Raw genomic sequence first — 72,089 nt, forward strand, 5'->3', positions numbered from 1 at the left:
CCCCACTACAACACTGTGATCTATATAGTTACTATGTTACTGTCCCCACTACAACACTGTGATCTATATAGTTACTGTCCCCACTACAACACTGTGATCTATATAGTTACTGTCCCCACTACAACACTGTGATCTATATAGTTACTGTCCCCACTACAACACTGTGATCTATATAGTTACTGTCCCCACTACAACACTGTGATCTATATAGTTACTGTCCCCACTACAACACTGTGATCTATATAGTTACTATGTTACTGTCCCCACTACAACACTGTGATCTATATAGTTACTATGTTACTGTCCCCACTACAACACTGTGATCTATATAGTTACTATGTTACTGTCCCCACTACAACACTGTGATCTATATAGTTACTATGTTACTGTCCCCACTACAACACTGTGATCTATATAGTTACTGTCCCCACTACAACACTGTGATCTATATAGTTACTGTCCCCACTACAACACTGTGATCTATATAGTTACTGTCCCCACTACAACACTGTGATCTATATAGTTACTGTCCCCACTACAACACTGTGATCTATATAGTTACTATGTTACTGTCCCCACTACAACACTGTGATCTATATAGTTACTGTCCCCACTACAACACTGTGATCTATATAGTTACTGTCCCCACTACAACACTGTGATCTATATAGTTACTGTCCCCACTACAACACTGTGATCTATATAGTTACTGTCCCCACTACAACACTGTGATCTATATAGTTACTGTCCCCACTACAACACTGTGATCTATATAGTTACTGTCCCCACTACAACACTGTGATCTATATAGTTACTGTCCCCACTACAACACTGTGATCTATATAGTTACTTTCCCCACTACAACACTGTGATCTATATAGTTACTGTCCCCACTACAACACTGTGATCTATATAGTTACTGTCCCCACTACAACACTGTGATCTATATAGTTACTGTCCCCACTACAACACTGTGATCTATATAGTTACTGTCCCCACTACAACACTGTGATCTATATAGTTACTGTCCCCACTACAACACTGTGATCTATATAGTTACTGTCCCCACTACAACACTGTGATCTATATAGTTACTATGTTACTGTCCCCACTACAACACTGTGATCTATATAGTTACTGTCCCCACTACAACACTGTGATCTATATAGTTACTGTCCCCACTACAACACTGTGATCTATATAGTTACTGTCCCCACTACAACACTGTGATCTATATAGTTACTGTCCCCACTACAACACTGTGATCTATATAGTTACTGTCCCCACTACAACACTGTGATCTATATAGTTACTATGTTACTGTCCCCACTACAACACTGTGATCTATATAGTTACTATGTTACTGTCCCCACTACAACACTGTGATCTATATAGTTACTATGTTACTGTCCCCACTACAACACTGTGATCTATATAGTTACTATGTTACTGTCCCCACTACAACACTGTGATCTATATAGTTACTGTCCCCACTACAACACTGTGATCTATATAGTTACTGTCCCCACTACAACACTGTGATCTATATAGTTACTGTCCCCACTACAACACTGTGATCTATATAGTTACTGTCCCCACTACAACACTGTGATCTATATAGTTACTGTCCCCACTACAACACTGTGATCTATATAGTTACTGTCCCCACTACAACACTGTGATCTATATAGTTACTATGTTACTGTCCCCACTACAACACTGTGATCTATATAGTTACTGTCCCCACTACAACACTGTGATCTATATAGTTACTGTCCCCACTACAACACTGTGATCTATATAGTTACTGTCCCCACTACAACACTGTGATCTATATAGTTACTATGTTACTGTCCCCACTACAACACTGTGATCTATATAGTTACTGTCCCCACTACAACACTGTGATCTATACAGTTACTATGTTACTGTCCCCACTACAACACTGTGATCTATATAGTTACTGTCCCCACTACAACACTGTGATCTATATAGTTACTGTCCCCACTACAACACTGTGATCTATATAGTTACTGTCCCCACTACAACACTGTGATCTATATAGTTACTGTCCCCACTACAACACTGTGATCTATATAGTTACTGTCCCCACTACAACACTGTGATCTATATAGTTACTGTCCCCACTACAACACTGTGATCTATATAGTTACTATGTTACTGTCCCCACTACAACACTGTGATCTATATAGTTACTATGTTACTGTCCCCACTACAACACTGTGATCTATATAGTTACTATGTTACTGTCCCCACTACAACACTGTGATCTATATAGTTACTATGTTACTGTCCCCACTACAACACTGTGATCTATATAGTTACTGTCCCCACTACAACACTGTGATCTATATAGTTACTGTCCCCACTACAACACTGTGATCTATATAGTTACTGTCCCCACTACAACACTGTGATCTATATAGTTACTGTCCCCACTACAACACTGTGATCTATATAGTTACTATGTTACTGTCCCCACTACAACACTGTGATCTATATAGTTACTGTCCCCACTACAACACTGTGATCTATATAGTTACTGTCCCCACTACAACACTGTGATCTATATAGTTACTGTCCCCACTACAACACTGTGATCTATATAGTTACTGTCCCCACTACAACACTGTGATCTATATAGTTACTGTCCCCACTACAACACTGTGATCTATATAGTTACTGTCCCCACTACAACACTGTGATCTATATAGTTACTGTCCCCACTACAACACTGTGATCTATATAGTTACTGTCCCCACTACAACACTGTGATCTATATAGTTACTGTCCCCACTACAACACTGTGATCTATATAGTTACTGTCCCCACTACAACACTGTGATCTATATAGTTACTGTCCCCACTACAACACTGTGATCTATATAGTTACTGTCCCCACTACAACACTGTGATCTATATAGTTACTGTCCCCACTACAACACTGTGATCTATATAGTTACTGTCCCCACTACAACACTGTGATCTATATAGTTACTATGTTACTGTCCCCACTACAACACTGTGATCTATATAGTTACTGTCCCCACTACAACACTGTGATCTATATAGTTACTGTCCCCACTACAACACTGTGATCTATATAGTTACTGTCCCCACTACAACACTGTGATCTATATAGTTACTGTCCCCACTACAACACTGTGATCTATATAGTTACTGTCCCCACTACAACACTGTGATCTATATAGTTACTATGTTACTGTCCCCACTACAACACTGTGATCTATATAGTTACTATGTTACTGTCCCCACTACAACACTGTGATCTATATAGTTACTATGTTACTGTCCCCACTACAACACTGTGATCTATATAGTTACTGTCCCCACTACAACACTGTGATCTATATAGTTACTGTCCCCACTACAACACTGTGATCTATATAGTTACTGTCCCCACTACAACACTGTGATCTATATAGTTACTGTCCCCACTACAACACTGTGATCTATATAGTTACTGTCCCCACTACAACACTGTGATCTATATAGTTACTGTCCCCACTACAACACTGTGATCTATATAGTTACTGTCCCCACTACAACACTGTGATCTATATAGTTACTATGTTACTGTCCCCACTACAACACTGTGATCTATATAGTTACTGTCCCCACTACAACACTGTGATCTCTATAGTTACTATGTTACTGTCCCCACTACAACACTGTGATCTATATAGTTACTGTCCCCACTACAACACTGTGATCTATATAGTTACTATGTTACTGTCCCCACTACAACACTGTGATCTATATAGTTACTGTCCCCACTACAACACTGTGATCTATATAGTTACTGTCCCCACTACAACACTGTGATCTATATAGTTACTGTCCCCACTACAACACTGTGATCTATATAGTTACTGTCCCCACTACAACACTGTGATCTATATAGTTACTGTCCCCACTACAACACTGTGATCTATATAGTTACTGTCCCCACTACAACACTGTGATCTATATAGTTACTGTCCCCACTACAACACTGTGATCTATATAGTTACTGTCCCCACTACAACACTGTGATCTATATAGTTACTGTCCCCACTACAACACTGTGATCTATATAGTTACTGTCCCCACTACAACACTGTGATCTATATAGTTACTGTCCCCACTACAACACTGTGATCTATATAGTTACTGTCCCCACTACAACACTGTGATCTATATAGTTACTATGTTACTGTCCCCACTACAACACTGTGATCTATATAGTTACTGTCCCCACTACAACACTGTGATCTATATAGTTACTGTCCCCACTACAACACTGTGATCTATATAGTTACTGTCCCCACTACAACACTGTGATCTATATAGTTACTGTCCCCACTACAACACTGTGATCTATATAGTTACTGTCCCCACTACAACACTGTGATCTATATAGTTACTATGTTACTGTCCCCACTACAACACTGTGATCTATATAGTTACTATGTTACTGTCCCCACTACAACACTGTGATCTATATAGTTACTATGTTACTGTCCCCACTACAACACTGTGATCTATATAGTTACTATGTTACTGTCCCCACTACAACACTGTGATCTATATAGTTACTGTCCCCACTACAACACTGTGATCTATATAGTTACTGTCCCCACTACAACACTGTGATCTATATTTACTGTCCCCACTACAACACTGTGATCTATATAGTTACTGTCCCCACTACAACACTGTGATCTATATAGTTACTATGTTACTGTCCCCACTACAACACTGTGATCTATATAGTTACTGTCCCCACTACAACACTGTGATCTATATAGTTACTGTCCCCACTACAACACTGTGATCTATATAGTTACTGTCCCCACTACAACACTGTGATCTATATAGTTACTGTCCCCACTACAACACTGTGATCTATATAGTTACTGTCCCCACTACAACACTGTGATCTATATAGTTACTGTCCCCACTACAACACTGTGATCTATATAGTTACTGTCCCCACTACAACACTGTGATCTATATAGTTACTGTCCCCACTACAACACTGTGATCTATATAGTTACTGTCCCCACTACAACACTGTGATCTATATAGTTACTGTCCCCACTACAACACTGTGATCTATATAGTTACTGTCCCCACTACAACACTGTGATCTATATAGTTACTGTCCCCACTACAACACTGTGATCTATATAGTTACTGTCCCCACTACAACACTGTGATCTATATAGTTACTGTCCCCACTACAACACTGTGATCTATATAGTTACTATGTTACTGTCCCCACTACAACACTGTGATCTATATAGTTACTGTCCCCACTACAACACTGTGATCTATATAGTTACTGTCCCCACTACAACACTGTGATCTATATAGTTACTGTCCCCACTACAACACTGTGATCTATATAGTTACTGTCCCCACTACAACACTGTGATCTATATAGTTACTGTCCCCACTACAACACTGTGATCTATATAGTTACTATGTTACTGTCCCCACTACAACACTGTGATCTATATAGTTACTATGTTACTGTCCCCACTACAACACTGTGATCTATATAGTTACTATGTTACTGTCCCCACTACAACACTGTGATCTATATAGTTACTATGTTACTGTCCCCACTACAACACTGTGATCTATATAGTTACTGTCCCCACTACAACACTGTGATCTATATAGTTACTGTCCCCACTACAACACTGTGATCTATATAGTTACTGTCCCCACTACAACACTGTGATCTATATAGTTACTGTCCCCACTACAACACTGTGATCTATATAGTTACTGTCCCCACTACAACACTGTGATCTATATAGTTACTGTCCCCACTACAACACTGTGATCTATATAGTTACTATGTTACTGTCCCCACTACAACACTGTGATCTATATAGTTACTGTCCCCACTACAACACTGTGATCTATATAGTTACTGTCCCCACTACAACACTGTGATCTATATAGTTACTGTCCCCACTACAACACTGTGATCTATATAGTTACTATGTTACTGTCCCCACTACAACATTGTGATCTATATAGTTACTGTCCCCACTACAACACTGTGATCTATACAGTTACTATGTTACTGTCCCCACTACAACACTGTGATCTATATAGTTACTGTCCCCACTACAACACTGTGATCTATATAGTTACTGTCCCCACTACAACACTGTGATCTATATAGTTACTGTCCCCACTACAACACTGTGATCTATATAGTTACTGTCCCCACTACAACACTGTGATCTATATAGTTACTGTCCCCACTACAACACTGTGATCTATATAGTTACTGTCCCCACTACAACACTGTGATCTATATAGTTACTGTCCCCACTACAACACTGTGATCTATATAGTTACTGTCCCCACTACAACACTGTGATCTATATAGTTACTGTCCCCACTACAACACTGTGATCTATATAGTTACTGTCCCCACTACAACACTGTGATCTATATAGTTACTGTCCCCACTACAACACTGTGATCTTTATAGTTACTGTCCCCACTACAACACTGTGATCTATATAGTTACTGTCCCCACTACAACACTGTGATCTATATAGTTACTATGTTACTGTCCCCACTACAACACTGTGATCTATATAGTTACTGTCCCCACTACAACACTGTGATCTCTATAGTTACTATGTTACTGTCCCCACTACAACACTGTGATCTATATAGTTACTGTCCCCACTACAACACTGTGATCTATATAGTTACTATGTTACTGTCCCCACTACAACACTGTGATCTATATAGTTACTGTTCCCACTACAACACTGTGATCTATATAGTTACTGTCCCCACTACAACACTGTGATCTATATAGTTACTGTCCCCACTACAACACTGTGATCTATATAGTTACTGTCCCCACTACAACACTGTGATCTATATAGTTACTGTCCCCACTACAACACTGTGATCTATATAGTTACTGTCCCCACTACAACACTGTGATCTATATAGTTACTGTCCCCACTACAACACTGTGATCTATATAGTTACTGTCCCCACTACAACACTGTGATCTATATAGTTACTGTCCCCACTACAACACTGTGATCTATATAGTTACTGTCCCCACTACAACACTGTGATCTATATAGTTACTGTCCCCACTACAACACTGTGATCTATATAGTTACTATGTTACTGTCCCCACTACAACACTGTGATCTATATAGTTACTGTCCCCACTACAACACTGTGATCTATATAGTTACTGTCCCCACTACAACACTGTGATCTATATAGTTACTGTCCCCACTACAACACTGTGATCTATATAGTTACTGTCCCCACTACAACACTGTGATCTATATAGTTACTGTCCCCACTACAACACTGTGATCTATATAGTTACTGTCCCCACTACAACACTGTGATCTATATAGTTACTATGTTACTGTCCCCACTACAACACTGTGATCTATATAGTTACTATGTTACTGTCCCCACTACAACACTGTGATCTATATAGTTACTATGTTACTGTCCCCACTACAACACTGTGATCTATATAGTTACTGTCCCCACTACAACACTGTGATCTATATAGTTACTGTCCCCACTACAACACTGTGATCTATATAGTTACTGTCCCCACTACAACACTGTGATCTATATAGTTACTGTCCCCACTACAACACTGTGATCTATATAGTTACTATGTTACTGTCCCCACTACAACACTGTGATCTATATAGTTACTGTCCCCACTACAACACTGTGATCTATATAGTTACTGTCCCCACTACAACACTGTGATCTATATAGTTACTGTCCCCACTACAACACTGTGATCTATATAGTTACTGTCCCCACTACAACACTGTGATCTATATAGTTACTGTCCCCACTACAACACTGTGATCTATATAGTTACTGTCCCCACTACAACACTGTGATCTATATAGTTACTGTCCCCACTACAACACTGTGATCTATATAGTTACTGTCCCCACTACAACACTGTGATCTATATAGTTACTGTCCCCACTACAACACTGTGATCTATATAGTTACTGTCCCCACTACAACACTGTGATCTATATAGTTACTGTCCCCACTACAACACTGTGATCTATATAGTTACTGTCCCCACTACAACACTGTGATCTATATAGTTACTGTCCCCACTACAACACTGTGATCTATATAGTTACTGTCCCCACTACAACACTGTGATCTATATAGTTACTGTCCCCACTACAACACTGTGATCTATATAGTTACTATGTTACTGTCCCCACTACAACACTGTGATCTATATAGTTACTGTCCCCACTACAACACTGTGATCTATATAGTTACTGTCCCCACTACAACACTGTGATCTATATAGTTACTGTCCCCACTACAACACTGTGATCTATATAGTTACTGTCCCCACTACAACACTGTGATCTATATAGTTACTGTCCCCACTACAACACTGTGATCTATATAGTTACTATGTTACTGTCCCCACTACAACACTGTGATCTATATAGTTACTATGTTACTGTCCCCACTACAACACTGTGATCTATATAGTTACTATGTTACTGTCCCCACTACAACACTGTGATCTATATAGTTACTATGTTACTGTCCCCACTACAACACTGTGATCTATATAGTTACTGTCCCCACTACAACACTGTGATCTATATAGTTACTGTCCCCACTACAACACTGTGATCTATATAGTTACTGTCCCCACTACAACACTGTGATCTATATAGTTACTGTCCCCACTACAACACTGTGATCTATATAGTTACTGTCCCCACTACAACACTGTGATCTATATAGTTACTATGTTACTGTCCCCACTACAACACTGTGATCTATATAGTTACTGTCCCCACTACAACACTGTGATCTATATAGTTACTGTCCCCACTACAACACTGTGATCTATATAGTTACTGTCCCCACTACAACACTGTGATCTATATAGTTACTATGTTACTGTCCCCACTACAACACTGTGATCTATATAGTTACTGTCCCCACTACAACACTGTGATCTATACAGTTACTATGTTACTGTCCCCACTACAACACTGTGATCTATATAGTTACTGTCCCCACTACAACACTGTGATCTATATAGTTACTGTCCCCACTACAACACTGTGATCTATATAGTTACTGTCCCCACTACAACACTGTGATCTATATAGTTACTGTCCCCACTACAACACTGTGATCTATATAGTTACTGTCCCCACTACAACACTGTGATCTATATAGTTACTGTCCCCACTACAACACTGTGATCTATATAGTTACTGTCCCCACTACAACACTGTGATCTATATAGTTACTGTCCCCACTACAACACTGTGATCTATATAGTTACTGTCCCCACTACAACACTGTGATCTATATAGTTACTGTCCCCACTACAACACTGTGATCTATATAGTTACTGTCCCCACTACAACACTGTGATCTATATAGTTACTGTCCCCACTACAACACTGTGATCTATATAGTTACTGTCCCCACTACAACACTGTGATCTATATAGTTACTGTCCCCACTACAACACTGTGATCTATATAGTTACTGTCCCCACTACAACACTGTGATCTATATAATTACTGTCCCCACTACAACACTGTGATCTATATAGTTACTGTCCCCACTACAACACTGTGATCTATATAGTTACTGTCCCCACTACAACACTGTGATCTATATAGTTACTGTCCCCACTACAACACTGTGATCTATATAGTTACTGTCCCCACTACAACACTGTGATCTATATAGTTACTGTCCCCACTACAACACTGTGATCTATATAGTTACTGTCCCCACTACAACACTGTGATCTATATAGTTACTGTCCCCACTACAACACTGTGATCTATATAGTTACTGTCCCCACTACAACACTGTGATCTATATAGTTACTGTCCCCACTACAACACTGTGATCTATATAGTTACTGTCCCCACTACAACACTGTGATCTATATAGTTACTGGCCCCACTACAACACTGTGATCTATATAGTTACTGGCCCCACTACAACACTGTGATCTATATAGTTACTGTCCCCACTACAACACTGTGATCTATATAGTTACTGTCCCCACTACAACACTGTGATCTATATAGTTACTATGTTACTGTCCCCACTACAACACTGTGATCTATATAGTTACTGTCCCCACTACAACACTGTGATCTATATAGTTACTGTCCCCACTACAACACTGTGATCTATATAGTTACTGTCCCCACTACAACACTGTGATCTATATAGTTACTGTCCCCACTACAACACTGTGATCTATATAGTTACTGTCCCCACTACAACACTGTGATCTATATAGTTACTATGTTACTGTCCCCACTACAACACTGTGATCTATAAAGTTACTATGTTACTGTCCCCACTACAACACTGTGATCTATATAGTTACTATGTTACTGTCCCCACTACAACACTGTGATCTATATAGTTACTATGTTACTGTCCCCACTACAACACTGTGATCTATATAGTTACTGTCCCCACTACAACACTGTGATCTATATAGTTACTGTCCCCACTACAACACTGTGATCTATATAGTTACTGTCCCCACTACAACACTGTGATCTATATAGTTACTGTCCCCACTACAACACTGTGATCTATATAGTTACTGTCCCCACTACAACACTGTGATCTATATAGTTACTATGTTACTGTCCCCACTACAACACTGTGATCTATATAGTTACTGTCCCCACTACAACACTGTGATCTATATAGTTACTGTCCCCACTACAACACTGTGATCTATATAGTTACTGTCCCCACTACAACACTGTGATCTATATAGTTACTATGTTACTGTCCCCACTACAACACTGTGATCTATATAGTTACTGTCCCCACTACAACACTGTGATCTATATAGTTACTATGTTACTGTCCCCACTACAACACTGTGATCTATATAGTTACTGTCCCCACTACAACACTGTGATCTATATAGTTACTGTCCCCACTACAACACTGTGATCTATATAGTTACTGTCCCCACTACAACACTGTGATCTATATAGTTACTGTCCCCACTACAACACTGTGATCTATATAGTTACTGTCCCCACTACAACACTGTGATCTATATAGTTACTGTCCCCACTACAACACTGTGATCTATATAGTTACTGTCCCCACTACAACACTGTGATCTATATAGTTACTGTCCCCACTACAACACTGTGATCTATATAGTTACTGTCCCCACTACAACACTGTGATCTATATAGTTACTGTCCCCACTACAACACTGTGATCTATATAGTTACTGTCCCCACTACAACACTGTGATCTATATAGTTACTGTCCCCACTACAACACTGTGATCTATATAGTTACTGTCCCCACTACAACACTGTGATCTATATAGTTACTGTCCCCACTACAACACTGTGATCTATATAGTTACTGTCCCCACTACAACACTGTGATCTATATAGTTACTGTCCCCACTACAACACTGTGATCTATATAGTTACTATGTTACTGTCCCCACTACAACACTGTGATCTATATAGTTACTGTCCCCACTACAACACTGTGATCTATATAGTTACTGTCCCCACTACAACACTGTGATCTATATAGTTACTGTCCCCACTACAACACTGTGATCTATATAGTTACTGTCCCCACTACAACACTGTGATCTATATAGTTACTGTCCCCACTACAACACTGTGATCTATATAGTTACTATGTTACTGTCCCCACTACAACACTGTGATCTATATAGTTACTGTCCCCACTACAACACTGTGATCTATATAGTTACTGTCCCCACTACAACACTGTGATCTATATAGTTACTGTCCCCACTACAACACTGTGATCTATATAGTTACTATGTTACTGTCCCCACTACAACACTGTGATCTATATAGTTACTGTCCCCACTACAACACTGTGATCTATACAGTTACTATGTTACTGTCCCCACTACAACACTGTGATCTATATAGTTACTGTCCCCACTACAACACTGTGATCTATATAGTTACTGTCCCCACTACAACACTGTGATCTATATAGTTACTGTCCCCACTACAACACTGTGATCTATATAGTTACTGTCCCCACTACAACACTGTGATCTATATAGTTACTGTCCCCACTACAACACTGTGATCTATATAGTTACTGTCCCCACTACAACACTGTGATCTATATAGTTACTGTCCCCACTACAACACTGTGATCTATATAGTTACTGTCCCCACTACAACACTGTGATCTATATAGTTACTGTCCCCACTACAACACTGTGATCTATATAGTTACTGTCCCCACTACAACACTGTGATCTATATAGTTACTGTCCCCACTACAACACTGTGATCTATATAGTTACTGTCCCCACTACAACACTGTGATCTATATAGTTACTGTCCCCACTACAACACTGTGATCTATATAGTTACTGTCCCCACTACAACACTGTGATCTATATAGTTACTGTCCCCACTACAACACTGTGATCTATATAATTACTGTCCCCACTACAACACTGTGATCTATATAGTTACTGTCCCCACTACAACACTGTGATCTATATAGTTACTGTCCCCACTACAACACTGTGATCTATATAGTTACTGTCCCCACTACAACACTGTGATCTATATAGTTACTGTCCCCACTACAACACTGTGATCTATATAGTTACTGTCCCCACTACAACACTGTGATCTATATAGTTACTGTCCCCACTACAACACTGTGATCTATATAGTTACTGTCCCCACTACAACACTGTGATCTATATAGTTACTGTCCCCACTACAACACTGTGATCTATATAGTTACTGTCCCCACTACAACACTGTGATCTATATAGTTACTGTCCCCACTACAACACTGTGATCTATATAGTTACTGGCCCCACTACAACACTGTGATCTATATAGTTACTGGCCCCACTACAACACTGTGATCTATATAGTTACTGTCCCCACTACAACACTGTGATCTATATAGTTACTGTCCCCACTACAACACTGTGATCTATATAGTTACTATGTTACTGTCCCCACTACAACACTGTGATCTATATAGTTACTGTCCCCACTACAACACTGTGATCTATATAGTTACTGTCCCCACTACAACACTGTGATCTATATAGTTACTGTCCCCACTACAACACTGTGATCTATATAGTTACTGTCCCCACTACAACACTGTGATCTATATAGTTACTGTCCCCACTACAACACTGTGATCTATATAGTTACTGTCCCCACTACAACACTGTGATCTATATAGTTACTGTCCCCACTACAACACTGTGATCTATATAGTTACTGTCCCCACTACAACACTGTGATCTATATAGTTACTGTCCCCACTACAACACTGTGATCTATATAGTTACTGTCCCCACTACAACACTGTGATCTATATAGTTACTGTCCCCACTACAACACTGTGATCTATATAGTTACTGTCCCCACTACAACACTGTGATCTATATAGTTACTATGTTACTGTCCCCACTACAACACTGTGATCTATATAGTTACTGTCCCCACTACAACACTGTGATCTATATAGTTACTGTCCCCACTACAACACTGTGATCTATATAGTTACTGTCCCCACTACAACACTGTGATCTATATAGTTACTGTCCCCACTACAACACTGTGATCTATATAGTTACTGTCCCCACTACAACACTGTGATCTATATAGTTACTATGTTACTGTCCCCACTACAACACTGTGATCTATATAGTTACTATGTTACTGTCCCCACTACAACACTGTGATCTATATAGTTACTATGTTACTGTCCCCACTACAACACTGTGATCTATATAGTTACTATGTTACTGTCCCCACTACAACACTGTGATCTATATAGTTACTGTCCCCACTACAACACTGTGATCTATATAGTTACTGTCCCCACTACAACACTGTGATCTATATAGTTACTGTCCCCACTACAACACTGTGATCTATATAGTTACTGTCCCCACTACAACACTGTGATCTATATAGTTACTATGTTACTGTCCCCACTACAACACTGTGATCTATATAGTTACTGTCCCCACTACAACACTGTGATCTATATAGTTACTGTCCCCACTACAACACTGTGATCTATATAGTTACTGTCCCCACTACAACACTGTGATCTATATAGTTACTGTCCCCACTACAACACTGTGATCTATATAGTTACTGTCCCCACTACAACACTGTGATCTATATAGTTACTGTCCCCACTACAACACTGTGATCTATATAGTTACTGTCCCCACTACAACACTGTGATCTATATAGTTACTGTCCCCACTACAACACTGTGATCTATATAGTTACTGTCCCCACTACAACACTGTGATCTATATAGTTACTGTCCCCACTACAACACTGTGATCTATATAGTTACTGTCCCCACTACAACACTGTGATCTATATAGTTACTGTCCCCACTACAACACTGTGATCTATATAGTTACTGTCCCCACTACAACACTGTGATCTATATAGTTACTGTCCCCACTACAACACTGTGATCTATATAGTTACTATGTTACTGTCCCCACTACAACACTGTGATCTATATAGTTACTGTCCCCACTACAACACTGTGATCTATATAGTTACTGTCCCCACTACAACACTGTGATCTATATAGTTACTGTCCCCACTACAACACTGTGATCTATATAGTTACTGTCCCCACTACAACACTGTGATCTATATAGTTACTGTCCCCACTACAACACTGTGATCTATATAGTTACTATGTTACTGTCCCCACTACAACACTGTGATCTATATAGTTACTATGTTACTGTCCCCACTACAACACTGTGATCTATATAGTTACTATGTTACTGTCCCCACTACAACACTGTGATCTATATAGTTACTATGTTACTGTCCCCACTACAACACTGTGATCTATATAGTTACTGTCCCCACTACAACACTGTGATCTATATAGTTACTGTCCCCACTACAACACTGTGATCTATATAGTTACTGTCCCCACTACAACACTGTGATCTATATAGTTACTGTCCCCACTACAACACTGTGATCTATATAGTTACTGTCCCCACTACAACACTGTGATCTATATAGTTACTGTCCCCACTACAACACTGTGATCTATATAGTTACTATGTTACTGTCCCCACTACAACACTGTGATCTATATAGTTACTGTCCCCACTACAACACTGTGATCTATATAGTTACTGTCCCCACTACAACACTGTGATCTATATAGTTACTGTCCCCACTACAACACTGTGATCTATATAGTTACTATGTTACTGTCCCCACTACAACACTGTGATCTATATAGTTACTGTCCCCACTACAACACTGTGATCTATACAGTTACTATGTTACTGTCCCCACTACAACACTGTGATCTATATAGTTACTGTCCCCACTACAACACTGTGATCTATATAGTTACTGTCCCCACTACAACACTGTGATCTATATAGTTACTGTCCCCACTACAACACTGTGATCTATATAGTTACTGTCCCCACTACAACACTGTGATCTATATAGTTACTGTCCCCACTACAACACTGTGATCTATATAGTTACTGTCCCCACTACAACACTGTGATCTATATAGTTACTGTCCCCACTACAACACTGTGATCTATATAGTTACTGTCCCCACTACAACACTGTGATCTATATAGTTACTGTCCCCACTACAACACTGTGATCTATATAGTTACTGTCCCCACTACAACACTGTGATCTATATAGTTACTGTCCCCACTACAACACTGTGATCTTTATAGTTACTGTCCCCACTACAACACTGTGATCTATATAGTTACTGTCCCCACTACAACACTGTGATCTATATAGTTACTATGTTACTGTCCCCACTACAACACTGTGATCTATATAGTTACTGTCCCCACTACAACACTGTGATCTCTATAGTTACTATGTTACTGTCCCCACTACAACACTGTGATCTATATAGTTACTGTCCCCACTACAACACTGTGATCTATATAGTTACTATGTTACTGTCCCCACTACAACACTGTGATCTATATAGTTACTGTTCCCACTACAACACTGTGATCTATATAGTTACTGTCCCCACTACAACACTGTGATCTATATAGTTACTGTCCCCACTACAACACTGTGATCTATATAGTTACTGTCCCCACTACAACACTGTGATCTATATAGTTACTGTCCCCACTACAACACTGTGATCTATATAGTTACTGTCCCCACTACAACACTGTGATCTATATAGTTACTGTCCCCACTACAACACTGTGATCTATATAGTTACTGTCCCCACTACAACACTGTGATCTATATAGTTACTGTCCCCACTACAACACTGTGATCTATATAGTTACTGTCCCCACTACAACACTGTGATCTATATAGTTACTGTCCCCACTACAACACTGTGATCTATATAGTTACTGTCCCCACTACAACACTGTGATCTATATAGTTACTATGTTACTGTCCCCACTACAACACTGTGATCTATATAGTTACTGTCCCCACTACAACACTGTGATCTATATAGTTACTGTCCCCACTACAACACTGTGATCTATATAGTTACTGTCCCCACTACAACACTGTGATCTATATAGTTACTGTCCCCACTACAACACTGTGATCTATATAGTTACTGTCCCCACTACAACACTGTGATCTATATAGTTACTGTCCCCACTACAACACTGTGATCTATATAGTTACTATGTTACTGTCCCCACTACAACACTGTGATCTATATAGTTACTATGTTACTGTCCCCACTACAACACTGTGATCTATATAGTTACTATGTTACTGTCCCCACTACAACACTGTGATCTATATAGTTACTGTCCCCACTACAACACTGTGATCTATATAGTTACTGTCCCCACTACAACACTGTGATCTATATAGTTACTGTCCCCACTACAACACTGTGATCTATATAGTTACTGTCCCCACTACAACACTGTGATCTATATAGTTACTATGTTACTGTCCCCACTACAACACTGTGATCTATATAGTTACTGTCCCCACTACAACACTGTGATCTATATAGTTACTGTCCCCACTACAACACTGTGATCTATATAGTTACTGTCCCCACTACAACACTGTGATCTATATAGTTACTGTCCCCACTACAACACTGTGATCTATATAGTTACTGTCCCCACTACAACACTGTGATCTATATAGTTACTGTCCCCACTACAACACTGTGATCTATATAGTTACTGTCCCCACTACAACACTGTGATCTATATAGTTACTGTCCCCACTACAACACTGTGATCTATATAGTTACTGTCCCCACTACAACACTGTGATCTATATAGTTACTGTCCCCACTACAACACTGTGATCTATATAGTTACTGTCCCCACTACAACACTGTGATCTATATAGTTACTGTCCCCACTACAACACTGTGATCTATATAGTTACTGTCCCCACTACAACACTGTGATCTATATAGTTACTGTCCCCACTACAACACTGTGATCTATATAGTTACTGTCCCCACTACAACACTGTGATCTATATAGTTACTATGTTACTGTCCCCACTACAACACTGTGATCTATATAGTTACTGTCCCCACTACAACACTGTGATCTATATAGTTACTGTCCCCACTACAACACTGTGATCTATATAGTTACTGTCCCCACTACAACACTGTGATCTATATAGTTACTGTCCCCACTACAACACTGTGATCTATATAGTTACTGTCCCCACTACAACACTGTGATCTATATAGTTACTATGTTACTGTCCCCACTACAACACTGTGATCTATATAGTTACTATGTTACTGTCCCCACTACAACACTGTGATCTATATAGTTACTATGTTACTGTCCCCACTACAACACTGTGATCTATATAGTTACTATGTTACTGTCCCCACTACAACACTGTGATCTATATAGTTACTGTCCCCACTACAACACTGTGATCTATATAGTTACTGTCCCCACTACAACACTGTGATCTATATAGTTACTGTCCCCACTACAACACTGTGATCTATATAGTTACTGTCCCCACTACAACACTGTGATCTATATAGTTACTGTCCCCACTACAACACTGTGATCTATATAGTTACTATGTTACTGTCCCCACTACAACACTGTGATCTATATAGTTACTGTCCCCACTACAACACTGTGATCTATATAGTTACTGTCCCCACTACAACACTGTGATCTATATAGTTACTGTCCCCACTACAACACTGTGATCTATATAGTTACTATGTTACTGTCCCCACTACAACACTGTGATCTACTATATAGTTACTGTCCCCACTACAACACTGTGATCTATACAGTTACTATGTTACTGTCCCCACTACAACACTGTGATCTATATAGTTACTGTCCCCACTACAACACTGTGATCTATATAGTTACTGTCCCCACTACAACACTGTGATCTATATAGTTACTGTCCCCACTACAACACTGTGATCTATATAGTTACTGTCCCCACTACAACACTGTGATCTATATAGTTACTGTCCCCACTACAACACTGTGATCTATATAGTTACTGTCCCCACTACAACACTGTGATCTATATAGTTACTGTCCCCACTACAACACTGTGATCTATATAGTTACTGTCCCCACTACAACACTGTGATCTATATAGTTACTGTCCCCACTACAACACTGTGATCTATATAGTTACTGTCCCCACTACAACACTGTGATCTATATAGTTACTGTCCCCACTACAACACTGTGATCTATATAGTTACTGTCCCCACTACAACACTGTGATCTATATAGTTACTGTCCCCACTACAACACTGTGATCTATATAGTTACTGTCCCCACTACAACACTGTGATCTATATAGTTACTGTCCCCACTACAACACTGTGATCTATATAATTACTGTCCCCACTACAACACTGTGATCTATATAGTTACTGTCCCCACTACAACACTGTGATCTATATAGTTACTGTCCCCACTACAACACTGTGATCTATATAGTTACTGTCCCCACTACAACACTGTGATCTATATAGTTACTGTCCCCACTACAACACTGTGATCTATATAGTTACTGTCCCCACTACAACACTGTGATCTATATAGTTACTGTCCCCACTACAACACTGTGATCTATATAGTTACTGTCCCCACTACAACACTGTGATCTATATAGTTACTGTCCCCACTACAACACTGTGATCTATATAGTTACTGTCCCCACTACAACACTGTGATCTATATAGTTACTGTCCCCACTACAACACTGTGATCTATATAGTTACTGGCCCCACTACAACACTGTGATCTATATAGTTACTGGCCCCACTACAACACTGTGATCTATATAGTTACTGTCCCCACTACAACACTGTGATCTATATAGTTACTGTCCCCACTACAACACTGTGATCTATATAGTTACTATGTTACTGTCCCCACTACAACACTGTGATCTATATAGTTACTGTCCCCACTACAACACTGTGATCTATATAGTTACTGTCCCCACTACAACACTGTGATCTATATAGTTACTGTCCCCACTACAACACTGTGATCTATATAGTTACTGTCCCCACTACAACACTGTGATCTATATAGTTACTGTCCCCACTACAACACTGTGATCTATATAGTTACTATGTTACTGTCCCCACTACAACACTGTGATCTATAAAGTTACTATGTTACTGTCCCCACTACAACACTGTGATCTATATAGTTACTATGTTACTGTCCCCACTACAACACTGTGATCTATATAGTTACTATGTTACTGTCCCCACTACAACACTGTGATCTATATAGTTACTGTCCCCACTACAACACTGTGATCTATATAGTTACTGTCCCCACTACAACACTGTGATCTATATAGTTACTGTCCCCACTACAACACTGTGATCTATATAGTTACTGTCCCCACTACAACACTGTGATCTATATAGTTACTGTCCCCACTACAACACTGTGATCTATATAGTTACTATGTTACTGTCCCCACTACAACACTGTGATCTATATAGTTACTGTCCCCACTACAACACTGTGATCTATATAGTTACTGTCCCCACTACAACACTGTGATCTATATAGTTACTGTCCCCACTACAACACTGTGATCTATATAGTTACTATGTTACTGTCCCCACTACAACACTGTGATCTATATAGTTACTGTCCCCACTACAACACTGTGATCTATATAGTTACTATGTTACTGTCCCCACTACAACACTGTGATCTATATAGTTACTGTCCCCACTACAACACTGTGATCTATATAGTTACTGTCCCCACTACAACACTGTGATCTATATAGTTACTGTCCCCACTACAACACTGTGATCTATATAGTTACTGTCCCCACTACAACACTGTGATCTATATAGTTACTGTCCCCACTACAACACTGTGATCTATATAGTTACTGTCCCCACTACAACACTGTGATCTATATAGTTACTGTCCCCACTACAACACTGTGATCTATATAGTTACTGTCCCCACTACAACACTGTGATCTATATAGTTACTGTCCCCACTACAACACTGTGATCTATATAGTTACTGTCCCCACTACAACACTGTGATCTATATAGTTACTGTCCCCACTACAACACTGTGATCTATATAGTTACTGTCCCCACTACAACACTGTGATCTATATAGTTACTGTCCCCACTACAACACTGTGATCTATATAGTTACTGTCCCCACTACAACACTGTGATCTATATAGTTACTGTCCCCACTACAACACTGTGATCTATATAGTTACTGTCCCCACTACAACACTGTGATCTATATAATTACTGTCCCCACTACAACACTGTGATCTATATAGTTACTGTCCCCACTACAACACTGTGATCTATATAGTTACTGTCCCCACTACAACACTGTGACATATATAGTTACTGTCCCCACTACAACACTGTGATCTATATAGTTACTATGTTACTGTCCCCACTACAACACTGTGATCTATATAGTTACTGTCCCCACTACAACACTGTGATCTATATAGTTACTGTCCCCACTACAACACTGTGATCTATATAGTTACTGTCCCCACTACAACACTGTGATCTATATAGTTACTGTCCCCACTACAACACTGTGATCTATATAGTTACTATGTTACTGTCCCCACTACAACACTGTGATCTATATAGTTACTATGTTACTGTCCCTACTACAACACTGTGATCTATATAGTTACTATGTTACTGTCCCTACTACAACACTGTGATCTATATAGTTACTATGTTACTGTCCCCACTACAACACTGTGATCTATATAGTTACTATGTTACTGTCCCTACTACAACACTGTGATCTATATAGTTACTATGTTACTGTCCCCACTACAACACTGTGATCTATATAGTTACTATGTTACTGTCCCTACTACAACACTGTGATCTATATAGTTACTATGTTACTGTCCCCACGACAACACTGTGATCTATATAGTTACTATGTTACTGTCCCTACTACAACACTGTGATCTATATAGTTACTATGTTACTGTCCCCACTACAACACTGTGATCTATATAGTTACTATGTTACTGTCCCTACTACAACACTGTGATCTATATAGTTACTGTCCCCACTACAACACTGTGATCTATATAGTTACTGTCCCCACTACAACACTGTGATCTATATAGTTACTGTCCCCACTACAACACTGTGATCTATATAGTTACTGTCCCCACTACAACACTGTGATCTATATAGTTACTGTCCCCACTACAACACTGTGATCTATATAGTTACTGTCCCCACTACAACACTGTGATCTATATAGTTACTGTCCCCACTACAACACTGTGATCTATATAGTTACTGTCCCCACTACAACACTGTGATCTATATAGTTACTGTCCCCACTACAACACTGTGATCTATATAGTTACTGTCCCCACTACTACACTGTGATCCAGGTAGTGTGTGTGTGTATTCAGTGTGTAGGTCTAGTACCCAGGTAGTGTGTGTATTCAGTGTGTAGGTCTAGTACCCAGGTAGTGTGTGTGTATTCAGTGTGTAGGTCTACTACCCAGGTAGTGTGTGTGTGTATTCAGTGTGTAGGTCTAGTACCCAGGTAGTGTGTGTGTGTGTGTGTGTGTGTGTATTCAGTGTGTAGGTCTAGTACCCAGGTAGTGTGTGTGTGTGTGTGTATTCAGTGTGTAGGTCTACTACCCAGGTAGTGTGTGTGTGTATTCAGTGTGTAGGTCTACTACCCAGGTAGTGTGTGTGTATTCAGTGTGTAGGTCTACTACCCAGGTAGTGTGTGTGTGTATTCAGTGTGTAGGTCTAGTACCCAGGTAGTGTGTGTGTGTATTCAGTGTGTAGGTCTAGTACCCAGGTAGTGTGTGTGTGTATTCAGTGTGTAGGTATAGTACCCAGGTAGTGTGTGTGTGTATTTAGTGTGTAGGTCTACTACCCAGGTAGTGTGTGTGTGTATTCAGTGTGTAGGTCTACTACTCAGGTAGTGTGTGTGTGTATTCAGTGTGTAGGTCTAGTACCCAGGTAGTGTGTGTGTGTATTCAGTGTGTAGGTCTACTACCCAGGTAGTGTGTGTGTGTATTCAGTGTGTAGGTCTACTACTCAGGTAGTGTGTGTGTGTATTCAGTGTGTAGGTCTAGTACCCAGGTAGTGTGTGTGTGTGTGTGTATTCAGTGTGTAGGTCTACTACCCAGGTAGTGTGTGTGTGTATTCAGTGTGTAGGTCTACTACCCAGGTAGTGTGTGTGTATTCAGTGTGTAGGTCTACTACCCAGGTAGTGTGTGTGTGTATTCAGTGTGTAGGTCTAGTACCCAGGTAGTGTGTGTGTGTATTCAGTGTGTAGGTCTAGTACCCAGGTAGTGTGTGTGTGTATTCAGTGTGTAGGTATAGTACCCAGGTAGTGTGTGTGTGTATTTAGTGTGTAGGTCTACTACCCAGGTAGTGTGTGTGTGTATTCAGTGTGTAGGTCTACTACTCAGGTAGTGTGTGTGTGTATTCAGTGTGTAGGTCTAGTACCCAGGTAGTGTGTGTGTGTATTCAGTGTGTAGGTCTACTACCCAGGTAGTGTGTGTGTGTATTCAGTGTGTAGGTCTACTACTCAGGTAGTGTGTGTGTGTATTCAGTGTGTAGGTCTAGTACCCAGGTAGTGTGTGTGTGTATTCAGTGTGTAGGTCTACTACCCAGGTAGTGTGTGTGTGTATTCAGTGTATTCAACATCTAAAAAGTCATCTTGAAAAAATAAATTCACAACAGGAATAATAGACTCATTTAAACAATACTATTTCCAGAAGATTCCTCAGGTATGACATTAGACGACATATTTCATATACACATCTGTCTCCAATTTGGTTTTTAGTGACAAAATACTCCTAAAAGCTATATAATTATTCTACGAAACCCTGTTAATGACATGCTAGCTCAATAGCTTTCTCAGTTAGCATGCTAGAAATCAAGCTAGGTAACGTTAGCTATCTCACTGGGGGTAGTAGGTAATGTTAGCTATCTCACTGGGGGTAGTAGGTAACGTTAGCTATCTCACTGGGGGTAGCTAAGTAACGTTAGCTATCTCACTGGGGGTAGCTAGGTAACGTTAGCTATCTCACTGGGGGTAGCTAGGTAACGTTAGCTATCTCACTGGGGGTAGTAGGTAACGTTAGCTATCTCACTGGGGGTAGCTAAGTAACGTTAGCTATCTCACTGGGGGTAGCTAGGTAACGTTAGCTATCTCACTGGGGGTAGTAGGTAACGTTAGCTATCTCACTGGGGGTAGTAGGTAACGTTAGCTATCTCACTGGGGGTAGTAGGTAACGTTAGCTATCTCACTGGGGGTAGCTAGGTAACATTAGCTATCTCACTGGGGGTAGTAGGTAACGTTAGCTATCTCACTGGGGGTAGCTAAGTAACGTTAGCTATCTCACTGGGGGTAGCTAGGTAACGTTAGCTATCTCACTGGGGGTAGTAGGTAACGTTAGCTATCTCACTGGGGGTAGCTAGGTAACGTTAGCTATCTCACTGGGGGTAGCTAGGTAACGTTAGCTATCTCACTGGGGGTAGCTAGGTAATGTTAGCTATCTCACTGGGGGTAGTAGGTAACGTTAGCTATCTCACTGGGGGTAGCTAGGTAATGTTAGCTATCTCACTGGGGGTAGTAGGTAACGTTAGCTATCTCACTGGGGGTAGCTAGGTAACGTTAGCTATCTCACTGGGGGTAACTAGGTAACGTTAGCTATCTCACTGGGGGTAGCTAGGTAACGTTAGCTATCTCACTGGGGGTAGCTAGGTAATGTTAGCTATCTCACTGGGGGTAGCTAGGTAATGTTAGCTATCTCACTGGGGGTAGCTAGGTAACGTTAGCTATCTCACTGGGGGTAGCTAGGTAATGTTAGCTATCTCACTGGGGGTAGCTAGGTAATGTTAGCTATCTCACTGGGGGTAGCTAGGTAACGTTAGCTATCTCACAACCGGACCAAATGAACCTGATTCAACATGTTCTTGATTATCACACTCTCTGTCAAAAACTTGAAAATCAATATTGCTTAAAAACATAAGCTATATAATTCACTTTCCCTCCTGTTAACTCTTTGGGGTAGCTTGTGATAAAAAAAATTCACTGGTCATCTACAATACTGTAGCCCCTTCTAGGGGGAACTACAATGTACTGACTATGGAATAACCCAAATGTACTGGTCATCTACAAAACTATAGCCCCCTCTAGGGGGAACTACAATGTACTGACTATGGAATAACCCAAATGTACTGGTCATCTACAATACTATAGCCCCCTCTAGGGGGGAATACAATGTACTGACTATGGAATAACCCAAATGTACTGGTCATCTACAATACTATAGCCCCCTCTAGGGGGAACTACAATGTACTGACTAACCCAAATGTACTGGTCATCTACAATACTATATCCCCCTCTAGGGGGAACTACAATGTACTGACTAACCCAAATGGACTGGTCATCTACAATACTATAGCCCCCTCTAGGGGGAACTACAATGTACTGACTATGTAATAACCCAAATGTACTGGTCATCTACAATACTATAGCCCCCTCTAGGGGGAACTACAATGTACTGACTATGGAATAACCCAAATGTACTGGTCATCTACAATACTATAGCCCCCTCTAGGGGGAACTACAATGTACTGACTAATAGCCCCCTCTAGGGGGAACTACAATGTACTGACTAACCCAAATGTACTGGTCATCTACAATACTATAGCCCCCTCTAGGGGGAACTACAATGTACTGACTATGGAATAACCCAAATGTACTGGTCATCTACAATACTATAGCCCCCTCTAGGGGGAACTACAATGTACTGACTAACCCAAATGGACTGATCATCTACAATACTATAGCCCCCTCTAGGGGGAACTACAATATATTGACTATGGAAAAACCCAAATGTACTGGTCATCTACAATACTATAGCCCCCTCTAGGGGGAACTACAATGTACTGACTATGGAATAACCCAAATGTACTGGTCATCTACAATACTATAGCCCCCTCTAGGGGGAACTACAATGTACTGACTAACCCAAATGTACTGGTCATCTACAAAACTTTAGCCCCCTCTAGGGGGAACTACAATGTACTGACTAATAGCCCCCTCTAGGGGGAACTACAATGTACTGACTAACCCAAATGTACTGGTCATCTACAATACTATAGCCCCCTCTAGGGGGAACTACAATATATTGACTATGGAAAAACCCAAATTCACTGGTCATCTACAATACTATAGCCCCCTCTAGGGGGAACTACAATGTACTGACTATGGAAAAACCCAAATGTACTGGTCATCTACAATACTATAGCCCCCTCTAGGGGGAACTACAATATATTGACTATGGAAAAACCCAAATTCACTGGTCATCTACAATACTATAGCCCCCTCTAGGGGGAACTACAATGTACTGACTATGGAAAAACCCAAATGTACTGGTCATCTACAATATTATAGCCCCCTCTAGGGGGAACTACAATATATTGACTATGGAAAAACCCAAATGTACTGGTCATCTACAATACTATAGCCCCCTCTAGGGGGAACTACAATATATTGACTATGGAAAAACCCAAATGGACTGGTCATCTACAATACTATAGCCCCCTCTAGGGGGAACTACAATGTACTGACTATGGAAAAACCCAAATGCACTGGTGTAAATGACCCCCCCCCCCTAATTACAGACAGAGTTAGGTATAGAGTCATATAGACAGAGTTATACTTCTCCACATTTTAGCTACTGTTGTATCAATATGTTTTGACCATGACAGTTTTACAGTCCAGGGTTACTCCAAGCAGTTTAATTATTTATTACAATATTTAGTTGAGGTTTAGGGTTTAGTGAATAATTTGTCCCAAATACAATGCTTTTAGTTTTTGAAATATTTACGACTAATTTATTCGTTTGCAGTACGTTTGCCAATCGGTTGTGCAGCCAGACTTGACAGATCCTGTTTCCTCATCCCTCTCAACCATACCATTTTTCAATTCCTCATCAATCTACGGGTCAGATCAGCCCTCCTCCTCGGCCAGAGCGTCCAGTCTACTCTCTGAACGGTCCTGATAGCCGAAACGCACTGAATTTACGAATGGACAATCTGACCAGTGCTCTGAATTTGTGTCCTCTGGCACTACAGACTGAGTTTACTAACACACCCAATATATGCGTGAACTTGTTTTAGTTGGGAAGCATGACGCTGCCTTTACCCTAACCTAAAACTAGTGGTGTGAACTACCTAAAACTAGTGGTGTGAACTACTTAAGTAAAAAATACTTTAAAGTACTACTTATGTTTTTACTTTACTATTTATATTATTGACCATTTTTACTTTTACTTTCACTACATTCCTAAAGTAATTGTAGTGAATTTGGTGAGAGAAGTCAGACTCATCAGTTTCAGACGGAGTTTACATTTGTCAACAGTTATATTGTTTATATTTACCTAAAACATTCACGTATTGTTTATCGGCGATGGATTGTAATAATAACGTTTTATAACGTGTTTTTCAAAGTCACACGACATAATATTATCTCCAAGGTGCGTTTGTGAAAATACAAACTACTACATTTCCCACAATTCATTTTGGTTATCGTCTGTTTTTTTTATTTGATCGGTGATTGGTTCGAGTTTAAGAAAGATAGGGGCGTTATCTACAGGATTTTAACCAATCGGTGCTCGCGCATATGAACTTCCTGCTCGCTAATTGGCTCATGGTTAAAACCTTCCCATGTTGCTTAGCGGCTGCAGCTTGTAATTTGAAATGGTCAGGACCAATCACAGGCGGCCGTAACGACCGGAGCAGCATTTAAACTTACAGCTAGCTAGTTGACGCTGTTGTTCAAACGAAGAGCGAAGTACACGGCGGCGGCGGTGGGGAAAGAAAAAACCTCATTTATTACCGTTTTGTTTTGTTTTTTGAAACACTATTCAAGTATATTTAGTTAAATCGATTGATTATTAGATATCGTACGCTACATTTGAGCTAATTCGGGGCACCTGAATTGGTTAGTTTTTGATTTGAATTCAAGTGGTTTTGCTCGGAAGGGTGGCGAGCCTGTCTCAAAGTGAGATATATATATTCGATTTATTCTATTTTTTAAATTATATATATTTTTCTTGTTATATTTTTGTTAACTTGTATCTTTTTTTCTGTTTTTTATTTTATTTTTCTTCGTAAAGCCTTTAGAGCACTTTATTATTTTTTAAATAATAATATTATATATAAAATATGAGTGCGCCGGTAACCAAGGCGGTGAATCCGTCGACAACCGTCGACCCCAAATCGGCACCTCTCAAAGACATCCCAGATATTCTCCTAGACCCCCGGACCCTGAAGAAATACAGCCGAGGACGTTTCCTGGGCAAAGGAGGCTTTGCCAAATGCTACGAGATCACAGATCTGGAAACCAGAGAGGTTTTCGCCGGTAAAGTCGTCCCCAAAGCCATGATAGTCAAACCTCACCAGAGGGACAAGATGACCTCTGAAATCTCCATTCATAAGAGTCTCGACAATCCGCACATTGTGGGATTTCACGGCTTTTTCGAGGACGACGACTTCGTCTTTGTCGTGTTGGAGATTTGCAGACGACGGGTCAGTTCATTTTTGTAAATTGATTACTTAAGATAAGTTGTTCTTTGCTATCAGTGTATTTTTCTACTAGTTTACTGTAGCTTGAAACGTCCTCGTCTAGTCAACAAGACTTGTTGTTCACCACAACTTGTCTACAGGGTGACTAGCTGGGATTATATAAGTAGTTTTTAGGTTTATTACTGTTGAATGAAAGTTATTTCAACTCGTGAACTTTAAAATTTAGTTATGATTGTGTGCAAACCACTGAAAGCTGTTTTTCTTGGCATGACAACTTAGGCTAAGTACATGTCCCCCCTCCTCCACAATCAGACATTCAGAAGTAAACCCTAAGAAGACAAGTTAACCTAGTGAGTTTATAATAGATGCTAACCCCCCTGTCTGTGTCCTCCCCCCTCCTCAATCAGACATTCAGAAGTAAACCCTAAGACAAGTTAACCTAGTGAGTTTATAATAGATGCTAACCCCCTGTCTGTGTCCTCCCCCTCCTCAATCAGACATTCAGAAGTAAACCCTAAGACAAGTTAACCTAGTGAGTTTATAATAGATGCTAACCCCCTGTCTGTGTCCCCTCCTCAATCAGACATTCAGAAGTAAACCCTAAGAAGACAAGTTAACCTAGTGAGTTTATAATAGATGCTAACCCCCCTGTCTGTGTCCTCCCCCCTCCTCAATCAGACATTCAGAAGTAAACCCTAAGACAAGTTAACCTAGTGAGTTTATAATAGATGCTAACCCCCTGTCTGTGTCCTCCCCCTCCTCAATCAGACATTCAGAAGTAAACCCTAAGAAGACAAGTTAACCTAGTGAGTTTATAATAGATGCTAACCCCCTGTCTGTGTCCTCCCCCTCCTCAATCAGACATTCAGAAGTAAACCCTAAGACAAGTTAACCTAGTGAGTTTATAATAGATGCTAACCCCCTGTCTGTGTCCTCCCCCTCCTCAATCAGACATTCAGAAGTAAACCCTAAGACAAGTTAACCTAGTGAGTTTATAATAGATGCTAACCCCCTGTCTGTGTCCTCCCCCTCCTCAATCAGACATTCAGAAGTAAACCCTAAGACAAGTTAACCTAGTGAGTTTATAATAGATGCTAACCCCCTGTCTGTGTCCTCCCCCTCCTCAATCAGACATTCAGAAGTAAACCCTAAGAAGACAAGTTAACCTAGTGAGTTTATAATAGATGCTAACCCCCTGTCTGTGTCCTCCCCTCCTCAATCAGACATTCAGAAGTAAACCCTAAGACAAGTTAACCTAGTGAGTTTATAATAGATGCTAACCCCCTGTCTGTGTCCTCCCCCTCCTCAATCAGACATTCAGAAGTAAACCCTAAGACAAGTTAACCTAGTGAGTTTATAATAGATGCTAACCCCCTGTCTGTGTCCTCCCCCTCCTCAATCAGACATTCAGAAGTAAACCCTAAGACAAGTTAACCTAGTGAGTTTATAATAGATGCTAACCCCCTGTCTGTGTCCTCCCCTCCTCAATCAGACATTCAGAAGTAAACCCTAAGACAAGTTAACCTAGTGAGTTTATAATAGATGCTAACCCCCCTGTCTGTGTCCTCCCCCTCCTCAATCAGACATTCAGAAGTAAACCCTAAGACAAGTTAACCTAGTGAGTTTATAATAGATGCTAACCCCCTGTCTGTGTCCTCCCCTTCAATCAGACATTCAGAAGTAAACCCTAAGACAAGTTAACCTAGTGAGTTTATAATAGATGCTAACCCCCTGTCTGTGTCCTCCCCCTCCTCAATCAGACATTCAGAAGTAAACCCTAAGACAAGTTAACCTAGTGAGTTTATAATAGATGCTAACCCCCTGTCTGTGTCCTCCCCCTCCTCAATCAGACATTCAGAAGTAAACCCTAAGACAAGTTAACCTAGTGAGTTTATAATAGATGCTAACCCCCTGTCTGTGTCCCCTCCTCAATCAGACATTCAGAAGTAAACCCTAAGACAAGTTAACCTAGTGAGTTTATAATAGATGCTAACCCCCTGTCTGTGTCCTCCCCCTCCTCAATCAGACATTCAGAAGTAAACCCTAAGACAAGTTAACCTAGTGAGTTTATAATAGATGCTAACCCCCTGTCTGTGCCCCCCTTCAATCAGACATTCAGAAGTAAACCCTAAGAAGACAAGTTAACCTAGTGAGTTTATAATAGATGCTAACCCCCTGTCTGTGTCCTCCCCCTCCTCAATCAGACATTCAGAAGTAAACCCTAAGAAGACAAGTTAACCTAGTGAGTTTATAATAGATGCTAACCCCCCTGTCTGTGTCCTCCCCCCTCCTCAATCAGACATTCAGAAGTAAACCCTAAGAAGACAAGTTAACCTAGTGAGTTTATAATAGATGCTAACCCCCTGTCTGTGTCCCCCCAGTCTCTGTTGGAGCTACATAAGCGTCGTAAGGCTGTAACGGAGCCGGAGGCTCGGTATTATATGATGCAGCTGGTTAAAGGCTGTCAGTACCTCCACAACAACAGAGTGATACACAGAGACCTGAAACTAGGAAACATCTTCCTCAGCGACGACATGGATGTCAAGATAGGTACGCAGCGCACACACTCACTCCGTGTACGACTCACTGCAGAATGAACACCACTACACACACTCCGTGTACGACTCACTGCAGAATGAACGCCACGGTGGGCCGGTTCAGAATGAACGCCACGGTGGGCCGGTTCAGAATGAACGCCACGGTGGGCCGGTTCAGAATGAACGCCACGGTGGGCCGGTTCAGAATGAACGCCACGGTGGGCCGGTTCAGAATGAACGCCACGGTGGGCCGGTTCAGAATGAACAGACACACACACCTGTGCGGTATTCATTAAGCCTCTATACTCTGTACATCACCTTGTCTAAACACCTATCGGTCTTCTCCCCAGGTGACTTTGGCCTTGCCACTAAGATAGAGTTTGACGGGGAACGTAAGAAGACGTTGTGTGGAACACCGAACTACATCGCCCCGGAGGTTCTCTGTAAGAAGGGACACAGCTTCGAGGTCGACGTCTGGTCTCTGGGCTGTATCCTGTAAGTCAAACGCAGACTAGAACAAATGGCGCGGTATCCGTTTTCAAAGTTAATCTTTTTTATTTTATTTTACTAGAAAAGTCAGTGGAGAACAAATTCTTATTTTCAATGACGGCCTAGGAACAGTGGGTTAACTTCCTGTTCAGGGGCAGAACGACAGATTTGTACCTTGTCAGCTCGGGGATTTGAACTTGCAACCTTTTGATTACTAGTCCAACGCTCTAACCACTAGGCTACCCTGCCGCCCCGGGGTACAGGCATCATACTGACTACCTGGTCACAATAAATTTAAACTGAGCAACAAACCACATTACTACTTACTGATACAAATCTTGTTTTAGAGTCATTACAAAACGCGGTCCTTTTTTTTTAATGCCAAGCATCGCAACAGACGAAGATGGGGCTGGGAACAAATCTGTCCTAGTGGCTTGTGGACCGTACAGGGAGACGATACATATTCACCATCTCCCAATACTCTATCTGGGTCCCCCAGTAGTGGCTTGTGGACCGTACAGGGAGACGATACATATTCACCATCTCCCAATACTCTATCTGGGTCCCCCAGTAGTGGCTTGTGGACCGTACAGGGAGACGATACATATTCACCATCTCCCAATACTCTATCTGGGTCCCCCAGTAGTGGCTTGTGGACCGTACAGGGAGACGATACATATTCACCATCTCCCAATACTCTATCTGGGTCCCCCAGTAGTGGCTTGTGGACCGTACAGGAGACGATACATATTCACCATCTCCCAATACTCTATCTGGGTCCCCCAGTAGTGGCTTGTGGACCGTACAGGGAGACGATACATATTCACCATCTCCCAATACTCTATCTGGGTCCCCCAGTAGTGGCTTGTGGACCGTACAGGAGACGATACATATTCACCATCTCCCAATACTCTATCTGGGTCCCCCAGTAGTGGCTTGTGGACCGTACAGGAGACGATACATATTCACCATCTCCCAATACTCTATCTGGGTCCCCCAGTAGTGGCTTGTGGACCGTACAGGAGACGATACATATTCACCATCTCCCAATACTCTATCTGGGTCCCCCAGTAGTGGCTTGTGGACCGTACAGGGAGACGATACATATTCACCATCTCCCAATACTCTATCTGGGTCCCCCAGTAGTGGCTTGTGGACCGTACAGGGAGACGATACATATTCACCATCTCCCAATACTCTATCTGGGTCCCCCAGTAGTGGCTTGTGGACCGTACAGGGAGACGATACATATTCACCATCTCCCAATACTCTATCTGGGTCCCCCAGTAGTGGCTTGTGGACCGTACAGGGAGACGATACATATTCACCATCTCCCAATACTCTATCTGGGTCCCCCAGTAGTGGCTTGTGGACCGTACAGGGAGACGATACATATTCACCATCTCCCAATACTCTATCTGGGTCCCCCAGTAGTGGCTTGTGGACCGTACAGGAGACGATACATATTCACCATCTCCCAATACTCTATCTGGGTCCCCCAGTAGTGGCTTGTGGACCGTACAGGGAGACGATACATATTCACCATCTCCCAATACTCTATCTGGGTCCCCCAGTAGTGGCTTGTGGACCGTACAGGAGACGATACATATTCACCATCTCCCAATACTCTATCTGGGTCCCCAGTAGTGGCTTGTGGACCGTACAGGAGACGATACATATTCACCATCTCCCAATACTCTATCTGGGTCCCCCAGTAGTGGCTTGTGGACCGTACAGGAGACGATACATATTCACCATCTCCCAATACTCTATCTGGGTCCCCCAGTAGTGGCTTGTGGACCGTACAGGAGACGATACATATTCACCATCTCCCAATACTCTATCTGGGTCCCCCAGTAGTGGCTTGTGGACCGTACAGGGAGACGATACATATTCACCATCTCCCAATACTCTATCTGGGTCCCCCAGTAGTGGCTTGTGGACCGTACAGGAGACGATACATATTCACCATCTCCCAATACTCTATCTGGGTCCCCCAGTAGTGGCTTGTGGACCGTACAGGAGACGATACATATTCACCATCTCCCAATACTCTATCTGGGTCCCCAGTAGTGGCTTGTGGACCGTACAGGGAGACGATACATATTCACCATCTCCCAATACTCTATCTGGGTCCCCCAGTAGTGGCTTGTGGACCGTACAGGGAGACGATACATATTCACCATCTCCCAATACTCTATCTGGGTCCCCCAGTAGTGGCTTGTGGACCGTACAGGAGACGATACATATTCACCATCTCCCAATACTCTATCTGGGTCCCCCAGTAGTGGCTTGTGGACCGTACAGGGAGACGATACATATTCACCATCTCCCAATACTCTATCTGGGTCCCCCAGTAGTGGCTTGTGGACCGTACAGGGAGACGATACATATTCACCATCTCCCAATACTCTATCTGGGTCCCCCAGTAGTGGCTTGTGGACCGTACAGGGAGACGATACATATTCACCATCTCCCAATACTCTATCTGGGTCCCCCAGTAGTGGCTTGTGGACCGTACAGGGAGACGATACATATTCACCATCTCCCAATACTCTATCTGGGTCCAAGAGGCATCATACTGACTACCTCAACACATATTTAATACTCTATCTGGGTCCCCCAGTAGTGGCTTGTGGACCGTACAGGGAGACGATACATATTCACCATCTCCCAATACTCTATCTGGGTCCAACAGGCATCATACTGACTACCTCAACACATATTTAATACTCTATCTGGGACCAAGAGGCATCATACTGACTACCTCAACACATATTTAATACTCTATCTGGGTCCCCCAGTAGGACCACCTCAACACATATTTAATACTCTATCTGGGTCCCAGTAGGACCACCTCAACACATATTTAATACTCTATCTGGGTCCCCCAGTAGGACCACCTCAACACATATTTAATACTCTATCTGGGTCCCCCAGTAGGACCACCTCAACACATATTTAATACTCTATCTGGGTCCCAGTAGGACCACCTCAACACATATTTAATACTCTATCTGGGACCACCTCAACACATATTTAATACTCTATCTGGGTCCCAGTAGGACCACCTCAACACATATTTAATACTCTATCTGGGTCCCAGTAGGACCACCTCAACACATATTTAATACTCTATCTGGGTCCCAGTAGGACCACCTCAACACATATTTAATACTCTATCTGGGTCCCAGTAGTGGTCTGTATTGTAACAGGCTCCATCTCTCTCAGGTACACTCTGTAGTGGTTTGTAACAGGCTCCATCTCTCTCAGGTACACTCTGTAGTGGTTTGTAACAGGCTCCATCTCTCTCAGGTACACTCTGTAGTGGTTTGTAACAGGCTCCATCTCTCTCAGGTACACTCTGTAGTGGTTTGTAACAGGCTCCATCTCTCAGGTACACTCTGTAGTGGTTTGTAACAGGCTCCATCTCTCTCAGGTACACTCTGTAGTGGTTTGTAACAGGCTCCATCTCTCTCAGGTACACTCTGTAGTGGTTTGTAACAGGCTCCATCTCTCTCAGGTACACTCTGTAGTGGTTTGTAACAGGCTCCATCTCTCTCAGGTACACTCTGTAGTGGTTTGTAACAGGCTCCATCTCTCTCAGGTACACTCTGTAGTGGTTTGTAACAGGCTCCATCTCTCTCAGGTACACTCTGTAGTGGTTTGTAACAGGCTCCATCTCTCTCAGGTACACTCTGTAGTGGTTTGTAACAGGCTCCATCTCTCTCAGGTACACTCTGTAGTGGTTTGTAACAGGCTTCATCTCTCTCAGGTACACTCTGTAGTGGTTTGTAACAGGCTTCATCTCTCTCAGGTACACTCTGTAGTGGTTTGTAACAGGCTCCATCTCTCTCAGGTACACTCTGTAGTGGTTTGTAACAGGCTCCATCTCTCTCAGGTACACTCTGTAGTGGTTTGTAACAGGCTCCATCTCTCTCAGGTACACTCTGTAGTGGTTTGTAACAGGCTCCATCTCTCTCAGGTACACTCTGTAGTGGTTTGTAACAGGCTCCATCTCTCTCAGGTACACTCTGTAGTGGTTTGTAACAGGCTCCATCTCTCTCAGGTACACTCTGTAGTGGTTTGTAACAGGCTCCATCTCTCTCAGGTACACTCTGTAGTGGTTTGTAACAGGCTCCATCTCTCTCAGGTACACTCTGTAGTGGTTTGTAACAGGCTCCATCTCTCTCAGGTACACTCTGTAGTGGTTTGTAACAGGCTTCATCTCTCTCAGGTACACTCTGTAGTGGTTTGTAACAGGCTCCATCTCTCTCAGGTACACTCTGTAGTGGTTTGTAACAGGCTCCATCTCTCTCAGGTACACTCTGTAGTGGTTTGTAACAGGCTCCATCTCTCTCAGGTACACTCTGTAGTGGTTTGTAACAGGCTCCATCTCTCTCAGGTACACTCTGCTGGTTGGTAAACCTCCATTTGAGACGTCTTGTCTGAAGGAGACCTACAACCGCATCAAAAAGAACAACTACACCATCCCCTGGGTGAGCTAACACCACCCATACCACTACACTACCCCCTGGGTGAGCCAACACCATCCATTACTACTACACTACCCCCTGGGTGAGCCAACACCACCCATTACTACTACACTACCCCCTGGGTGAGCTAACACCACCCATACCACTACACTATCCCCTGGGTGAGCCAACACCACCCATTACTACTACACTACCCCCTGGGTGAGCCAACACCATCCATTACTACTACACTACCCCCTGGGTGAGGCAACACCACCCATTACTACTACACTACCCCCTGGGTGAGCTAACACCACCCATACCACTACACTACTCCCTGGGTGAGCCAACACCACCCATTACTACTACACTACCCCCTGGGTGAGCTAACACCACCCATACCACTACACTACCCCCTGGGTGAGCCAACACCACCCATTACTACTACACTACCCCCTGGGTGAGCCAACACCATCCATTACTACTACACTACCCCCTGGGTGAGCCAACACCACCCATACCACTACACTACCCCCTGGGTGAGCTAACACCACCCATACCACTACACTACCCCCTGGGTGAGCTAACACCACCCATACCACTACACTACCCCCTGGGTGAGCCAACACCATCCATTACTACTACACTATCCCCTGGGTCAGCCAACACCACCCATTACACTACCCCCTTGGTGACTAACACCACCCATTACTACTACACTACCCCCTTGGTGAGCCAACACCACCCATTACTACTACACTATCCCCTGGGTGAGCCAACACCACCCATTACTACTACACTACCCCCTGGGTGAGCCAACACCACCCATTACTACTACACTACCCCCTGGGTGAGCCAACACCACGCATTACTACTACACTACCCCCTGGGTGAGCCAACACCAAGCATTACTACTACACTACCCCCTGGGTGAGGTAACACCACCCATTACTACTACACTACCCCCTGGGTGAGCCAACACCACCCATTACTACTACACTACCCCCTGGGTGAGCCAACACCACCCTCTACACTATCCCCTGGGTGAGCCAACACCACCCATTACTACTACACTACCCCCTGGGTGAGCAACACCACCCATTACTACTACACTACCCCCTGGGTGAGCCAACACCACCCATTACTACTACACTACCCCCTAGGTGAGTTAACACCACCCATTACTACTACACTATCCCCTGGGTGAGCCAACACCACCCATTACTACTACACTATCCCCTGGGTGAGTTAACCACCCATTACTACTACACTATCCCCTGGGTGAGCCAACACCACCCATTACTACTACACTATCCCCTGGGTGAGTTAACCACCCATTACTACTACACTATCCCCTGGGTGAGCTAACACCACCCATTACTACTACACTATCCCCTGGGTGAGCTAACACCACCCATTACTACTACACTATCCCCTGGGTGAGCTAACACCACCCATTACTACTACACTATCCCCTGGGTGAGCTAACACCACCCATTACTACTACACTACCCCCTGGGTGAGCCAACACCACCCATTACACTACCCCCTGGGTGAGCTAACACCACCCATTACTACTACACTACCCCCTGGGTGAGCCAACGCCACCCATTACACTACCCCCTGGGTGAGCTAACACCACCCATTACTACTACACTATCCCCTGGGTGAGTTAACCACCCATTACTACTACACTATCCCCTGGGTGAGTTAACCACCCATTACTACTACACTATCCCCTGGGTGAGTTAACCACCCATTACTACTACACTACCCCCTGGGTGAGCTAACACCACCCATTACTACTACACTACCCCCTAGGTGAGTTAACCACCCATTACTACTACACTACCCCCTGGGTGAGCCAACACCACCCATTACTACTACACTACCCCCTGGGTGAGCCAACACCACCCATTACTACTACACTACCCCCTGGGTGAGCCAACACCACGCATTACTACTACACTACCCCCTGGGTGAGCCAACACCACCCATTACTACTACACTACCCCCTGGGTGAGCCAACACCACCCATTACTACTACACTACCCCCTGGGTGAGCCAACACCACCCATTACTACTACACTATCCCCTGGGTGAGCCAACACCACCCATTACTACTACACTATCCCCTGGGTGACCCAACACCACCCATTACACTACCCCCTGGGTGAGCCAACACCACCCATTACACTACCCCCTGGGTGAGCCAACACCACCCATTACACTACCCCCTGGGTGAGCCAACACCACCCATTACACTACCCCCTGGGTGAGCCAACACCACCCATTACACTACCCCTGGGTGAGCCAACACCACCCATTACACTACCCCTGGGTGAGCCAACACCACCCATTACACTACCCCTGGGTGAGCCAACACCACCCATTACACTACCCCCTGGGTGAGCCAACACCACCCATTACACTTCCCCTGGGTGAGCCAACACCACCCATTACACTACCCCCTGGGTGAGCCAACACCACCCATTACACTACCCCCTGGGTGAGCCAACACCACCCATTACACTACCCCCTGGGTGAGGTAACACCACGCATTACTACTACACTACCCCCTTGGTGAGCCAACACCACCCATTACTACTACACTACCCCCTGGGTGAGCAACACCACCCATTACTACTACACTACCCCCTGGGTGAGTTAACACCACCCATTACTACTACACTATCCCCTGGGTGAGCCAACACCACCCATTACTACTACACTATCCCCTGGGTGAGTTAACCACCCATTACTACTACACTATCCCCTGGGTGAGTTAACCACCCATTACTACTACACTATCCCCTGGGTGAGTTAACCACCCATTACTACTACACTATCCCCTGGGTGAGTTAACCACCCATTACTACTACACTATCCCCTGGGTGAGCTAACACCACCCATTACTACTACACTATCCCCTGGGTGAGCTAACACCACCCATTACTACTACACTATCCCCTGGGTGAGCCAACACCACCTACTACACTACCCCCTGGGTGAGCCAACACCACCCATTACACTACCCCCTGGGTGAGCCATTACTACTACACTACCCCCTGGGTGAGCCAACGCCACCCATTACACTACCCCCTGGGTGAGCTAACCACCCATTACTACTACACTATCCCCTGGGTGAGTTAACCACCCATTACTACTACACTATCCCCTGGGTGAGTTAACCACCCATTACTACTACACTATCCCCTGGGTGAGCTAACACCACCCATTACTACTACACTACCCCCTAGGTGAGTTAACCACCCATACTACTACACTACCCCCTGGGTGAGCCAACACCACCCATTACTACTACACTACCCCCTGGGTGAGCCAACACCACCCATTACTACTACACCATCCCCTGGGTGAGCCAACACCACCCATTACTACTACACTACCCCCTGGGTGAGCCAACACCACCCATTACTACTACACTACCCCCTGGGTGAGTTAACCACCCATTACTACTACACTACCCATTACTACTACACTATCCCCTGGGTGACCCAACACCACCCATTACTACTACACTACCCCCTGGGTGAGTTAACCACCCATTACTACTACACTACCCATTACTACTACACTATCCCCTGGGTGACCCAACACCACCCATTACTACTACACTATCCCCTAGGTGAGCCAACACCAGTTTCTTCATCTTCTCTCGTTTTTGTTCTGTAGCAAATCAACCCTGTGGCGGCGTCTCTGATCAAGAGGATGCTGCACGCCGACCCGTCCCAGCGGCCCACCGTCTCCCAGCTGCTAACCGACGAGTTCTTCACCGAGGGGTACATCCCCCTGCGTCTCCCCACCACCTGCCTCACCGTGCCCCCGCGCTTCTCCATCGCTCCCTCCTCTCTGGAGCCCAGCCAGAGACGCCCGCTCACCGCTCTCAACAACAAGGGTTAGATTCACACTACGTAGGGGTCTCTCTCCTCCTTCCTTTCCTCCCTTCCTTTCCTCCCTTCCTTTCCTCCCTTCCTTTCCTCCCTTCCTTTCCTCCCTTCCTTTCCTCCCTTCCTTTCCTCCCTTCCTTTCCTCCCTTCCTTTCCTCCCTTCCTTTCCTCCCTTCCTTTCCTCCCTTCCTTTCCTCCCTTCCTTTCCTCCCTTCCTTTCCCCCCTTCCTTTCCTCCCTTCCTTTCCCCCTTCCTTTCCCCCTTCCTTTCCCCCTTCCTTTCCCCCTTCCTTTCCCCCTTCCTTTCCTTCCTTTCCCCCCTTCCTTTCCCCCAGCCTGGGGTTTAGTGTCTCCCTTCCTTTCCCCCAGCCTGGGGTTTAGTGTCTCCCTTCCTTTCCTTCAGCCTGGGGTTTAGTGTCTCCCTTCCTTTCCTTCAGCCTGGGGTTTAGTGTCTCCCTTCCTTTCCTTCAGCCCGGGGTTTAGTGTCTCCCTTCCTTTCCTTCAGCCCGGGGTTTAGTGTCTCCCTTCCTTTCCTTCAGCCCGGGGTTTAGTGTCTCCCTTCCTTTCCTTCAGCCCGGGGTTTAGTGTCTCCCTTCCTTTCCTTCAGCCCGGGGTTTAGTGTCTCCCTTCCTTTCCTTCAGCCCGGGTTTAGTGTCTCCCTTCCTTTCCTTCAGCCCGGGGTTTAGTGTCTCCTTCCTTTCCTTCAGCCCGGGGTTTAGTGTCTCCTTCCTTTCCTTCAGCCCGGGGTTTAGTGTCTCCCTTCCTTTCCTTCAGCCCGGGGTTTAGTGTCTCCCTTCCTTTCCTTCAGCCCGGGGTTTAGTGTCTCCCTTCTTTTCCTTCAGCCCGGGGTTTAGTGTCTCCCTTCCTTTCCTTCAGCCTGGGGTTTAGTGTCTCCCTTCCTTTCCTTCAGCCTGGGGTTTAGTGTCTGTGTCTCTTCAGCAGGGACAGAGAAGGTGGAAAAGAAAGATGAGCCACTGCTCAGAGAGATTCCCGAGGCCACAGACTGCCACCTGAGTGACCTGCTGCAGCAACTCGACACCTGCAACGCTGCCAAGCCCTCGGAGAGAGGACTCATACGCATGGGTACGAGACACACACACACACACACACTGCCAAGCCCTCAGAGAGGACTCATACGCATGGGTACGACACACACACACACACTGCCAAGCCCTCAGAGAGGACTCATACGCATGGGTACGAGACACACACACACACTGCCAAGCCCTCAGAGGACTCATACGCATGGGTACGAGACACACACACACACACTGCCAAGCCCTCAGAGGACTCATACGCATGGGTACGAGACACACACACACACACTGCCAAGCCCTCAGAGGACTCATACGCATGGGTACGAGACACACACACACACTGCCAAGCCCTCTGAGAGGACTCATACGCATGGGTACGAGGCACACACACTGCCAAGCCCTCGGAGAGGACTCATACGCATGGGTACGAGGCACACACACACACACTGCCAAGCCCTCGGAGAGAGGACTCATACGCATGGGTACGAGACACACACACACACACACACACACTGCCAAGCCCTCGGAGAGAGGACTCATACGCATGGGTACGAGACACACACACACACACTGCCAAGCCCTCGGAGAGGACTCATACGCATGGGTACGAGACACACACTGCCAAGCCCACAGAGAGGACTCATACGCATGGGTACGAGACACACACTGCCAAGCCCACAGAGAGGACTCATACGCATGGGTACGAGACACACACACACACACTGCCAAGCCCACAGAGAGGACTCATACGCATGGGTACGAGACACACACACACACACTGCCAAGCCCACAGAGAGGACTCATACGCATGGGTACGAGACACACACTGCCAAGCCCACAGAGAGGACTCATACGCATGGGTACGAGACACACACACACACACTGCCAAGCCCTCAGAGAGAGGACTCATAGGCATGGGTACGAGACACACACTGCCAAGCCCACAGAGAGGACTCATACGCATGGGTACGAGGCACACACACACACACTGCCAAGCCCTCGGAGAGAGGACTCATACGCATGGGTACGAGACACACACACACACACACACACTGCCAAGCCCTCGGAGAGAGGACTCATACGCATGGGTACGAGACACACACACACACACTGCCAAGCCCTCGGAGAGGACTCATACGCATGGGTACGAGACACACACTGCCAAGCCCACAGAGAGGACTCATACGCATGGGTACGAGACACACACTGCCAAGCCCACAGAGAGGACTCATACGCATGGGTACGAGACACACACACACACACTGCCAAGCCCACAGAGAGGACTCATACGCATGGGTACGAGACACACACACACACACTGCCAAGCCCACAGAGAGGACTCATACGCATGGGTACGAGACACACACTGCCAAGCCCACAGAGAGGACTCATACGCATGGGTACGAGACACACACACACACACTGCCAAGCCCTCAGAGAGAGGACTCATAGGCATGGGTACGAGACACACACTGCCAAGCCCACAGAGAGGACTCATACGCATGGGTACGAGACACACACACACACACTGCCAAGCCCTCAGAGAGAGGACTCATAGGCATGGGTACGAGACACACACTGCCGAGGACTCATACGCATGGGTACGAGACACACACTGCCAAGCCCACAGAGAGGACTCATACGCATGGGTACGAGACACACACACACACTGCCAAGCCCTCGGAGAGAGGACTCATACGCATGGGTACGAGACACACACACACACTGCCAAGCCCACAGAGAGGACTCATATGCATGGGTACGAGACACACACTGCCAAGCCCTCAGAGAGAGGACTCATACGCATGGGTACGAGACGCACACACACACACACACACACACACACACTGCCAAGCCCTCGGAGAGAGGATTCATAGGCATGGGTACGAGACACACACTGCCAAGCCCACAGAGAGGACTCATACGCATGGGTACGAGACACACACACACACACACACTGCCAAGCCCACAGAGAGGACTCATACGCATGGGTACGGGACACACACAAACACACACACTGCCAAGCCCACAGAGAGGACTCATACGCATGGGTACGAGACACACACACACACTGCCAAGCCCTCGGAGAGAGGACTCATTCCCACAGCCCAACATATCGACCTCTGTTAGGTATATGACGTGCTGTAGACCGGGTTCCTCTAACCCCTGACCTCTAACCCCTGTGTTTCCAGAGGAGGCAGAGGACCCAGCCTGTGTCCCCATCTTCTGGATCAGCAAGTGGGTCGACTACAGCGACAAATACGGACTGGGTAACTACTCTCTGTCACCATGGCAACCCCGTGTCCATGTCAACCCTGTCTCCATGTCAACCCTGTCTCCACGTCAACCCTGTGTCTCCATGTGATGCTCTCTCTGTCACCATGGCAACCCCATGTCTCCTTGTGATGCTCTCTCTGTCGCCATGTGATGCTCTCTGTCACCATGGCAACCCCGTGTCCATGTGATGCTCTCTGAATAGAGGGTTGTGTGTGTGACCTCTGACCTCTGTTGCAGGCTATCAGCTGTGTGACAACAGCGTGGGGGTGTTGTTTAACGACTGCACCAGGATGATGATGTACGCCGACGGAGACAGTCTTCAGTACATCGACAAGATGGCCGCCGAGAGCTACCTCAGTGTCCGCTCCTACCCCGCTACGCTATCCAAGAAGGTTAGCGTCGGTGCTAGTGCTTCTCTATGGCTGTGGCTAGCGTCAGGCTAACCTTCGGATAGCATTGGGACAAAAGTCCTTAGCCTCTTGGGTTAGAGCCAAGCTGACCTGTGACCTCTGCCCTCCCCAGATCACGTTGTTGAAGTACTTCCGTAACTACATGTCGGAGCACCTTCTGAAGGCGGGTGCCAACATCACGCCTCGTGACGGAGACGAGCTGGCCCGTCTGCCGTACCTCAGCCACTGGTTCAGAACCAAGTCGGCCATCGTCCTCCACCTCACCAACGGCACCGTGCAGATCAACTTCTTCCAGGTACTCCTCCTCCTTCCCTCTCGCTCCTTCCCTCTCGCTCCTTCCCTCTCGCTCCTTCCCTCTCGCTCCTTCCCTCTCGCTCCTTCCCTCTCGCTCCTTCCCTCTCGCTCCTTCCCTCTCGCTCCTTCCCTCTCGCTCCTCCTCCTCCGGCTCCCCGTCTCACCAAGTTATTGTGATAATATAGAGATCTCTCCTCTCTCGGCTCCTCCTTCCCTCTCCTCCTCCTCCTCCTCTCCCCGTCTCACCAAGTTATTGTGATAATATAGAGATCTCTCTTCTGTAGGACCACACCAAGTTGATCCTGTGTCCTCTGATGGGTGCTGTGTCCTTCATCGACGAGAAGAGAGACTTCCGGACCTATAAGACGTCTCTGATCGAGGAGTTTGGCTGCTGTAAGGAGCTGGCCAGCAGGATGCGATACGCCCGACTGATGGTGGCCAAACTACTGTCCTGCAAGTCCTCCACGCCTCACTGACCAACCACCTCCTCGCTCTGGCCCCGCAGCCAGGTGTTTACCCCCCCTCCTGACTATAATCTACTGTCTGCTGGCCAATCAGAATGCCTGAGGGGTGCTCAGGGTTGTCACAATAAGCCAGTCAGACGGCTGGATCTTCCAACGGTCTCTAATGTTGAAACAACGTCTTTATTATAGTCAAGTGGTCAGCGCCCCCCCCCGTCTGTCTCTCTGGTCTGTAATCCCCTATCCTGTCTGGTCTGTAGTTCGCCAGGTGAGGTGTGGTCAGTCTCCCCCTACCCTGTCTGTAACCCCCTATCCTGTCTGTAACCCCCTATCCTGTCTGTAACCCCCTATCCTGTCTGTAACCCCCTATCCTGTCTGTAACCCCCTATCCTGTCTGTAACCCCCCTGTCTGTAACCCCCTATCCTGTCTGTAACCCCTATCCTGTCTGTAACCCCTATCCTGTCTGTAACCCCCTATCCTGTCTGTAACCCCTATCCTGTCTGTAACCCCCTATCCTGTCTGTAACCCCCTATCCTGTCTGTAACCCCTATCCTGTCTGTAACCCCCTATCCTGTCTGTAACCCCCTATCCTGTCTGTAACCCCCTATCCTGTCTGTAACCCCCTATCCTGTCTGTAACCCCTATCCTGTCTGTAACCCCTATCCTGTCTGTAACCCCTATCCTGTCTGTAACCCCTATCCTGTCTGTAACCCCTATCCTGTCTGTAACCCCTATCCTGTCTGTAACCCCTATCCTGTCTGTAACCCCCTATCCTGTCTGTAACCCCCTATCCTGTCTGTAACCCCTATCCTGTCTGTAACCCCCTACCCTGTCTGTAACCCCCTACCCTGTCTGTAACCCCCTACCCTGTCTGTAACCCCCTACCCTGTCTGTAACCCCCTACCCTGTCTGTAACCCCCTACCCTGTCTGTAACCCCTACCCTGTCTGTAACCCCTATCCTGTCTGTAACCCCCTATCCTGTCTGTAACCCCCTATCCTGTCTGTAACCCCCTATCCTGTCTGTAACCCCTATCCTGTCTGTAACCCCCTATCCTGTCTGTAATCCCCTAGCCTGTCTGTAATCCCCTAGCCTGTCTGTAATCCCCTAGCCTGTCTGTAATTCCCTAGCCTGTCTGTAATCCCCTATCCTGTCTGTAATCCCCTACCCTGTCTGTAATCCCCTACCCTGTCTGTAACCCCTACCCTGTCTGTAACCCCTACCCTGTCTGTAATCCCCTACCCTGTCTGTAATCCCCTACCCTGTCTGTAATCCCCTACCCTGTCTGTAATCCCCTACCCTGTCTGTAATCCCTACCCTGTCTGTAATCCCCTACCCTGTCTGTAATCCCCTACCCTGTCTGTAACCCCCTACCCTGTCTGTAACCCCCTACCCTGTCTGTAACCCCCTACCCTGTCTGTAACCCCCTAGCCTGTCTGTAATCCCCTAGCCTGTCTGTAATCCCCTAGCCTGTCTGTAATCCCCTACCCTGTCTGTAATCCCCTAGCCTGTCTGTAACCCCTAGCCTGTCTGTAACCCCTAGCCTGTCTGTAACCCCTAGCCTGTCTGTAATCCCTATCCTGTCTGGTCTGTAGTTCGCCAGGTGAGGTGTGTAACGGACCGTGCTGACAGACTGTAACCCCCTATCCTGTCTGTAACCCCCTATCCTGTCTGTAACCCCCTACCCTGTCTGGTCTGTAGTTCTGAGGTGTGTAACGGACCGTGCTGACAGACTGTAACCCCTATCCTGTCTGTAACCCCCTATCCTGTCTGGTCTGGTCTGTAGTTCGCCAGGTGAGGTGTGTAACGGACCGTGCTGACAGACTATCATGTATCATGCTTCTGCCTTTTTTTACCTGTTTTTACGTGTGGGTTTTCAACATGAAGCCTTTCCTCTTGTACAGAACTTTCCCGAAGGTTTCATTATAAACATGTTTTTAAAAGTTCAATATTCTTCCACATTTAATAAAGTCTTGAAAAAGAGGTTGTGTTTCACTGGTTGTCGTCATTCACTTGAAAGCAGACTAAACTCAAAGCATTATGGGTAGGAAGAGTGTGTTACTGTAAACCTAGAATGGTGAAGAGAATCACACTGAACAGGGTGTGTTACTGTAAACCTAGAATGGTGAAGAGAATCACACTGAACAGGGTGTGTTACTGTAAACCTAGAATGGTGAAGAGAATCACACTGAACAGGGTGTGTTACTGTAAACCTAGAATGGTGAAGAGAATACAACTGAACAGGGTGTGTTACTGTAAACCTAGAATGGTGAAGAGAATACAACTGAACAGGGTGTGTTACTGTAAACCTAGAATGGTGAAGAGAATACAACTGAACAGGGTGTGTTACTGTAAACCTAGAATGGTGAAGAGAATCACACTGAACAGGGTGTTACTGTAAACCTAGAATGGTGAAGAGAATCCAACTGAACAGGGTGTTACTGTAAACCTAGAATGGTGAAGAGAATCCAACTGAACACTGTTACTGTAAACCTAGAATGGTGAAGAGAATCCAACTGAACAGGGTGTGTTACTGTAAACCTAGAATGGTGAAGAGAATCACACTGAACAGGGTGTTACTGTAAACCTAGAATGGTGAAGAGGATCACACTGAACAGGGTGTGTTACTGTAAACCTAGAATGGTGAAGAGAATCGGACTGAACAGGGTGTGTTACTGTAAACCTAGAATGGTGAAGAGAATACAACTGAACAGGGTGTGTTACTGTAAACCTAGAATGGTGAAGAGAATCACACTGAACAGGGTGTTACTGTAAACCTAGAATGGTGAAGAGAATCGAACTGAACAGGGTGTGTTACTGTAAACCTAGAATGGTGAAGAGAATACAACTGAACAGGGTGTTACTGTAAACCTAGAATGGTGAAGAGAATCACACTGAACAGGGTGTTTTACTGTAAACCTAGAATGGTGAAGAGAATCACACTGAACAGGGTGTGTTACTGTAAACCTAGAATGGTGAAGAGAATCCAACTGAACAGGGTGTGTTACTGTAAACCTAGAATGGTGAAGAGAATCACACTGAACAGGGTGTTACTGTAAACCTAGAATGGTGAAGAGAATACAACTGAACAGGGTGTGTTACTGTAAACCTAGAATGGTGAAGAGAATACAACTGAACAGGGTGTTTTACTGTAAACCTAGAATGGTGAAGACAATCCAACTGAACAGGGTGTGTTACTGTAAACCTAGAATGGTGAAGAGAATACAACTGAACAGGGTGTGTTACTGTAAACCTAGAATGGTGAAGAGAATACAACTGAACAGGGTGTGTTACTGTAAATCTATGTTTACATGTTGCTTTGGTTGAATGTTGCGGTAGGGTTGGTCTATAATGTAACCATAGACACCTCTGTGCTGTAACCCCCGACGACCAGTGTAGAAGTAGGGATATAATATAATTTTGCACGCCCAATTTTTCAGCTTGATTTTTTTTTTTAAGTTTGAAATATCCAATAAATGTCTTTCCACTTCATGATTGTGTCCCACTTGTTGTTGATTCTTCACAAAAAAATACAGTTTTATATCTTTATGTTTGAAGCCTGAATTGTGGCAAAAGGTCGCAAAGTTCAAGGGGGCCGAATACTTTCGCAAGACACTGTATCCCTGTTTGGTCTGGTTCCTGGAGCCTTCGATTCTCCTTTCAATATATCCCTGTTTGGTCTGGTTCCTGGGGCCTTCAACACTCCTTTCAATATGTCCCTGTATGGTCTGGTTCCTGGAGCCTTCGATTCTCCTTTCAATATATCCCTGTTTGGTCTGGTTCCTGGGGCCTTCAACACTCCTTTCAATATATCCCTGTTTGGTCTGGTTCCTGGGGCCTTCAACACTCCTTTCAATATGTCCCTGTATGGTCTGGTTCCTGGGGCCTTCAACACTCCTTTCAATATATCCCTGTTTGGTCTGGTTCCTGGAGCCTTCGATTCTCCTTTCAATATATCCCTGTATGGTCTGGGGCCTTCAACACTCCTTTCAATATATCCCTGTTTGGTCTGGTTCCTGGAGCCTTCAACACTCCTTTCAATATATCCCTGTTTGGTCTGGTTCCTTGGGCCTTCAACACTCCTTTCAATATATCCCTGTATGGTCTGGGGCCTTCAACACTCCTTTCAATATATCCCTGTTTGGTCTGGGGCCTTCAACACTCCTTTCAATATATCCCTGTTTGGTCTGGTTCCTGGAGCCTTCAACACTCCTTTCAATATGTCCCTGTATGGTCTGGAGCCTTCAACACTCCTTTCAATATATCCCTGTTTGGTCTGGTTCCTGGAGCCTTCAATTCTCCTTTCAATATATCCCTGTTTGGTCTGGTTCCTGGAGCCTTCAACACTCCTTTCAATATATCCCTGTATGGTCTGGTTCCTGGGGCCTTCAACACTCCTTTCAATATATCCCTGTATGGTCTGGTTCCTGGGGCCTTCAACACTCCTTTCAATATATCCCTGTTTGGTCTGGTTCCCGGAGCCTTCGATTCTCCTTTCAATATGTCCCTGTTTGGTCTGGTTCCTGGAGCCTTCGATTCTCCTTTCAATATGTCCCTGTTTGGTCTGGTTCCTGGAGCCTTCGATTCTCCTTTCAATATGTCCCTGTTTGGTCTGGTTCCTGGAGCCTTCGATTCTCCTTTCAATATATCCCTGTTTGGTCTGGTTCCTGGGGCCTTCGATTCTCCTTTCAATATGTCCCTGTATGATCTGGAAACGCCTCGGAGCAACAACGGCTCAGCAGCAAAGTGGTAGTCCACACAAGCTCACAGAACGGGAACGAACCTCTGTGCGTTGGAGAGCGTAACTTGTAGAAATGGTCTGTCCTCGGTTGACAACACTCACTACCGAGTTTCCATTGTCTGTCCTCGGTTGACAACACTCACTACCGAGTTTCCATTGTCTGTCCTCGGTTGACAACACTCACTACCGAGTTTCCATTGTCTGTCCCCGGTTGACAACACTCACTACCGAGTTTCCATTGTCTGTCCCCGGTTGACAACACTCACTACCGAGTTTCCATTGTCTGTCCTCGGTTGACAACACACACTACCGAGTTTCCATTGTCTGTCCTCGGTTGACAACACTCACTACCGAGTTTCCATTGTCTGTCCTCGGTTGACAACACTCACTACCGAGTTTCCATTGTCTGTCCTCGGTTGACAACACTCACTACCGAGTTTCCATTGTCTGTCCTCGGTTGACAACACTCACTACCGAGTTTCCATTGTCTGTCCTCGGTTGACAACACTCACTACCGAGTTTCCATTGTCTGTCCTCGGTTGACAACACTCACGACCGAGTTTTCATTGTCTGTCGTCGGTTGACAACACTCACTACCGAGTTTCCATTGTCTGTCCTCGGTTGACAACACACACTACCGAGTTTCCATTGTCTGTCCTCGGTTGACAACACTCACTACCGAGTTTCCAAACTGCCTCTGGAAGCAACATCAGCACAATAACTCCTCGTCGGGAGCTTCATGAAATGGGTTTCCATGGCCAGGCAGCCGCAAACAAGCCTAAGATCACCATGCGCGAAGCCAACCGTCGGCTGGAGTGGTGTGAAGCTCGCCCCCATTGGACTCTGGAGCAGTGGAAACCTGTTCTCTGGAGCAGTGGAAACCTGTTCTCTGGAGCAGGAGAAACCTGTTCTCTGGAGCAGTGGAAGCCTGTTCTCTGGAGCAGTGGAAACCTGTTCTCTGGAGCAGTGTTCTCTGGAGCAGTGTTCTCTGGAGCAGTGTTCTCTGGAGCAGTGGAAACCTGTTCTCTGGAGCAGTGGAAACCTGTTCTCTGGAGCAGTGGAAACCTGTTCTCTGGAGCAGTGGAAACCTGTTCTCTGGAGCAGGGGAAACCTGTTCTCTGGAGCAGTGGAAACCTGTTCTCTGGAGCAGAACACTACCTGGTGGAGAACGCTACCTGCCCCAATGCATAGTGCATTTGTAAAGTTTGGTGGAGAACGCTACCAGTTTGGTGGAGAACGCTACCTGCCCCAATGCATAGTGCATTTGTAAAGTTTGGTGGAGAACGCTACCTGCCCCAATGCATAGTGCATTTGTAAAGTTTAGTGGAGAACGCTACCTGCCCCAATGCATAGTGCATTTGTAAAGTTTGGTGGAGAACTCTACCTGCCCCAATGCATAGTGCATTTGTAATGTTTGGTGGAGAACGCTACCTGCCCCAATGCATAGTGCATTTGTAAATTTTGGTGGAGAACGCTACCTGCCCCAATGCATAGTGCATTTGTAAAGTTTGGTGGAGAACGCTACCTGCCCCAATGCATAGTGCATTTGTAAAGTTTGGTGGAGAACGCGACCTGCCCCAATGCATAGTGCATTTGTAAAGTTTGATGGAGAACGCTACCTGCCCCAATGCATAGTGCATTTGTAAAGTTTGGTGGAGAACGCTACCTGCCCCAATGCATAGTGCATTTGTAAAGTTTGGTGGAGGAGGAATAATGTTCTGGGGCTGTTTTTCTTGTCATTTCATCAGGTTTCTAAAGCTCCCCATTGTGACATCTCCACTTCCAACTTTCTCTGTAACTTTTGACACGAATCAGCTACTTTGACCACTTATGAACATCTTAGACAAAAGTTAATGTTCTCATCTTCATCTAGTGGTTAGAGCATTGGACCAGTAACCAGCAGGTAGTCTAGTGGTTAGAGCATTGGACAAGTAACCAGCAGGTAGCCTAGTGGTTAGAGTGTTGGACAAGTAACCAGCAGGTAGCCTAGTGGTTAGAGTGTTGGACTAGTAACCAGCAGGTAGCCTAGTGGTTAGAGCATTGGGCCAGTAACCAGCAGGTAGCCTAGTGGTTAGAGCATTGGGCCAGTAACCAGCAGGTAGCCTAGTGGTTAGAGTGTTGGACTAGTAACCAGCAGGTAGCCTAGTGGTTAGAGTGTTGGACTAGTAACCAGCAGGTAGCCTAGTGGTTAGAGTGTTGGACTAGTAACCAGCAGGTAGCCTAGTGGTTAGAGTGTTGGACTAGTAACCAGCAGGTAGCCTAGTGGTTAGAGTGTTGGACTAGTAACCAGCAGGTAGCCTAGTGGTTAGAGCGTTGGACTAGTAACCAGCAGGTAGCCTAGTGGTTAGAGTGTTGGACTAGTAACCAGCAGGTAGCCTAGTGGTTAGAGTGTGGGGCCAGTAACCAGCAGGTAGCCTAGTAGTTAGAGTGTTAGACTAGTAACCAGCAGGTAGCCTAGTGGTTAGAGCGTTGGACCAGTAACCAGCAGGTAGTCTAGTGGTTAGAGCGTTGGACAAGTAACCAGCAGGTAGCCTAGTGGTTAGAGTGTTGGACTAGTAACCAGCAGGTAGTCTAGTGGTTAGAGTGTTGGGCCAGTAACCAGCAGGTAGCCTAGTGGTTAGAGTGTTGGACCAGTAACCAGCAGGAAGCCTAGTGGTTAGAGCGTTGGGCCAGTAACCAGCAGGTAGCCTAATGGTGATGCCTTTAGTTCAGCAGCCTAACACAGTCAGAAGGACGAGTTGTTCAAACCCGGTCAGCCGGATTACCTTTTTCTGACTACCCAGAGTTCCACTGCAGCGGTGTGTCTGCGGTCACCTTGCATTCCCATCAGCCTCTCTGGCTCATAAACACTGATTGTTAATACTCAGATATCAGCCGTGTGTGAGTGCAGAGTGCGGTGTGTTTGATATACTCATAGTGAGTTACAGCTGATAGGAGTGTGTTAGGTGGCTGTCGACACCTGTAGTGTATCTGTGCCAACTATGATAAAGAATTCTTAAAACTAACGGCTCAGCAGACACACACACACACACACACACACACACACACACACACACACACACACACACACACACACACACACACACACACACACACACACACACACACACACACACACACACACACACACACACACACACACACACACACACACACACACACACACACACACACACACACACACACACACACACACACAGACACCCATCTCACACACACACACAGACACCCATCTCACACACACAAGCGGAGAGGGGCCGTATTCAGCTGAATCAAAGTACACGTTTCTTATCAGCCCTACCTTACGTTCCCCTCAGCAGCACGCACACACACACACTACACACAGACACACACACACACACACACACTACACACAGACACACACACACACACACACCACACCCATCTCTCTCACACTACACACAGACACCCACAGTCCCCAGACCCAGACCTCCTCTGTGTGAGAGTCAGTTCCCAGACCTCCTCTGTGTGAGAGTCAGTTCCACTGTGAATCACTATGATGAGGACACTACTGCTGCTGTGTGTGACTTTCTGCTGTCTGAGCCTCTCTGTGGCCGGTGACAGCTCTACCTCTCTCCCGGAGGAGAACGGGGTTCTGCTGTTGAAGAAGGACAACTTTAACCGAGCTCTCAAACAAAACAAACAGCTGCTGGTGCACTTTTGTAAGTAACTCTAACCCCCTAACCTTTAACCCTGAGTACTGTAGCTAATACTAACCCTGAGTACTATAGCTAATACTAACCCTGAGTACTGTAGCTAATACTAACCCTCTAACCTTTAACCCTGAGTACTATAGCTAATACTAACCCTGAGTACTGTAGCTAATACTAACCCTGAGTACTGTAACTAATACTAACCCTGAGTACTATAGCTAATACCAACCCTGAGTACTATAGCTAATACTAACCCTGAGTACTGTAACTAATACTAACCCTGAGTTCTGTAACTAATACTAACCCTGAGTACTATAGCTAATACTAACCCTGAGTACTGTAGCTAATACTAACCCTGAGTACTATAGCTAATACTAACCCTGAGTACTGTAGCTAATACTAACCCTGAGTACTGTAGCTAATACTAACCCTCTAACCTTTAACCCTGAGTACTGTAGCTAATACTAACCCTGAGTACTATAGCTAATACTAACCCTCTAACCTTTAACCCTGAGTACTGTAGCTAATACTAACCCTGAGTACTGTAGCTAATACTAACCCTGAGTACTGTAGCTAATACTAACCCTCTAACCTTTAACCCTGAGTACTGTAGCTAATACTAACCCTGAGTACTGTAGCTAATACTAACCCTGAGTACTGTAGCTAATACTAACCCTGAGTACTGTAGCTAATACTAACCCTGAGTACTGTAGCTAATACTAACCCTCTAACCTTTAACCCTGAGTACTATAGCTAATACTAACCCTCTAACCTTTAACCCTGAGTACTGTAGCTAATACTAACCCTGAGTACTGTAGCTAATACTAACCCTGAGTACTGTAGCTAATACTAACCCTGAGTACTGTAGCTAATACTAACCCTCTAACCTTTAACCCTGAGTACTGTAGCTAATACTAACCCTGAGTTCTGTAGCTAATACTAACCCTGAGTACTGTAGCTAATACTAACCCTGAGTACTATAGCTAATACTAACCCTCTAACCTTTAACCCTGAGTACTGTAGCTAATACTAACCCTGAGTACTATAGCTAATACTAACCCTCTAACCTTTAACCCTGAGTACTGTAGCTAATACTAACCCTGAGTACTGTAGCTAATACTAACCCTGAGTACTGTAGCTAATACTAACCCTGAGTACTGTAGCTAATACTAACCCCCAAACCTTTAACCCTGAGTACTGTAGCTAATACTAACCCTGAGTACTGTAGCTAATACTAACCCTGAGTACTGTAGCTAATACTAACCCTGAGTACTGTAGCTAATACTAACCCTCTAACCTTTAACCCTGAGTACTGTAGCTAATACTAACCCTCTAACCTTTAACCCTGAGTACTGTAGCTAATACTAACCCTGAGTACTGTAGCTAATACTAACCCTGAGTACTGTAGCTAATACTAACCCTGAGTACTGTAGCTAATACTAACCCTCTAACCTTTAACCCTGAGTACTGTAGCTAATACTAACCCTGAGTACTGTAGCTAATACTAACCCTGAGTACTATAGCTAATACTAACCCTCTAACCTTTAACCCTGAGTACTGTAGCTAATACTAACCCTCTAACCTTTAACCCTGAGTACTGTAGCTAATACTAACCCTCTAACCTTTAACCCTGAGTACTGTAGCTAATACTAACCCTGAGTACTGTAGCTAATACTAACCCTGAGTACTGTAGCTAATACTAACCCTGAGTACTGTAGCTAATACTAACCCTCTAACCTTTAACCCTGAGTACTATAGCTAATACTAACCCTCTAACCTTTAACCCTGAGTACTGTAGCTAATACTAACCCTGAGTACTGTAGCTAATACTAACCCTGAGTACTGTAGCTAATACTAACCCTGAGTACTGTAGCTAATACTAACCCTCTAACCTTTAACCCTGAGTACTGTAGCTAATACTAACCCTCTAACCTTTAACCCTGAGTACTGTAGCTAATACTAACCCTCTAACCTTTAACCCTGAGTACTGTAGCTAATACTAACCCTCTAACCTTTAACCCTGAGTACTGTAGCTAATACTAACCCCCTAACCTTTAACCCTGAGTACTATAGCTAATACTAACCCCCTAACCTTTAACCCTGAGTACTGTAGCTAATACTAACCCTCTAACCTTTAACCCTGAGTACTGTAGCTAATACTAACCCTGAGTACTGTAGCTAATACTAACCCTGAGTACTGTAGCTAAAACTAACCCTGAGTACTGTAGCTAATACTAACCCTGAGTACTGTAGCTAATACTAACCCTGAGTACTGTAGCTAATACTAACCCTGAGTACTATAGCTAAAACTAACCCTGAGTACTATAGCTAATACTAACCCTCTAACCTTTAACCCTGAGTACTGTAGCTAATACTAACCCTGAGTACTGTAGCTAATACTAACCCTGAGTACTGTAGCTAATACTAACCCTGAGTACTATAGCTAATACTAACCCCCTAACCTTTAACCCTGAGTACTGTAGCTAATACTAACCCTGAGTACTGTAGCTAATACTAACCCTGAGTACTGTAGCTAATACTAACCCTGAGTACTGTAGCTAATACTAACCCTCTAACCTTTAACCCTGAGTACTATAGCTAATACTAACCCTCTAACCTTTAACCCTGAGTTCTGTAGCTAATACTAACCCCCTAACCTTTAACCCTGAGTACTGTAGCTAATACTAACCCTCTAACCTTTAACCCTGAGTTATGTAGCTAATACTAACCCTCTAACCTTTAACCCTGAGTACTGTAGCTAATGCTAACCCTGAGTACTGTAGCTAATACTAACCCCGAGTACTGTAGCTAATACTAACCCTGAGTACTGTAGCTAATACTAACCCTCTAACCTTTAACCCTGAGTACTGTAGCTAATACTAACCCTGAGTACTGTAGCTAATACTAACCCTCTAACCTTTAACCCTGAGTACTGTAGCTAATACTAACCCTCTAACCTTTAACCCTGAGTACTGTAGCTAATACTAACCCTCTAACCTTTAACCCTGAGTACTGTAGCTAATACTAACCCTCTAACCTTTAACCCTGAGTACTGTAGCTAATACTAACCCTGAGTACTGTAGCTAATACTAACCCTGAGTACTGTAGCTAATACTAACCCTGAGTACTGTAGCTAATACTAACCCTCTAACCTTTAACCCTGAGTACTGTAGCTAATACTAACCCTCTAACCTTTAACCCTGAGTACTGTAGCTAATACTAACCCTCTAACCTTTAACCCTGAGTACTGTAGCTAATACTAACCCCCTAACCTTTAACCCTGAGTACTATAGCTAATACTAACCCCCTAACCTTTAACCCTGAGTACTGTAGCTAATACTAACCCTCTATCCTTTAACCCTGAGTACTGTAGCTAATACTAACCCTGAGTACTGTAGCTAATACTAACCCTGAGTACTGTAGCTAAAACTAACCCTGAGTACTTTAGCTAATACTAACCCTGAGTACTGTAGCTAATACTAACCCTGAGTACTGTAGCTAATACTAACCCTGAGTACTATAGCTAAAACTAACCCTGAGTACTATAGCTAATACTAACCCTCTAACCTTTAACCCTGATTACTGTAGCTAATACTAACCCTGAGTACTGTAGCTAATACTAACCCTGAGTACTATAGCTAATACTAACCCCCTAACCTTTAACCTTGAGTACTGTAGCTAATACTAACCCTGAGTACTGTAGCTAATACTAACCCTGAGTACTGTAGCTAATACTAACCCTGAGTACTGTAGCTAATACTAACCCTCTAACCTTTAACCCTGAGTACTGTAGCTAATACTAACCCTCTAACCCTCTAACCTTTAACCCTGAGTACTATAGCTAATACTAACCCCCTAACCTTTAACCCTGAGTACTGTAGCTAATACTAACCCTGAGTACTGTAGCTAATACTAACCCTGAGTACTGTAGCTAATACTAACCCTCTAACCTTTAACCCTGAGTACTATAGATAATACTAACCCTCTAACCTTTAACCCTGAGTTATGTAGCTAATACTAACCCCCTAACCTTTAACCCTGAGTACTGTAGCTAATACTAACCCTCTAACCTTTAACCCTGAGTTATGTAGCTAATACTAACCCTCTAACCTTTAACCCTGAGTACTGTAGCTAATGCTAACCCTGAGTACTATAGCTAATACTAACCCTGAGTACTATAGCTAATACCAACCCTGAGTACTGTAGCTAATACTAACCCTGAGTACTATAGCTAATACTAACCCCCTAACCTTTAACCCTGAGTACTGTAGCTAATACTAACCCTGAGTACTGTAGCTAATACTAACCCCCTAACCTTTAACCCTGAGTACTGTAGCTAATACTAACCCTGAGTACTGTAGCTAATACTAACCCTCTAACCTTTAACCCTGAGTACTATAGCTAATACTAACCCTCTAACCTTTAACCCTGAGTTCTGTAGCTAATACTAACCCTGAGTACTGTAGCTAATACTAACCCTGAGTACTGTAGCTAATACTAACCCTCTAACCTTTAACCCTGAGTACTGTAGCTAATACTAACCCTCTAACCCTCTAACCTTTAACCCTGAGTACTATAGCTAATACTAACCCTCTAACCTTTAACCCTGAGTACTGTAGCTAATACTAACCCTCTAACCTTTAACCCTGAGTACTATAGCTAATACTAACCCTCTAACCTTTAACCCTGAGTTCTGTAGCTAATACTAACCCTGAGTACTGTAGCTAATACTAACCCTGAGTACTGTAGCTAATACTAACCCTCTAACCTTTAACCCTGAGTACTGTAGCTAATACTAACCCTCTAACCCTCTAACCTTTAACCCTGAGTACTGTAGCTAATACTAACCCTCTAACCTTTAACCCTGAGTACTATAGCTAATACTAACCCTCTAACCTTTAACCCTGAGTTCTGTAGCTAATACTAACCCTGAGTACTGTAACTAATACTAACCCTGAGTACTGTAGCTAATACTAACCCTCTAACCTTTAACCCTGAGTACTGTAGCTAATACTAACCCTGAGTACTATAGCTAATACTAACCCCCTAACCTTTAACCCTGAGTACTGTAGCTAATACTAACCCTGAGTACTGTAGCTAATACTAACCCTGAGTACTGTAGCTACTACTAACCCCCTAACCTTTAACCCTGAGTACTATAGCTAATACTAACCCTGAGTACTATAGCTAATACTAACCCTGAGTACTGTAGCTAATACTAACCCTGAGTACTGTAGCTAATACTAACCCTGAGTACTATAGCTAATACTAACCCTGAGTACTATAGCTAATACTAACCCTCTAACCTTTAACCCTGAGTACTATAGCTAATACTAACCCTGAGTACTATAGCTAATACTAACCCTGAGTACTGTAGCTAATACTAACCCTGAGTACTGTAGCTAATACTAACCCTGAGTACTGTAGCTAATACTAACCCTGAGTACTATAGCTAATACTAACCCTGAGTACTGTAGCTAATACTAACCCTGAGTACTGTAGCTAATACTAACCCTGAGTACTTTAGCTAATACTAACCCCCTAACCTTTAACCCTGAGTACTATAGCTAATACTAACCCTGAGCACTGTAGCTAATACTAACCCTGAGTACTGTAGCTAATACTAACCCCCTAACCTTTAACCCTGAGTACTATAGCTAATACTAACCCTCTAACCTTTAACCCTGAGTACTGTAGCTAATACTAACCCTGAGTACTGTAGCTAATACTAACCCTGAGTACTGTAGCTAATACTAACCCTGAGTACTATAGCTAATACTAACCCTCTAACCTTTAACCCTGAGTACTGTAGCTAATACTAACCCTCTAACCTTTAACCCTGAGTACTGTAGCTAATACTAACCCTGAGTACTGTAGCTAATACTAACCCTGAGTACTGTAGCTAATACTAACCCTCTAACCCTCTAACCTTTAACCCTGAGTACTGTAGCTAATACTAACCCTCTAACCTTTAACCCTGAGTACTGTAGCTAATACTAACCCTGAGTACTGTAGCTAATACTAACCCTGAGTACTGTAGCTAATGTAACCCTGAGTACTATATGTGTAACCGTGGTAGTGAGTGATGTAACCGTGGTAGTGAGTGATGTAACTATGGTAGTGAGTGATGTAACCGTGGTAGTGAGTGATGTAACCGTGGTAGTGAGTGATGTAACCGTGGTAGTGAGTGATGTAACCGTGGTAGTGAGTGATGTAACCGTGGTAGTGATGTGATGTAACCGTGGTAGTGAGGGATGTAACCGTGGTAGTGAGTGATGTAACCATGGAAAGATTATTTTTTTACCCTCTACACTCTTCAGCACTGGGTGGTTCTGTTCTGTGAGCTTGTGTGGCCTACCACTTCAAGGCTGAGCCGTTGTTGCTCCCAAATGCTTCCACTTCACAGGAACAGCACTAACAGTTGACCGGGGGGGTTATAGGGTTAGACCAGTTGACCAGCTCTAGCAGGACCGGGGGGTTAGGGTTAGACCAGTTGACCAGCTCTAGCAGGACCGGGGGGTTAGGGTTAGACCAGTTGACCAGCTCTAGCAGGACCGGGGGGGTTAGGGTTAGACCAGTTGACCAGCTCTAGCAGGACCGGGGGGGTTAGGGTTAGACCAGTTGACCAGCTCTAGCAGGACCGGGGGGGTTAGGGTTAGACCAGTTGACCAGCTCTAGCAGGACCGGGGGGGTTAGGGTTAGACCAGTTGACCAGCTCTAGCAGGACCGGGGGATTAGGTTAGACCAGTTGACCAGCTCTAGCAGGACCGGGGGTTAGGGTTAGACCAAATCAAATCAAATCAAATCAAATGTTATTTGTCACATACACATGGTTAGCAGATGTTAATGCGAGTGTAGCGAAATGCTTGTGCTTCTAGTTCCGACAATGCAGTGATAACCAACAAGTAATCTAACTAACAATTCCAAAACTACTGTCTTATACACAGTGTAAGGGGATAAGGAACATGTACATAAGGATATATGAATGAGTGATGGTACAGAGCAGCATACAGTAGATGGTATCGAGTACAGAAAATACATATGAGATGAGTGTGTAGACAAAGTAAACAAAGTGGCATAGTTAAAGTGGCTAGTGATACATGTGTTACATAAGGATGCAGTCGATGATGTAGAGTACAGTATATACATATGCATATGAGATGAATAATGTAGGGTAAGTAACATTATATAAGGTAGCATTGTTTAAAGTGGCTAGTGATATATTTACATAATTTCCCATCAATTCCCATTATTAAAATGGCTGGAGTTGGGTCAGTGTCAATGACAGTGTGTTGGCAGCAGCCACTCAGTGTTAGTGGTGGCTGTTTAACAGTCTGATGGCCTTGAGATAGAAGCTGTTTTTCAGTCTCTCGGTCCCAGCTTTGATGCACCTGTACTGACCTCGCCTTCTGGATGATAGCGGGGTGAACAGGCAGTGGTTCGGGTGGTTGATGTCCTTGATGATCTTTATGGCCTTCCTGTAACAACGGGTGGTGTAGGTGTCCTGGAGGGCAGGTAGTTTGCCCCCGGTGATGCATTGTGCAGTCCTCACTACCCTCTGGAGAGCCTTACGGTTGAGGGCGGAGCAGTTGCCGTACCAGGCGGTGATACAGCCCGCCAGGATGCTCTCGATTGTGCATCTGTAGAAGTTTGTGAGTGCTTTTGGTGACAAGCCGAATTTCTTCAGTCTCCTGAGGTTGAATAGGCGCTGCTGCGCCTTCTTCACGACGCTATCAGTGTGAGTGGACCAATTCAGTTTGTCTGTGATGTGTATGCCGAGGAACTTAAAACTAGCTACCCTCTCCACTACTGTTCCATCGATGTGGATAGGGGGGTGTTCCCTCTGCTGTTTCCTGAAGTCCACAATCATCTCCTTAGTTTTGTTGACGTTGAGTGTGAGGTTATTTTCCTGACACCACACTCCGAGGGCCCTCACCTCCTCCCTGCAGGACCGGGGGTTAGGCCGGCTCTAGCAGGACCGGGGGGTTAGGGTTAGACCAGTTGACCAGCTCTAGCAGGACCGGGGGTTAGGGTTAGACCAGTTGACCAGCTCTAGCAGGACCGGGGGGTTAGGGTTAGACCAGTTGACCAGCTCTAGCAGGACCGGGGGATTAGGGTTAGACCAGTTGACCAGCTCTAGCAGGACCGGGGGGTTAGGGTTAGACCAGTTGACCAGCTCTAGCAGGACCGGGGGGTTAGGGTTAGACCAGTTGACCAGCTCTAACAGGACCGGGGGGGTTTAGGGTTAGACCAGTTGATCAGCTCTAGCAGGACCGGGGGGTTAGGGTTAGACCAGTTGACCAGCTCTAGTAGGACCGGGGGGTTAGGGTTAGACCAGTTGACCAGCTCTAGCAGGACCGGGGGTTAGGGTTAGACCAGTTGACCAGCTCTAGCAGGACCGGGGGGTTAGGGTTAGACCAGTTGACCAGGGGGGTTAGGGCTAGACCAGTTGACCAGGGGGTTAGGGTTAGACCAGTTGACCAGGGGGTTAGGGTTAGACCAGTTGACCAGCTCTAGCAGGACCGGGGGGATTATAGGGTTAGACCAGTTGACCAGCTCTAGCAGGACCGGGGGGTTAGGGTTAGACCAGTTGACCAGGGGGGGGGGGTTAGGGTTAGACCAGTTGACCAGCTCTAGCAGGACCGGGGGGTTAGGGTTAGACCAGTTGAACAGCTCTAGCAGGACCGGGGGTTTAGGGTTAGGGTTACCAGTTGACCAGCTCTAGCAGGACTGGGGGGTTAGGGTTAGACCAGTTGACCAGCTCTAGCAGGACCGGGGGGTTAGGGTTAGACCAGTTGACCAGCTCTAGCAGGACCGGGGGGTTAGGGTTAGACCAGTTGACCAGCTCTAGCAGGACCGGGGGTTAGGGTTAGACCAGTTGACCAGCTCTAGCAGGATCGGGGGGTTAGGGTTAGACCAGTTGACCAGCTCTAGCAGGACCGGGGGGGGTTAGGGTTAGACCAGTTGACCGGGGGTTAGGGTTAGACCAGTTGACCAGCTCTAGCAGGACCGGGGGGTTAGGGTTAGACCAGTTGACCAGCTCTAGCAGGACCGGGGGGTTAGGGTTAGACCAGTTGACCAGGGGGGTTAGGGTTAGAACAGTTGACCGGGGGGGGTTAGGGTTAGACCAGTTGACCAGGGGGTTAGGGTTAGACCAGTTGACCAGGGGGTTAGGGTTAGAACAGTTGACCAGGGGGTTAGGGTTTGACCAGTTGACCAGGGGGTTAGGGTTAGACCAGTTGACCAGGGGGGTTAGGGTTAGACCAGTTGACCAGGGGGGTTAGGGTTAGACCAGTTGACCAGCTCTAGCAGGGCAGAAATGTGACGGACTTGTTGGAAAGGTGGCATCCTATGACATTGCCACGTTGAAAGTCACTGAGCTCCATTCTACTGCCAATGTTTGTCTATGGAGATTACGTGGCTGTGTGCGGAAATACACTAATCCACTAATTTGAAGGGGTGTCCAGATACTCTTGTATATATATTGTATCTGGGGACTTAGTAGTAGTTATATGGGGTCATAGTAGTAGTTATATGGGGTCATAGTAGTAGTTATATGGGGTCATAGTAGTAGTTATATGGGGTCATAGTAGTAGTTATATGGGGTCATAGTAGTAGTTATATGGGGTCATAGTAGTAGTTATATGGGGTCATAGTAGTAGTTATATGGGGTCATAGTAGTAGTTATATGGGGTCATAGTAGTAGTTATATGGGGTCATAGTAGTAGTTATATGGGGTCATAGTAGTAGTTATATGGGGTCATAGTAGTAGTTATATGGGGTCATAGTAGTAGTTATATGGGGTCATAGTAGTAGTTATATGGGGTCATAGTAGTAGTTATATGGGGTCATAGTAGTAATTATATGGGGTCATAGTAGTAGTTATATGGGGTCATAGTAGTAGTTATATGGGGTCATAGTAGTAGTTATATGGGGTCATAGTAGTAGTTATATGGGGTCATAGTAGTAGTTATATGGGGTCATAGTAGTAGTTATATGGGGTCATAGTAGTAGTTATATGGGGTCATAGTAGTAGTTATATGGGGTCATAGTAGTAGTTATATGGGGTCATAGTAGTAGTTATATGGGGTCATAGTAGTAGTTATATGGGGTCATAGTAGTAATTATATGGGGTCATAGTAGTAGTTATATGGGGTCATAGTAGTAGTTATATGGGGTCATAGTAGTAGTTATATGGGGTCATAGTAGTAGTTATATGGGGTCATAGTAGTAGTTATATATTTTTTTAAAATTTTATTTCACCTTTATTTAACCAGGTAGGCTAGTTGAGAACAAGTTCTCATTTACATATATATATATATATGCCATTTAGCAGACGCTTTTATCCAAAGCGACTTACAGTCATGTGTGCATACATTCTACGTATGGGTGGTCCCGGGGATCGACACAAACAACAATAGAGTTACACATGGAATAAACAAACATACAGTCAATAATACAGTAGAAAAAATTAAACAGAGATACTGGGGTGCAAAGGAGCAAGATAAATGAATAAATACAGTATGGGGATGAGGTAGTTGGATGGGCTATTTACATATGGGCTATGTACAGGTACAGTGATCTGTAAGCTGCTCTGACAGCTGGTGCTTAAAGCTAGTGAGGGACATGTGAGTCTCCAGCTTCAGAGATTTTTGCAATTCGTTCCAGTCATGGGCAGCAGAGAACTGGAAGGAAAGGAGGCCAAAGGAGGAATTGGCTTTGGGGGTGACCAGTGAGATATACCTGCTGGAGCGCGTGCTATGGGTGGGTGCTGCTATGGTGACCAGTGAGCTGAGATAAGGCGGGGCTTTACCTAGCAGAGACTTATAGATGACCTGGAGCTAGTGGGTTTGGCGACGAGTATGAAGCGAGGGCCACCCAACGAAAGCGTGTGTGTGTGTAATGTGTGTGTGTATAATGTGTGTGTGTGTAATGTGTGTGTAATGTGTGTGTAATGTGTGTACAATGTGTGTGTAATGTGTGTGTGTGTAATATGTGAGTGTGTAATGTGTGTGTGTGTAATATGTGTGTGTGTAATGTCTGTGTGTAGAATGTGTGTGTGTGTGTAATGTGTATGTAAAGTGTGTGTGTGTGTGTGTGTAATGTGTATGTGTGTAATGTGTATGTGTGTAATGTGTGTGTGTGTAATATGTGTGTGTGTAATGTCTGTGTGTAGAATGTGTGTGTGTGTGTAATGTGTATGTAAAGTGTGTGTGTGTGTGTGTGTAATGTGTATGTGTGTAATGTGTATGTGTAATGTGTGTACAATGTGTGTGTAATGTGTGTGTGTGTAATATGTGAGTGTGTAATGTGTGTGTGTGTAATATGTGTGTGTGTAATGTCTGTGTGTAGAATGTGTGTGTGTGTGTAATGTGTATGTAAAGTGTGTGTGTGTGTGTGTGTAATGTGTATGTGTGTAATGTGTGTGTGTAATGTGTGTACAATGTGTGTGTGTAATATGTATGTAATGTGTGTGTGTGTGTGTAATGTGCGTGTCTAATGTGTGTGTAATGTGCGTGTGTAATGTGTGTGTAATGTGTGTGTGTGTAATGTGTGTGTGATGTGTGTGTGTGATGTGTGTGTGTGATGTGTGTGTGTAATGTGCGTGTGATGTGTGTGTGTGTAATGTGCGTGTGTGTAATGTGTGTGTAATGTGTGTGTAATGTGTGTGTGTGTAATGTGTGTGTAATGTGTGTGTAATGTGTGTGTAATGTGTGTGTGTGTGTAATGTGTGTGTGTGTGTGTAGTCGCTCCTCTCTCTGGGCATTCCCAGTAGTGTGTGTGTAATGTGTGTGTAATGTGTGTGTAATGTGTGTGTAATGTGTGTGTAATGTGTGTGTGTGTAATGTGTGTGTGTGTGTAATGTGTGTGTAATGTGTGTGTGATGTGTGTGTAATGTGTGTGTAATGTGTGTGTGTGTAATGTGTGTGTGATGTGTGTGTGATGTGTGTGTGTGTGTGTAATGTGTGTGTAATGTGTGTGTGTGATGTGTGTGTGTAATGTGTGTGTGTGTGTAGTCGCTCCTCTCTCTGGGGATTCCCAGCGGCTGGCGTTGGCGTTCCGTGGAGCCGCGGAGCAGCTGATTGGTTCGGAGGTGAAACTGGGCGTAGTCGACGTCTCCAAGGAAACCAATCTGACCAAGGAACTGAACGCCACGACTCCACCCCCTCTACGGCTCTACCTATCAGGAGACAGACACAACCCTGTACCCTGCCCAGGTACACACACACACACACACACACACACACACACACACACACACACACACACACACACACACACACACACACACACACACACACACACACACACACACACACACACACACACACACACACACACACACACTACTGGGAATCCCCAGAGAGAGGAGCGACTACACACACACACATTACACACACATTACACACACACACAATCTCTCTCTCTCAGTTTTCCAGAGTTCGGCCTCCATCGTAACGTGGCTAAAGAGGAGGGCGGGGCCTAGCGCTGACATCATCACTGACCTGAACCAATCAGATCGCTTCGTCGCCTCAGAGGAGCTGGTTGTTCTCGGACTGTTTAAGGTGACATCCCCTTCCTGTTGGGCCTGTAGTACTTCCTGTCCTGTACCTGTGATGTGTGTGTGACCTCAACAACCCCTAGCGGACGACCCTAGAGGAGATCAGAGGGACGGACACACAGACAGTCAGTCCCTCTGATCCAGACTGGAGTAGTGGAGCTCAGAGGGACGGACACACAGACAGTCAGTCCCTCTGATCCAGACTGGAGTAGTGGAGCTCAGAGGGACGGACACACAGACAGTCAGTCCCTCTGATCCAGACTGGAGTAGTGGAGCTCAGAGGGACGGACACACAGACAGTCAGTCCCTCTGATCTAGACTGGAGTAGTGGAGCTCAGAGGGACGGACACACAGACAGTCAGTCCCTCTGATCTAGACTGGAGTAGTGGAGCTCAGAGGGACGGACACACAGAGAGTCAGTACCTCTGATCCAGACTGGAGTAGTGGAGATCAGAGGGACGGACACACAGACAGTCAGTCCCTCTGATCCAGACTGGAGTAGTGGAGCTCAGAGGGACGGACACACAGACAGTCAGTCCCTCTGATCCAGACTGGAGTAGTGGAGATCAGAGGGACGGACACACAGACAGTCAGTCCCTCTGATCCAGACTGGAGTAGTGGAGCTCAGAGGGACGGACACACAGACAGTCAGTCCCTCTGATCCAGACTGGAGTAGTGGAGATCAGAGGGACGGACACACAGACAGTCAGTCCCTCTGATCCAGACTGGAGTAGTGGAGCTCAGAGGGACGGACACACAGACAGTCAGTCCCTCTGATCCAGACTGGAGTAGTGGAGCTCAGAGGGACGGACACACAGACAATCAGATACAGACTGGAGTAGTGGAGCTCAGAGGGACGGACACACAGACAGTCAGTCCCTCTGATCCAGACTGGAGTAGTGGAGCTCAGAGGGACGGACACACAGACAGTCAGTCCCTCTGATCCAGACTGGAGTAGTGGAGCTCAGAGGGACGGACACACAGACAATCAGATACAGACTGGAGTAGTGGAGCTCAGAGGGACGGACACACAGACAGTCAGTCCCTCTGATCCAGACTGGAGTAGTGGAGCTCAGAGGGACGGACACACAGACAGTCAGTCCCTCTGATCCAGACTGGAGTAGTGGAGCTCAGAGGGACGGACACACAGACAGTCAGTCCCTCTGATCCAGACTGGAGTAGTGGAGCTCAGAGGGACGGACACACAGACAGTCAGTCCCTCTGATCCAGACTGGAGTAGTGGAGATCAGAGGGACGGACACACAGACAGTCAGTCCCTCTGATACAGACTGGAGTAGTGGAGCTCAGAGGGACGGACACACAGACAGTCAGTCCCTCTGATCCAGACTGGAGTAGTGGAGCTCAGAGGGACGGACTCACAGACAGTCAGTCCCTCTGATCCAGACTGGAGTAGTGGAGCTCAGAGGGACGGACACACAGACAGTCAGTCCCTCTGATCCAGACTGGAGTAGTGGAGCTCAGAGGGACGGACACACAGACAGTCAGTCCCTCTGATCCAGACTGGAGTAGTGGAGCTCAGAGGGACGGACACACAGACAGTCAGTCCCTCTGATCCAGACTGGAGTAGTGGAGCTCAGAGGGACGGACACACAGACAGTCAGTCCCTCTGATCCAGACTGGAGTAGTGGAGCTCAGAGGGACGGACACACAGACAGTCAGTCCCTCTGATCCAGACTGGAGTAGTGGAGCTCAGAGGGACGGACACACAGACAGTCAGTCCCTCTGATCCAGACTGGAGTAGTGGAGCTCAGAGGGACGGACACACAGACAGTCAGTCCCTCTGATCCAGACTGGAGTAGTGGAGATCAGAGGGACGGACACACAGACAGTCAGTCCCTCTGATACAGACTGGAGTAGTGGAGCTCAGAGGGACGGACACACAGACAGTCAGTCCCTCTGATCCAGACTGGAGTAGTGGAGCTCAGAGGGACGGACACACAGACAGTCAGTCCCTCTGATCCAGACTGGAGTAGTGGAGCTCAGAGGGACGGACACACAGACAGTCAGTCCCTCTGATCCAGACTGGAGTAGTGGAGCTCAGAGGGACGGACACACAGACAGTCAGTCCCTCTGATCCAGACTGGAGTAGTGGAGCTCAGAGGGACGGACACACAGACAGTCAGTCCCTCTGATCCAGACTGGAGTAGTGGAGCTCAGAGGGACGGACACACAGACAGTCAGTCCCTCTGATCCAGACTGGAGTAGTGGAGCTCAGAGGGACAGACACACAGACAGTCAGTCCCTCTGATCCAAACTGGAGTAGTGGAGCTCAGAGGGACAGACACACAGACAGTCAGTCCCTCTGATACAGACTGGAGTAGTGGAGCTCAGAGGGACTGACACACAGACAGTCAGTCCCTCTGATACAGACTGGAGTAGTGGAGCTCAGAGGGACGGACACACAGACAGTCAGTCCCTCTGATACAGACTGGAGTAGTGGAGCTCAGAGGGACAGACACACAGACAGTCAGTCCCTCTGATCCAGACTGGAGTAGTGGAGCTCAGAGGGACGGACACACAGACAGTCAGTCCCTCTGATCCAGACTGGAGTAGTGGAGCTCAGAGGGACGGACACACAGACAGTCAGTCCCTCTGATCCAGACTGGAGTAGTGGAGCTCAGAGGGACGACACACAGACAGTCAGTCCCTCTGATCCAGACTGGAGTAGTGGAGCTCAGAGGGACAGACACACAGACACACTGTCCCTCTGATCCAAACTGGAGTAGTGGAGCTCAGAGGGACAGACACACAGACAGTCAGTCCCTCTGATACAGACTGGAGTAGTGGAGCTCAGAGGGACTGACACCAGACAGTCAGTCCCTCTGATATAGACTGGAGTAGTGGAGCTCAGAGGGACCCTACACCTTCAGTCAGTCCCTCTGATACAGACTGGAGTAGTGGAGCTCAGAGGGACAGACCCAGAAGTCAGTCCCTCTGATCCAGACTGGAGTAGTGGAGCTCAGAGGGACAGACACACAGGTCAGTCCCCTGATCCAGACTGGAGTTTGGAGCTCAGAGGGACGGACACACAACACACTGTTCTACATTTGCAGAATAGACGCTTTGGGTTAGTTTAACCCTAACCCTAACCTTCGGTTTAGTTGAACCCTAACCCTAACCTTCGGTTTAGTTTAACCCTAACCCTAACCTTCGGTTTAGTTTAACCCTAACCCCAACCTTCGGTTCAGTTTAACCCTAACCCTAACCTTCGGTTTTGTTTAACCCTAACCTTCGGTTCAGTTTAACCCTAACCCTAACCTTCGGTTTAGTTTAACCCTAACCCTAACCTTAGGTTCAGTTTTAACCCTAACCTTCGGTTTAGTTTAACCCTAACCCTAGGTTCAGTTTAACCCTAACCTTCGGTTTAGTTGAACCCTAACCCTAACCTTCGGTTTAGTTTAACCCTAACCCTAACCTTCGGTTTAGTTTAACCCTAACCCTAACCTTCGGTTTAGTTTAACCCTAACCCTAACCTTCGGTTTAGTTTAACCCTAACCCTAACCTTCGGTTTAGTTTAACCCTAACCCTAACCTTCGGTTTAGTTTAACCCTAACCTTCGGTTTAGTTTAACCCTAACCTTCGGTTTAGTTTAACCCTAACCTTAGGTTTAGTTGAACCCTAACCCTAACCTTCGGTTTAGTTTAACCCTAACCCTAACCTTCGGTTTAGTTTAACCCTAACCCTAACCTTCGGTTTAGTTTAACCCTAACTCTTTATTGAAAAGCATCCCATGCTTTCCATTGCTACCAGTTTTTTTCTCTACTCTAATAATTAAGGGCATCGTTTTAAATTTACAGTTACAACTGGATCATAGTTTAGTTGGAGCTGCACAACTGAGTCCTTAAAGGGGAAATGACGTCTTAAAGGGGAAATGACGTCTTAAAGGGGAAATGACGTCTTAAAGGGAAACTGACGTCTTAAAGGGGAAACAACGTCTTAAAAGGGCAACGACGTCTTAAAGGGGAAACGACGTCTTAAAAGGGCAATGACGTCTTAACGGGGAAATAACGTCTTAAAGGGGAAATGACGTCTTAAAGGGGAAATGACGTCTTAAAGGGGAAATGACGTCTTAAAGGGAAACCGACGTCTTAAAGGGAAACCGACGTCTTAAAGGGGAAACGACGTCTTAAAGGGGAAACAACGTCTTAAAAGGGCAACGACGTCTTAAAGGGGAAACGACGTCTTAAAAGGGCAATGACGTCTTAACGGGGAAATAACGTCTTAAAGGGGAAATAACGTCTTAAAGGGGAAATGACGTCTTAAAGGGGAAATGACGTCTTAAAGGGGAAATGACGTCTTAAAGGGGAAATGATGTCTTAAAGGGAAACTGACGTCTTAAAGGGGAAACAACGTCTTAAAAGGGCAACGACGTCTTAAAGGGGAAACGACGTCTTAAAAGGGCAATGACGTCTTAAAGGGGAAATAACGTCTTAAAGGGGAAATGACGTCTTAAAGGGGAAATGACGTCTTAAAGGGGAAATGACGTCTTAAAGGGAAACCGACGTCTTAAAGGGAAACCGACGTCTTAAAGGGGAAACGACGTCTTAAAGGGGAAACAACGTCTTAAAAGGGCAACGACGTCTTAAAAGGGAAATGACGTCTTAAAAGGGCAATAACGTCTTAACGGGGAAATAACGTCTTAAAGGGGAAATAACGTCTTAAAGGGGAAATGACGTCTTAAAGGGGAAATGACGTCTTAAAGGGGAAATGACGTCTTAAAAGGGCAACGACAGACTTTGTAATATAGAATCCAATAATGTATTTTTGGATTGAATAATAAATCATAATTAACATGAACTGTTTATAATAATAATCATTATTATGAAAAACAATCAGGACGAATGGGGTAAATGCAGATAGATAAACCCCCATGCTTCAGAATTAGTATTATAGCAAGGATGCTGTAGCAGTTGGGCAACAGGCAACAGGTGATAATGCTGCAAAAGTCAGGCGGAGGAGAAGGTACTGCTCTGTTTCAGCTGGTATGGTCAGTCTAGCTGTCTGGAGGAGAAGGTACTGCTCTGTTTCAGCTGGTATGGTCAGTCTAGCTGTCTGGAGGAGAAGGTACTGCTCTGTTTCAGCTGGTATGGTCAGTCTAGCTGTCTGGAGGAGAAGGTACTGCTCTGTTTCAGCTGGTATGGTCAGTCTAGCTGTCTGGAGGAGAAGGTACTGCTCTGTTTCAGCTGGTATGGTCAGTCTAGCTGTCTGGAGGAGAAGGTACTGCTCTGTTTCAGCTGGTATGGTCAGTCTAGCTGTATGGAGGAGAAGGTACTGCTCTGTTTCAGCTGGTATGGTCAGTCTAGCTGTCTGGAGGAGAAGGTACTGCTCTGTTTCAGCTGGTATGGTCAGTCTAGCTGTCTGGAGGAGAAGGTACTGCTCTGTTTCAGCTGGTATGGTCAGTCTAGCTGTATGGAGGAGAAGGTACTGCTCTGTTTCAGCTGGTATGGTCAGTCTAGCTGTCTGGAGGAGAAGGTACTGCTCTGTTTCAGCTGGTATGGTCAGTCTAGCTGTATGGAGGAGAAGGTACTGCTCTGTTTCAGCTGGTATGGTCAGTCTAGCTGTATGGAGGAGAAGGTACTGCTCTGTTTCAGCTGGTATGGTCAGTCTAGCTGTCTGGAGGAGAAGGTACTGCTCTGTTTCAGCTGGTATGGTCAGTCTAGCTGTATGGAGAAGGTACTGCTCTGTTTCAGCTGGTATGGTCAGTCTAGCTGTATGGAGGAGAAGGTACTGCTCTGTTTCAGCTGGTATGGTCAGTCTAGCTGTATGGAGGAGAAGGTACTGCTCTGTTTCAGCTGGTATGGTCAGTCTAGCTGTCTGGAGAAGGTACTGCTCTGTTTCAGCTGGTATGGTCAGTCTAGCTGTATGGAGGAGAAGGTACTGCTCTGTTTCAGCTGGTATGGTCAGTCTAGCTGTATGGAGAAGGTACTGCTCTGTTTCAGCTGGTATGGTCAGTCTAGCTGTCTGGAGGAGAAGGTACTGCTCTGTTTCAACTGGTATGGTCAGTCTAGCTGTCTGGAGAAGGTACTGCTCTGTTTCAGCTGGTATGGTCAGTCTAGCTGTATGGAGGAGAAGGTACTGCTCTGTTTCAGCTGGTATGGTCAGTCTAGCTGTATGGAGGAGAAGGTACTGCTCTGTTTCAGCTGGTATGGTCAGTCTAGCTGTATGGAGAAGGTACTGCTCTGTTTCAGCTGGTATGGTCAGTCTAGCTGTATGGAGAAGGTACTGCTCTGTTTCAGCTGGTATGGTCAGTCTAGCTGTCTGGAGGAGAAGGTACTGCTCTGTTTCAGCTGGTATGGTCAGTCTAGCTGTAAGGAGGAGAAGGTACTGCTCTGTTTCAGCTGGTATGGTCAGTCTAGCTGTCTGGAGAAGGTACTGCTCTGTTTCAGCTGGTATGGTCAGTCTAGCTGTCTGGAGGAGAAGGTACTGCTCTGTTTCAGCTGGTATGGTCAGTCTAGCTGTCTGGAGAAGGTACTGCTCTGTTTCAGCTGTTATGGTCAGTCTAGCTGTCTGGAGGAGAGGTACTGCTCTGTTTCAGCTGGTATGGTCAGTCTAGCTGTCTGGAGGAGAAGGTACTGCTCTGTTTCAGCTGGTATGGTCAGTCTAGCTGTCTGGAGAAGGTACTGCTCTGTTTCAGCTGGTATGGTCAGTCTAGCTGTATGGAGGAGAAGGTACTGCTCTGTTTCAGCTGTTATGGTCAGTCTAGCTGTCTGGAGGAGAAGGTACTGCTCTGTTTCAGCTGGTATGGTCAGTCTAGCTGTCTGGAGGAGAAGGTACTGCTCTGTTTCAGCTGGTATGGTCAGTCTAGCTGTCTGGAGGAGAAGGTACTGCTCTGTTTCAGCTGGTATGGTCAGTCTAGCTGTATGGAGAAGGTACTGCTCTGTTTCAGCTGGTATGGTCAGTCTAGCTGTATGGAGGAGAAGGTACTGCTCTGTTTCAGCTGGTAT

At 44.9% G+C, this 72,089-nt stretch overlaps 2 protein-coding genes across 3 annotated transcripts in view; both read left to right on the forward strand.

Moving 5' to 3' along the window:
• Nucleotides 1–27,499: 27,499 nt before the first annotated feature.
• LOC124021791 (serine/threonine-protein kinase PLK1-like) lies at nucleotides 27,500–44,547 on the forward strand. Of its 2 annotated transcripts, none has more exons than XM_046336911.1 (10): nucleotides 27,500–28,260; nucleotides 30,639–30,807; nucleotides 31,145–31,289; nucleotides 35,689–35,782; nucleotides 39,455–39,677; nucleotides 40,608–40,751; nucleotides 42,898–42,975; nucleotides 43,220–43,374; nucleotides 43,505–43,687; nucleotides 43,971–44,547. In XM_046336911.1, the coding sequence occupies exons 1-10, from the start codon at nucleotides 27,898–27,900 to the stop codon at nucleotides 44,160–44,162; spliced, it is 1,746 nt and encodes a 581-aa protein (XP_046192867.1). In that variant the 5' UTR covers nucleotides 27,500–27,897; the 3' UTR covers nucleotides 44,163–44,547. The 2 variants fall into 2 exon arrangements, with proteins under 2 accessions (XP_046192867.1, XP_046192868.1); XM_046336912.1 differs by having other exon boundaries at nucleotides 40,611–40,751.
• Nucleotides 44,548–52,321: 7,774 nt separating this feature from the next.
• The window catches only part of LOC124021792 (protein disulfide-isomerase-like), a 55,925-nt gene continuing 36,157 nt past the window's right edge, over nucleotides 52,322–72,089 (forward strand). Inside the window, exons 1-3 of the mRNA XM_046336913.1 lie at nucleotides 52,322–52,571; nucleotides 64,580–64,780; nucleotides 64,995–65,128. Coding sequence (XP_046192869.1) covers nucleotides 52,406–52,571; nucleotides 64,580–64,780; nucleotides 64,995–65,128 — 501 coding nt within the window. The 5' untranslated portion in view covers nucleotides 52,322–52,405. The remainder of the gene's footprint in view (nucleotides 52,572–64,579; nucleotides 64,781–64,994; nucleotides 65,129–72,089) is intronic.

This window comes from Oncorhynchus gorbuscha, unplaced genomic scaffold, assembly GCF_021184085.1.
Source record: "Oncorhynchus gorbuscha isolate QuinsamMale2020 ecotype Even-year unplaced genomic scaffold, OgorEven_v1.0 Un_scaffold_1211, whole genome shotgun sequence".
Lineage (NCBI taxonomy): Eukaryota > Metazoa > Chordata > Actinopteri > Salmoniformes > Salmonidae > Oncorhynchus > Oncorhynchus gorbuscha.

What these genes read in the sequence shown, in the direction of transcription:
- LOC124021791 (XM_046336911.1), top strand. Translation starts at nt 27,898, where the DNA reads ATGAGTGCGCCGGTAACCAAGGCGGTGAATCCGTCGACAACCGTCGAC. An exon ending in ACAACTACACCATCCCCTGG is followed by an intron (nt 35,783 to 39,454) that starts GTGAGCTAACAC and finishes TTTGTTCTGTAG; the next exon opens with CAAATCAACCCTGTGGCGGC. An exon ending in GAGAGGACTCATACGCATGG is followed by an intron (nt 40,752 to 42,897) that starts GTACGAGACACA and finishes CTGTGTTTCCAG; the next exon opens with AGGAGGCAGAGGACCCAGCC.